The following is a 66994-nucleotide window of genomic DNA, read 5'->3' as shown; positions in this document are numbered from 1 at the left end:
TATTTATGACAACTAGCTTCTTGCATTGAATAATTATAATGGCATTTTAATTAATTCCTGCTCTCGTGCTTAAATTGGTAGTAGCTAGCTATATATATTTCATATAGTGGAATGATAAGTACGTAGTACTGTTTGGATTCAACTATATATCTCGTGAAGTAATTAAGCTACGTACACTACAGAATTACTTCCGGACTCCAAATACTACTAGTTAGGAGATGCCTTTTTCCCCCAGATTACAATGATCATCAGAGTTATTAACATGATGAGTTCGATCGCTCGATGAAATTATAGAGTGTAGCGGACGATTAGTGATTATTTTGGAGAAATTAAATTCGTTGCTGCGGCCTTGCTGATATAATAGAATCGAAATGGCACCTAGCTCATGCGCTAAGTAAAAGAATAGAAGAAGCATCTGGAATATAATATACTCGGCTAAATAAAAAAATTAAAGGTAATGAAACCAAGCTTAGGTATGATATTTTAAACTACATCAACATGAAGTCACTTTCTTAAATCTATGGCAGTCTATATATTTATCTATTTTTCATTTCTTATATATATACTGAAACATCTACCTAGCTTTAGAGCACCCCAATACAACTAGCAATACTCATATTGGCACTGGATATAGGAGGAGTGATTCGATCTTAGCTTTCATCTCTTTTCCCACATGGGTGTATCCATCTCCGTCCTTGTATATGACATCTATTGCCCGTGAAAGGTTGAGAACACGCATAAGGACAGCCATCGGTACAGCAGTAGGCCTCAAACAATCCTCATTGATATCCTTCCATGCATCAGAAACTTGCCTGCTGAGTTCATCATATGCCACTTCTTCTGAGACACCATACTTCTTCATATAGCATTCAACGGCCGAGGCAGCATGCCCTCTCTCTTGTTCAAACTGCAAACATAGTTTTTTCCATATATATTAAAAAGATTTGGTATGATAATAAGAGATCACATAGAAATCAAACACCTAATAACATCCATTTACTTTAAAACATGGAGAATTTTGATCATTTCACAGTTTGATCGTTATCGGAGCAATTGTTGGTCACATATATATACCTTATGCGACTTGATGTCATCCGAGAGCCTACCAATTACTGACGAAGCTGTAATAATTTTGGGGTCGCTAAAGGCCCACACAAGGGTCTCCTCGGTAATAGCTATCTCACCCATGCCAAGAAGTGACATGACCGTGAGCATGGGATAGCCAGAGGTTACCAGTGCGACTCGCATATATTCCTCCAGCGTTGGGATGTGCTTTGCATGAAAAGATTTGGCTTCATCGAAATATGCCCGGACCAGAATTTTCATCTGAGATATCACAAAGGATAACATTAAACACGATGCATGGCATTAAGTAGGAGGCATAAATGTATAACAATTGAGTTATTAATGCTTGTATCTTACGGCTTCTTTTGCATGAGAAACAAGGTATGATCTTCCTTGTTTTGCCAGCTCCTGCTCAATTTCTTCGAAAACGTCCAAGAGTGCCTTGTAACATATTTGCATGTATTTTGGTAACGTATTCATGCTCCTAACATTCCACCTAATAATTCCAGTACCAATTGATCAAGTAATTATTAGACTCATGATATCATACACCAAAATCTTAAAAATAAAAAATCACTCGATATCACTACTTTCAAACCTTTCAATTGCTTCCGTAAAGATCTCGATCTCTTCGAGTGTGCCATATACATCATAGATATCATCTATGATGGATGTCAGAGCAATAACTTTGGTTAGTATTTTTCTTGCAAGCGAGTACTGGGGCTCGTAATAGACTGCCACAATCCAAAAGAAGCACTCAACAACCCTGTCTCTTGCAAAAGGTAGTTTCGTTGCAAAGTCTAAATCTTTCCACCACCTACAGATTAATTAAATTAATATATTGACATTGATCAGTGCCATGCACCTCGAAAAATGAGTTGACATATATAGTGCTATGAATGTCTTGCATGGAAATACCTGGCTATATGACGAAGTTCCTGCTCGTGCAATGACTGAACAAGATTGAAATCTAATATCGAAAGCTTTAGAAAAGCTTTGTTATGGGAAGCGTCGTCTTGGTAGAGCGAAATGAAACCCCTGGACTCTAGCCTTGGAATGCCCTTGTGCAGGGATTGCTTTAGTGCATGAGTTACCTGTGCTGCTAAAGGATTGCTCAAATTGGATTTCGCGGACTCAAGTTGAGTGGTGGTGAAACTAAGAGCCTCATCAAGGATCTCTTCTCCATGCACCCGAAGATGTGTGGCTTCGTAGAAGGCTAGCAAGCCTGGAATGTTGGCGATCAAGCTTGCCTTGAATTGACCGTTTTCATCTTTGAACTTGTTAAACACATCTGCTTAAATGAAAATTTATGAGACAGAATATATATATTCCATACGTACACTTAAGAAACTCAAAATAATGAAGCGGCCTTCACAAAATATGTACTAAAGCTCACAAACTTATGTACATACATATATATATATACACTTTACATAATATAATATAATATATATAATTTACGCTAAAATGTGTTTTAATTGTAATCTGATATATGTATATATATATAGCAAGGCACGTTAATTTGTAGTTTTATTTATTGAGATGTTTTATAAACCAAAGATTTCTCTTTAAAACGAAAAATATAATTACCACATGAAACACGAAATCCCTGTTGACGTAGTAGTCGAAAATGAAGGGAAACATTGTAAAGATCGTTGTCATCACTAGCACCCGAAGAGGCATAAATACGTTCTAGTGCTTCTCCGATGTCCCTTTCAAAGTGGTACGCCACCCCTAAGCGCTGAAGTACATCAATGATGTTCAGCTGCTTGGAAGGTTGATCTGCTGAGGCTAACAACTCCCTTCTCACCTCTTCTATCAATTCTTCGACTTCGCGTACTTTAGAAGCATGGGTAACCTGCACCAACAAATTGGGATACTTTGAAAAAATCAGAATATTATTCATGCGCTGTACGTTGGTAACTCCAAACAAATTCATTAACATCATTCAGTTTATACAAGAATGATATATATATATATATATATATGTACCTGCAGGTCTTCGGGAATGTTATTGATGAAACGGTCACCCCAAATGCTTGGTTCAAAATTTGCAGTCCGGCGAATGGCATCTGATTCTGCATTTTGTGAGAGAGCAACCGAGGATGGGACAGACATTTTTTTCTGCGATTTAAGACAACTCAAAGCTGCTTTGATTAATAGTGATTGCAAGCTGCTGGGAAGAGTTCTCTTGCAGAAAGCTTTATATAGGGGCATTAGCAAGGATTATGAGGAGAATGAGAAGGGTTGGTTTTGAGTCGTAAGCAGATTTGACCCGAAAGCTGTACGTGGGCCAGGGATGGATTACATGTACCCAGTTTGATTCAATATTCTATTTCAAACAACAGGAAAAATGTAATATCTCACGTGCATGTTGAACGATCCGTGACTCTCGTGTATGTTTTTTTTTTCTTTTTGTAGGCGATCTCTCTTGTATGTTAATTAATAAAGAGAAATGATATTACAGTTTTGAAATATACAATTCTGGTATATTTTCTTTAAAAAATGAATAAATTTAGTATTTATATAAAAAAATTATTTTTTAATAGTAATTCCTATTTTTTTTTCGTAAAAAGTATGCAGGACTATACATTACAGGATTGTATATTATATTACCGATTAATTTCCGTACTGTAACCAAATTATAAGATGCTAATCAAATATAATTTTGATCCTAATTTGAATATCGACTAGTCTTCAGTTTATTTATTCAAACTGACAAATTAGCAATTCTTTATATAAATATCTACGGCCAGTTGCTAATTGCATCCGCCAAAAGGCCGGCTAGAGCTATTGCCTATTAATGCTAAATCAAATTTTCTGTACTTAAAACTTATCACATTTATAGTCACATATATATATATATATATATATATATATATCCTGTTCAGCTTCAATGGGCCGGTACTAATAATTCTCACCCTGGTCTTCCTAGATAACTAGGGGCCGGGTCTGGAAAATGGTGATTATCAACAAGTGCCTAGTCATGGTCGTAGTCATCCTGATCAATACACTATTGATGAGCTAGCTTTGAATCTAAAATACCTTTTTGAAAATGTTAGATCCACCGTTTCCCCCCACCTCTGTTTTGCTTCCCGCTTTACGTGGCATGCTTTCTTTTATTTCTTTTCATTTTTGCTTTCTTTTAATTTTTCTTCTAGTCTTCCCTATTTCATTTTGTCTTCTCCATACTAGCCAATCATCCCTCTCTTTCTCTCGTGATCACCTCCCTTAACATGTATTATGCTACTGTTCTCTAACTATTTCCCTCACTATTATTTTGTAATTTATTTTTTACTTTTCTTCATTCTCTTTCAGATCTCATCAGATACTATCATCCAATTAATACTCTAATTACTTTCTATCCATCTTTTTTTGTTTTCATTTCAACTGTACATGGTCTTTAGGACATAAATGCATGCCTCTTTAATGGATTTTCTTTCAATTTCTTAATGGATCTGCATTTTTGCTACAGACCCTATTTTTCTCTTTTGATTTCCTAATTCTAAATGGTATACATGCTTTAGTTTTGATAATTACTGGATGTGTATTTTGGAAAAGAAAACATTTTCTAGACATAAATTTCATGTGTTCTGCTTCTGGGCTATCTTACTCTGTTTCAACGACATATGAATGATTTCATGCTATCCTTTGATTGATATGCAATGGGACTATGTACTTTTGTCTTTTTACTTTATTTATTTATTTATTTTTATCTCATGTTCCTTTCTTGAGGTCATATATCCATTGATGACAAAATGGGTTGGAGGGAGAAGACGAAATGGGAAGGGAAAAAAAATCGGAAAGCAAAACTAAAGAAAAAAAAGTTGCAGAGAGACAAAATAAAATGAGGATTCGGAAAGACGAAATGGAATGGGGAAGACAACTTGGGAAGAAAAAAAAAAGAAAGCAAAAATGAAGGAAAGAAAAAATTCAAAGACATGAAATGGAATGGAGATTCTGGAAGACGGTACAGGAAGAAAAAAAAAAGAAGCAAAAATGAAAAGATAACAAAAATAGCAAGACACGTCAAGCGGAAAGTAAAATCTGTAAAAGAGAATGGTGAGTGTAGCATCGTCCATATCTTTTATATACAGATATAATATTATTTTTAAAATACTATTTATAATTTTTATTGAATCCTAGAGGCGCGATGTTGGCATTGGATCGAACACGCATTCTATTACCATCCGAGACGATTCCAACACTAGGCCGGCCCATAGTCTGATCCTGATCAAGGTCCAAGGAAATCGTTTGACTGTTTTTTATTTTATTTAGGAATTTGATCTATGCGGCCAATAAGTCATTAACGTAGCTTGCTATGATCTCACGATGGATCGATCATCAATATACATAAATATTTATATATCGTAGTAACTTCTGCACGTAGGTGTGTGATAAGTATTGGCTATTTATGTTTACCATTTTCCCATTCCAAACATATCAAATGCACGTCATGCTTTTCTACGTACATGTCAAAACATGTGCGATTGACGGGAAAATCTAGAAAGTAGCTCAGAGTGGAGGAAATTCCGTATGCAGGAGGCTCGGGTAGTGGAAAGGTTAGACTTTTAAGTTTGATGACGTGATATCCCAATGACGTACAGAAAGTAATTGGAGTCAATATTTTTTTAATGGTCAAAGAAGTACTGATCAAGAATATTGTTTTTTTTTGTTTTTAATAAAATCAAGAATATTGTTAGTGCAGGGGGAAGTGATCGGTCCAAAGAAGAGATCAGCATCCGTGGGGTATTTTTTACTTGGTATTCGATCGGTATCGACGACTGTGTCGACTCATAGGACTTTTAAGTTGTACTACAACATTCATATAATTCTACATGTCGATACTTTTTCTGCTAAGATCAAAGTTCAAAAAAATTACCCAAAATTAAACTATCTGTTCTCAAAGCATCAATTTGATTCAAAGGTGGCCGGCAAAATATTTATTCAAACCGCTTGCGTATAATTATCAGTAAAAAATTTATGATGGCTTTACTGTTTATATAATAATTATAGGCAATCGAGAGAGAGAGAGTTCCATTTTTCCCCAAATAGGCTGTGGGGCACAATTGACAAATCGAGCCCAAATGAGATCTTTAATCAAACTAGTTAAAGAGTATTAGTATTGGATTAGTTATTTTATTCTTTAAATTTTAAAGAATATGTAATTTTTTTACTTTTAACTAATCATTCAAAACTTAAAGTTTACATTGGATTGACTATCATACTCTCTATAATAATAAAATATTATTATTTATATTTTTTATAATTAATTTTTATTTTATAATTAATTATATTTTCATAACCTCCTATAATCTCCAATAATTATATTCATTTTCATTTTCACAATCCAATAAACAAAATTTCATCACACGATATCAATATTATCAGAGCATTTCCCATGTGGTTTCTTTCTAGTTGACAACATGGACAGGTGTTGCTGCCATTTTGGTTGAGACACCAACAATGTTCCATGTTGTATGTGGCATTCTCAGTCTTTCTGTACATGATTTTAACTCTTTCAATCTAAATATGTGAATGTAACAAGAATGTGAGAATAGAATTTTAGCAAGAAAATTTAAAATGAAATTTAGTTAGAAACTCATACCTTATCTTGCTCTGTCGCACCACTTGGATGCAAAGATTCTATTTAAGCCATAGCAGCACAAAATTTATTTGTGCATTTTTGAATCACCGACCATCGATTGGTCAATGACCCCCCAAAACGATTTGCCATGCTAGTATTTTTATGCTCATTGTAATAATTGCTAATTCTCTTCCACATTTGATAATATTTTTGATCCGTCCCCCGTATAGCATCCATGCTAATATTGAGCCAAGCCGACACGAGGAGATTGTCCTCCTGTACGGTGAAAGACACACCTCGTTGTGTTTTCTTATTAGGTGACATTTTTTCACATTCCAATAGTGTTGCTTGGAGTCCAACATTATCATGGCTACTAGTCATTACGGTTGTGGATCTCCCTTGTTCACCACTTTGCAATAGAGTGGTAAAGAAATGATCTTCATCAAATGTGGTGTCCATCCTTGATTCAAGTATAATTATAAAAAATCAGGACTAGACTCATAAACACTGCTACTGAACAGCAACCACAATCTCAAATATTCACACATAATCTCATGCATGCAAGTCTAATCAAACCTTTGCTTAAAGACAATACTTGATTTAAAAAAGACAGGTATATTAAACATTACAAGCAGGGCTAACATTTACAAACAAGAAATACGTTCGAATGAGCTGACCAACTATTCACCACTATTTACAAAAAATACTTGTTTTATATATTGAATGGTATATATGCTTATATAAATGGGAAGAACATATAAATATGTCAAATGTAAGAAAAGGAGAAGCCTAATAAAATATAGTTGCAACTGTTGAAACAAGTGTAATGGGTTTGAAAAAGATAAGGCTTTTTGGTCAATTTGGTGGGTGTGTAAGAGTATATTTTTGCAGACGGGGGGAGCATGAGATTTCATAGAAGAGTTTTAAAATCTTAAATAGTTTAATTGGGGAAAACTCTGACCTCCTTTTGTTGCTCATGGTATTACATGCGCACTGTAAAGTTTCAATAAAACTGCAGTGAGAAAGAAAGCATCCTTTTAACAGAACCACTTTCTTCCTAAAAAGGAATTCCTAGCTTAATCATAGTTTTAATCATAGCCTTTACTGCTTCACTTTTTGCTACAGTACTGTTTACTCGATGAAGATGTGCATGGTGCCAATCTCTTCCTAATACCTCATCATGGTGTCTTGAACTCACTTTTAGTTCATATATATATATAGACTGTATATACAGAGAGGTGGGATGAGTCTAAATCTTATAATTAAACAATATATTACCTAAAAAGGTACAAAAAATAATGAATATAGGCTTTGTGCCCAAAAAGTTACCATTAATAGGGGAGTGTGCTTGTCTGTTTCATTTGTATGCTTCAAAGTGGGGCAGTAGATACATGTCAGATCTTTTTTAAATAAAGGGCTTATCTGGTTAGAGAAATTTGAATTATATGCCATTTAATGTTCCAATATGTTATATTAGCCTAAAGGATTTCCCATATATCAACTTGAAGGATTTCCAATATGTTCCAATATGTTATATCTGAAATGACATGACTTGTACCTAAAGGATTTCCCATATATTTTGTTTTCATTTTTTTTTAGATTGAAGCTTTTTAAAGGTCATTTCATGCACTTCAACTATACTTGACTTTCCCTTTTCAATAGAGCAAATCCATTACCGATGCCATTTAGCTTTCCCTATATGGGTTGAGATTAAGCTCCTCAAAAAGAATTTTGATTAGATGACTGCATCCAATGGGCAGATTTCATTTTCCCTCTTTTTTGGGTCTTTTTTCCTCCTCTTCCCTTTCTATTTGTAACTCTATATTGTAGCTATTTGGTAATATTTTTTGGTGCTTACTTTTGAGCATCCCTCTGTTTCAATCCCACTTTCTTGGTCTCTATATTGCATCTTCCCAATTAGTTTTGATTTTGTTCATCTTCTTAGATTTTCATAGTTTTAGTGCTACACAAACACAATCATAGCAGAGAGAGAGAGACTTATTTCCCTAAGAAAGGGCCAGCAAATGATCCGACAATACATGGTGGAGAGAAGGGAAATTCTGGATGGAATGCCTGTGTATTTCAGCATCTAATTTTTTTTCCTTGCTTCTTTTAACACACTCCTCACATTTTGGTATCCTATTCTTTACAAACATGAAGACAAGCGAGATCTTAGAAAGTACCCGAGACCATAATTACAAACATGTTTCAAACTACCCGAGACCATGTTTCAAACTTTAGGGGAATTCAAGAAGCTCAGCCCACTCAATCGACAGTTCAGGGAACTCAAACAACATCGACAAAATCAAACCCAAACATCGACAAAATCAAACCCAAACAATAAAATCAAAAGTAGAATCAAGGCTAGGGTTTCGAATCAAACCCAAACAATAAAAATCAAGAGTGAAATTTCAGCTAGGGTTTCGAATCTTACCATGTGCTTGTCGTGTTGGAGAAAAGCTGTTGCTGTGCCGTGCTGGGGAGTGTCGTCGCGGGAGAGAACGGTTTCGGGAGAAGAGAAATGGGGAAGAGGAGAAATGGGGAAGAAGAGAAACAGGGAAGAAGAGAAAAAAAAATGAGAAGAAGAGAAAGAAAGAAGAGATGCGGGAGAGGAAAGAAGAGAAGAAGAGAAAAAAAAAATAGATGAAAAGGACAAAGGAAGAGGCGAGAGAGAAGTAAAGAAGAAAAGAACGAAGAAAAGAAGAAGAAACGTGGGAGAGGAAGAGGGAAGAAAAAAGAGAAAGAAGACACGGGAGAGAGAGCCAATATTAATAAACAATGTATTTGCAGGTGAAAATAGTGCTTTTCATATTTGAAGAAAAAGATGAATTTACTGTAGTTGATATTTAGGATGAAAAGTGTTTGGCTAATTTAATGTGGGTCAACTATTGATAAAGTTATTTAAATTTAGAGATGAAATGTTATTTGAAGAAGCTAATGTGGATGCTCTAAGAATGTCATGATCAAATGATCCCAACATGAGTATTGCTCCGATAAAGATCAAAATACGTACGACATGATCAAAATACTCCATATTTTAAACTAAATGGATGCATGCATGCTATTTGGATCTCTTATATATTATCATACCAAATTTACTATATATATTTAAAAAAACTCATTACAAGAAATTAGGTCTTTTCCAACTCTCAAAATCGTTACAAATACCCCTAGCAATCGCTGCATTTGAGCATTTTTGACGATTTTTAATTCGTTACATCTTCGACAAAATTAAAGTGTCTTTTTTGATCAATTTTAGCAGTAGGAAAAAATCGTCGCAAAAAGTTACTATTTTCGGCGATTTTTGTTCGTCGCAAATGTTAAAAAAATCGACAAAAATGACATTTCCATTTACCATTAAAATCGCTAAGAAAAGTCAATTGCAGCGATATAGTTCATTGCAAAATGTTCAAAAAATGCCGCAAATAACTCAATATTTTTTCTAGCGATTTTGAATTATCGTCGCTATTAGTATTTCCAGCGGGCAATTTTCGCCGCAAAAAGCTTTTTTAGCGATATTAAATTGCCGCAAATATGTTTCTGCGAAGAGCCGGAAAAGATATTTCAAAAAATTAAAAAAAAAAAATTGCACCCTCTTAGCTTTAAGAACTTGCTCCCTTTGGTAGGTTCTATTCCTAATCCTGTGCACATCATTTATTGTATTAAAAAAACTGAAAATATATCTATAAGTCATGATTTTGATTGTACAAAACAACAAAACATGATTTTGAATATTGCAATTGCACACAAAACAAGTAAAAGTAAAATTAATTTGATTAGGTTCACAAAAAGATAGCTTTAATCAATGAAAATATGGACTAGTAAGCACTAATAACTAAAAGGAAAATTAATTTCATGGCATGCATTTTCAACTGAAATTGAACTTTGACATATGTGCTTCCAGTCAGTTTGAGAAGAAGGGGTTTTATAGTCATGGGGCTTAGGGTGCACACACTGCGTATTCACTTGAATTTGTGTTAAGAAAAAATAATTATGACAAATGCAGAGGGTGGATCATTTTTTAATTTATGAGAAAATGAATTTTATAAAATATTTTATCGTATAACTTATCACTTATGACCTTGGATTCTTAGATAATGCTGTCATAATAAAAATTACATGTAGAACATATTGAAAATGAAGAAGTTACGAGAAGTAATAGATATAAGATCCAAAAAAATCACAAGCTGTGTTCATGCAAGATAATGATTCAAGTTCTCAACCACCAAAATAAAGCAAATCCCACCCCTATACATATTAATCAAGTGCAATAAATTGCATGACAAAACCATCATTGGAAAACGGCACTAGCAACTAGGGAATCAAAATTAAGAAGTATAAATATCTATTGAGAAGGCCAAGGAATAACAAAACAATCATGATTAATGTGCAAATCTGCACAATCAATTTGAATAGCAACTAGAATACTACATAGCTACAAAATATTCGGCAGGCCACGGGCCAACAACTTGTTTACTTTTTAGTTGACTGAAGTTCAGAATAATCCAGGAGTGCACTTCATCCTACTGTTAGTAGAATAATCTGGTATACTTTTTTAACATGACAACAACCAACTACTCCATGGACATCAATACGAATGTATGAATGAATGTATGTTCTTCCCAACTCACCCAAAAAGGTCATTATGATCCAAAGAGTCTCACAATCTGAAAATCGAATAAAAGGTCACAATTTATCAAATGAGTCTCACAATCTCACAACCCAGAAAACAAAGATTAGAAAAAAAAAGAAGTAATAGCAGCAACAAATCCACTTGTGATTATCAGCTTACAATTTTTGTATTCACACTTCAATAATGAGAGATAAATTGAAGTGATTATATAATTGCAATAACATTAGCTTGTATAAAATCTTTGTATTCACACTTCAACGTACAATCCTAGTAAGTGCAGAGGCAGAGCCATTTTATTCCTAATTTTGAGCATGAAACTTTATGAAGCTGTATGGCTTCTAACCAAAAGAGGCAGAGAGAAGGTCAAAGCTTTATGCTTTGAGATTCACAGCCCTTACACTAGGCTGGTCAAATGCTTTGGAATGCTTCATATACAAAATCATGGATATCATGGATGAATAGAGAAAAATATTGTCCAACGCAATATATAAAGACAGAAAATTAATAAATAGTTAGTTTCAATTTCTTGAATATCATGGATATCAACAAGATAACCATTAAAACGTGATAGGACTACATATGCAATACTTACGACAATGCTAACTTACATAAACATTATACATAATCTGCCAAAAAAAACCAATTATTCAACTATGATATATTAAATAATTACTCACTCAACTATGATACATTAAAGGAAGTTTAATCTCCAACAAAATGCAATAAAAAATAACATTTTAACTGCTATCTATTGGCCGAGGTGACCAACTTATGTTGAACCAATCCAAACCGTGAAGATCTTCGTAACAATTAGTTGATAACCGATATATAATCTCCTGATCAGCAGGAATGTGGTATAGGTAAAACTTTTCAAATCCAAAATTACACGGAATGGAAAGTACTTCTCTGCACACCCATTAATGACGTATAGCCCAAATTCAAAGGTCGCAGCTTATATATTGAATCTAATTTAATATACAGTTTAGCCAACCAAAAAAAGAAATAGTACGTACTATTCTCCAGACACTGCCTTAATTTATAACACAAATGACAAATATTAATTAAAAAAACTGACAAATATAAATGATATATGCAGTTAATCTAGTATTTGTAAGTACGTGAAAAAATTAAATTTTTAATAGTAAATCTCGTTCGTATTTAAAAGAAGTATGCCAGCACTACAAGAATATCGGCACCCCAATACAAATATATAGCAATACTCATATTGGCACTGGATATAGGAGTCATTCGATCTTAGCTTTCATCTCTTTTCCCACATGGGTGTATCCATCTCCGTCCTTGTATATGACATCTATTGCTCGTGAAAGGTTGAGAACACCCATAAGGATAGCCATCGGTACAGCAGTAGGCCTCAAACAATCCTCATTGATATCCTTCCATGCATCAGAAACTTGCCTGCTGAGTTCATCATATGCCACTTCTTCTGAGACACCATACTTCTTCATATAGCATTCAACGGCCGAGGAAGCATGCCCTCTCTCTTGTTCAAACTGCAAACATTGTTTTTTCCACACATATTAAAAAGATTTGGTATGATAATAAGAGATCACATAGAAATCAAACACCTAATAACATCCATTTACTGTAAAACATGGAGAATTTTGATCATTTCACAGTTTGATCGTTATCGGAGCAATTATTGGTCACATACCTTATGCGACTTGATGTCATCCGAGAGCCTACCAATTACTGACGAAGCTGTAATAATTTTGGGGCCGCTAAAGGCCCACACAAGGGTCTCCTCGGTAATAGCTATCTCACCCATGCCAAGAAATGACATCACCGTGAGCATGGGATAGCCAGAGGTTACCAGTGCGACTCGCATATATTCCTCCAGCGTTGGGATGTGCTTTGCATGAAAAGATTTGGCTTCATCGAAATATGCCCGGACCAGAATTTTCATCTGAGATATCTCAAAGGATTTCACATAACATTAAACACGATGCATGGCATTAAGTAGGAGGCATAAATGTATAATAATTGAGTTAATGCTTGTATCTTACGGCTTCTTTTGCATGAGAAACAAGCTGGTATGATCTTCCTTGTTTTGCCAGCTCCTGCTCAATTTCTTCGAAAATAACGTCCAAGAGTGCCTTGTAACATATTTGCATGTATTTTGGTAACGTATTCATGCTCCTAACATTCCACCTAATAATTCCAGTACCAATTGATCAAGTAATTATTAGACTCATGATATCATACACCAAAATCTTAAAAATAAAAAACCACTCGATATCACTACTTTCAAACCTTTCAATTGCTTCCGTAAAGATCTCGATCTCTTCGAGTGTGCCATATACATCATAGATATATATCATCTATGATGGATGTCAGAGCAATAACTTTGGTTAGTATTCTTCTAGCAAGCGAGTACTGGGTATTGGAATTATCTCACGTAGCCTCTCAAGTTCCCTCTCATGTTCCCTCTGACAAGTTGGTTACGGGAGAACCACCACCAAGTTGATGGAATCTATTTCTGTTATTCATTCTTTATTTTATTACTTTATTTTCTCTGTATATATATATATATATATATACACACACATAACAGTACATTATATAGTATGATGCATTCTACGGAAAAGGTTTTACGTTGGTTTTGAGCCTCCACAAACAACTCTCTCTGTTTTCTCTGCTTTATTCTTCTTCCGCACCATTTCCGTTATGGTATCATGAGCCAATCCCCTCCAAGTTCTCCATCACACTTCTCTCAGAGCTCTTCATCTCAGTCCCTTCCAAGTTCTCCAACTCATTCCGCTATGTCCACCTCTGATATTCCCAAACCTGAGGACAATCCTCATCACCCAGCTAGTCCGTACTTTATTCAGCCCGGCGAAAATGCCTCCTCTTCATTGGTTCCTGAGTTACTCAATATTGAAAATTACATTATCTGGGCTCGCTCCATGCGTAGAGCTCTAAACATAAAAAATAAGGTTGGATTTCTCGAGGGTAAGATTTCCAAACCCTTGGATTCCGACCCTTTGTATCTCCCATGGGAACGCTGCAATGATATCATTGCATGGCTCCAAAACTCTGTTGGCTTAGACCTTCGATCTACAATTGCCCATGTCGAGACAACAATCGACGTATGGAATGACCTCCGTGAACGCTTCTCTATACAAAATGCTCATCGGATTTTCCAGCTCACGAAGGCCATCTCCTCCTTACTTCAAAATGCTGATTCTGTGAGTATTTACTACAATAAACTTAAAGGTTATTGGGATGAGCTTGATGTCTACGAACCAATGCCTCTTCGCACCTGTGGATCTGTTAAAATTCTCATGGACTATCATCATCGTCACAAGGTCATGCAATTCTTAGTAGGACTGTAGGATTCTTATGATGCCATTCGTGCTCAAATTCTTCTTTCCGATCACCTTCCATCTTTAAACTGAGTTTTCTCTCTTGTTCAACAAGAAGAAAGACGTCGACAACTTCACTATGTACCAACATCAGCTGCTATGGTCACACGAGGACCCGATCCAAGGCCTTTATCATCCTCACGCAAGGATCATTTATATTGTTCTCATTGCAACATCACTGGACATTCTCTTGAGCGATGCTTCAAGGCTAACCCGAACCTTCCAACCTGCTCTCATTGTCGGATCCCAGGCCATACCAAGGATAAATGTTATCGGTTGAATGGTTATCCTCCAGGACATAAAAATGGACTCAAATCCAAATCTGTTGCTAACATTGTTTCTCTTGAGCAGGACCAAACCCACAATGGCTCACCTATTACTCAAGAGCAGTACAGTAAGCTTCTGGCCTTACTCCAACCAGCTTCGACCACCAATAACATGACTGTAGCAGTAAACCAAGTTCAAGTTGTCCATTCCAATTCTCCTACAATGTTCGGTAAAAGTCTCTACCTCTCAACACACAAAACCACAAACACTTCATCTGCACAATGGATTCTCGACATCGGGGCCACAGACCATATGGTTTATAGCCCCAAATTCTTTACACACAATATCACTCGTGTTAATCACTCAGTCAAGCTTCCCAATGGATCAACCACAATCTCCACTCATCTCGGTGATATACAATTTTCTTCTCAACTAATTTTCAAAAATGTGTTGTGTGTTCCAACTTTTTCCTTTAACCTTGTTTCTGCTAAATCCTTAGCTACAAATTCCAATTGTTGCTTACTTTTCTTCCCCAATTCATGTTACATACAGGATCTCTCAACTTCGATGACGATTGGGACGGGTGAGGTGCGCGATGGCCTATATCACTTGCAACCCGAACCACCTTCTCCTACTGCTCTTTCCATTTCTTTTCCTATTTTATTTCATCCCAATATGGTCAATACTGCTGTTATCACAAAACATGATGAATTTACTTTGTGACATTTTCGGCTTGGACACAGCTCCATGACACAACAAGTTATGAATGATATTGGTAAATATAGTGTTCAACTTTCTACTAAAGCTATTCCATGCCTTATATGTCCACTTGCCAAACAACATAGATTACCCTTTCCACAATCAGAACAAATAGTTCTCAATCCTTTTGATCTTATATCTGTCGACATAAGGGGCCCTAACTCTATACAAGCCTACGACGGCTCTAAGTATTTTTTAACCATTATGGATCAATTCACTCGATGTACTTGGCTTTATCTTTTGAAATCCAAATCCGAAGCACGCTCATGCCTTCAAAACTTTTGTTCTCTTATTGACAATCAGTTTGTCATCAAAATTAAAATTATTCGGAGTGATAATGGCCTCGAGTTCTCCATGCCAGATTTTTATCAATCAAGAGGCATAATTCATCAGCTTACATGTGTAGCCACGCCTCAACAAAATGCTTTAGTTGAAAGAAAACACCAACACATTTTAAATGTCGCAAGAGCTCTAAAATTTCAGTCCAGTCTTCCTACAAAGTATTGGAATGATTTTCTCTTAACAGCAACTTACTTGATTAATCGAACACCCACTTCCATTCTCAACTACAAATCACCTTTTGAAATTTTATACAACAAAAAACCCTCCTATTTTCACCTACGTGTTTTCGGATCTCTATGTTTTGCTTCAACCCTATCCCATACTCAATCTAAATTTGATCCTCGTGCTCGCAGATGTTTGTTTTTGGGCTACCCTCATGGTATAAAAGGGTACAAACTCCTTGATTTGAACACACCTCAAACCTTCATTTCTCGCGATGTTAATTTTCATGAAGATATTTTTCCCTTCAAAACCAACCAATACATCCTACACAACCTGTTTTTATCGACACCCAACAACTTCCAACCATCATTGAACCATTTTTTTCAAACTACCCCACCCAACCCGTTACTACAAATACCCAGCCTAATCCTCAAATTTCCCCCCTTAATTTAGAACCAATTTATCCAGACACCCAGCCCACCCCCACTCATACATTAGATTCTTCTCCTTCAATGTCTCCCACAGTTGCAGAGCCATCCAAACATGTCCCACGTTGCTCCACCCGAACAAGAAATGCCCCAGCTTACCTTCAAGATTTTGATTGCTCTCATATCGCTGCATCCACTTTGACTCAGTCATCATCTCAGTTGGAAGGCCTCTCCTCATGACACTCACATGTTTGTTTTCCTATTTCTAATTTTCTCTCTTATGACTTACTTTCCCCACAATTCAAAGTCTTCACTGCCTTTATTTCATCCCAAACCGAACCAACTTTTTATACCCAAGCCATCAAAGATCCTGTTTGGTGCGAGGTTATGAAGCAAGAACTTACTGCCCTTGAGCTCAATGAGACATGGTCCATTGTGGAATTACCTTATGCAGAGAAGACCATCGACTGTAAGTGGGTATACAAATACAAGTTTCAGGCAGATGGAACAATTGAAATTGCCAAAGCTCGATTGGTCGCGGAGGGCTTCACACAGCGTGAGGGCATCGACTTTCATGATACATTTTCACCCGTAGCAAAGCTTGTCTCAATTCGGTGCCTTCTTGCAATAGCAGCCATCAAAGGATGGGCACTTTAACAACTTGATGTCAACAACGCTTTTCTATACGGTGACCTCGACGAAGAAATCTACATGCGACCCCCACCTGGTCATCCTGCATCTCTGGTTGAATTTGGCTTTGTACAATCTAAGGCTAATTACAACTTATTTACAAAGAAGACATCTACTTCATTTACGACATTATTGGTCTACGTTGATGACATTGTTTTATTAAGCTCAGATGCTTCATCAAATGCTATTGTGAAACAATTTCTGGAGTCAAAATTCAGAATCAAAGACCTTGGGAGTCTTAAATACTTCCTTGGGATGGAAGTTGGGCGTTCGAAGAAAGGAATTCAGCTGTGTCAGCGCAAATACGCGCTTGATATACTGGCAGAAACAAGCATGCTGGCCTCTAGATCGTCTTTGTAGCCTATGGAACCGAATCTCAAACTCAGAAGAGATGAGGGAGAAGTGTTCAATGATCCCACATTATATCGTAAGCTTGTCGGCAAGCTTTTATATCTCACAAATACAAGACCAGACCTCGGCCATAGCATGCACGTGTTGAGTCAGTTCATGGAGATACCAAGAATTCCCCATTATAATGCAGTCCTCAAGGTGCTGCGATACGTGAAAGGGACACCAGGTTAGGGACTATTTTTCCCTACTAACTCACAGTTGAACCTCACGGCTTATTTAGACGCAAGTTGGGCGGATTGTCCAGACACAAGGAGATCAACTACAGGTTTCTGTGTCTTCCTAGGAAATTCACTAGTGTCATGGAAATCAAAGAAAAAGACTACCATCTCCAGATCGTCTGCAGAATCCGAGTATAGGTCAATGGCATCTGTGGTGTGCGAATTAACTTGGTTACGTTATCTTCTTGCTGATTTGCATGTTAATATTTTTGGACCCGCCACATTATATTGTGACAATTTGGCAGCCATTCACATAGCTAAAAATCCTATTTTTCATGAACGAATGAAGCATATCGAACTAGATTGCCATCTAGTCCGAGACAAAGTGACTGAGGGGCAAGTTCAGACAGCGCATGTGCCTTCACATCTTCAAGTTGCAGATTTACTGACTAAGTCCTTGCAATCTCCTGCGTTCACTCAACTTTTATCCAAGATGGGAGTAATCAATGTTTACTCTCCATCTTGCGGGGGGATATTGGAATTATCTCATGCAGCCTCTCAAGTTCCCTCTCAAGTTACCTCTCAAGTTTCCTCTCATGTTCCCTCTAACAAGTTGGTTATGGGAGAACCACCACCAAGTTGATGGAATCTACTTCTGTTATTCATTCTTTATTTTATTACTTCATTTTCTCTGTATATATACATAACAGTACATTGTATAGTATGATGCATTCTACGGAAAAGGTTTTACGTTGGTTTTGAGCCTCCACAAACAACTATCTCTGTTTTCTCTGCTTTATTCTTCTTCCGCACCATTTCCATTACTAGGGCTCATAATAGATTGCCATAATCCAAAAGAAGCACTCAACAGCCCTGTCTCTAGCAAAAGGGAGTTTCGTTGCAAGGTCTAAATCTTTCCAACACCTACAGATTAGTTAAATTAATATATTGACATTGATCCGTGCCATGCACCTCGAAAAATGAGTTGACATATATATATATATATATATATATATATAGTGCTATGAATGTCATGCATGGAAATACCTGGTGATATGACGAAGTTCTTGCTTGTGCAATGACTGCACAAGATTGAAATCTAATATTGAAAGCTTTAGAAAAGCTTTGTTATGGGAAGCGTCGTCTTGGTAGAGCGAAATGAAACCCCTGGACTCTAGCCTTGGAATGACCTTGTGCAGGGATTGCTTTAGTGCATGAGTTACCTGTGCTGCTAAAGTATTGCTCAAATTGGAATTCGAGGACTCAAGTTGAGTGGTGGTGAAACTAAGAGCCTCATCAAGGATCTCTTCTCCATGCACCCTAAGATGTGTGGCTTCATAAAATTAGGCTAGCAAGCTTGGAATGTCGGCGCTCAAGCTTGCCTTGAATTGAGCCTTTTCATCTTTGAACTTGTTAAACACATCTGCTTAAATGAAAATTTATGAGACAGAATATATATATATATATATATATATTCCATACGTACACTTAAGAAACCCAAAATAATGAAGCGGCCTAGCTAGCTAGCTTCACAAAATATGTACTAAGGCTCACAAACTTATGTACATATCTCCTTTAACTTAAAAGTGGCTATAAACTACGTAAACAGTAATGAACAGTGCACAGTGTTACAGTAATAAACATTAATGAATAGTACGAACAGTATGAAACATGCTACAGGAATCAATAGTGCCGAACAGTGTTACAGTATGTGCTACAGTGTTGAACAGCGTTCATGAACAGTAATAAACAGTCCTAAACAGTAAAATAAATGATAGAGTTTTGTTAAATATTTTAAGGTAATGCTACATACAGTCGTGGAATGCGCAAACGCCGTGCAGTCGCTTTGAAAAAAAGTGGGGTCTACTATTAAAAAATTAATTTATTTTAATGTGGGTCCCATATTTATTCACTTTTTTCAAAGCGACTGCACGGCGCTTGCATACTCACGACTGCAAGTAATATTTCTCATTTAAGAGAATAAAATCATATAAATAGTTAGAGTTTTTAATATAACTTAAATCTCATAATATTCTTAATTAACTAAAATTATTTAGATAAAATGATTTTTTACCATTATAATATTTTTGGAGTTTCAAAAATAGAAAAAACTTACTTTAATGATGAAAAAATGTGAGAGCAATATAGAAATAAAAGATTATGTATTTTTTGAGTTCTCCTTGGGTCATTGAGTATTGTGGTTGAATTCTACACAATTCATATATTTTGCTAAGAAAACTATTGTTAAAATATCCAAAATCTTTTAATTTTCATATTACTCATATTACTGTAACGTTTTGTTATCATTATAATGCTTGTTAAAATTTATTTTCCTGCTCATGTGCATTAAATTATTAACTAATTAATTTTCTTTAAAAAACCATATTATTTTTATACATCATATTGTTTTTTTGGACACATTATTTTGAATTAAATAAATGGGCAAACGTGCTTTGCACGTTATATAACCGCTAGTATATATATACTTACTTTATATGATATATACTTTACCTTATATAATATAATATATACTTTACACTAAAATGTGTTTTGTAATCTGATGTGTATTATATATATATATATATATATATATAGCAAGTCACTTTAATTTGTAGTTTTATTTTTTGAGATTTTTTATAAACCAAAGATTTCTCTTTGAAACAAAAAATATAATTACCACATGAAACACGAAATCCTTGTTGACGTAGTAGTCGAAAATGAAGGGAAACATTGTCAAGATCATTGTCATCACTAGCACCCGAAGAAGCATAAATACGTTCTAGTGCTTCTCCGATGTCCCTTTTGAAGTGGTACACCACCCCTAAGCGCTGGAGTACATCAATGATGTTCAGCTGTGTTAGAGTTGCCACAACAAGCCACCTCAGCTGCCATCACAGCAAGCCACCTTAGTCATACTCCATCTCAACAAAGATGCTTTTGGAATGAAATGTGTTGTAATTTCTATTTTACACAGATTGTACAAAATTAGTTAGGATTTCTTATTCTTTTATTCCTTTACACTTACTATAAATAGGTAGTACAATACATTGTAAAGAGGTAATGGAATAGTGCAAGCAATGCACCATCTTGCAACAAACTTATTCTCTGCATTTCATTACCCTGCTTTTGCACAAATAACTAAAGTTACCAAAACCAACATGGTATCAAGAGCCATATGAAATCACGTCGCCTTCTCCATTTTTTTTACTTCCTTTCTCTGTGTTTCAATGACTTCTGAAAAAACCACCAAAATCAACTGCAATCCAAAAGATCATTCTAGTCCTTATTTTCTTAACCACAACGATGGTCCAACAACACTACTCACTAATCATCCCCTTACTACTGAAAAGTACCACTCCTAGGCATGCACTGTGCGTCGTTCACTCAGAATCAAGAAGAAACTAGGGTTCATTGATGGACCTTTCTTCTTGGAGCATGATTGGGAAGGGTGAGGTTGTCAATGGTCTTTACCATCTTCAATTGACAGGAGTGCCTCGCATAGCCTTATCCTCCATCCTATCCACTTTACCTTTCAAGTATCAACCTGTTTATGCTGCTGTTACCTCTCATCAACATATTCACAGTTTATGGCATTGTAGATTGGGTCACTTGTCTGATTCACGTCTATCTTTATTACATAAAGATTTACATATTTTCCCTTCTATGAATTCAATTGTTCCATGCTCTACATTTCATTTATCAAAACATCACAGATTACCTTTTTCTTTAAGCAACAATCGTACCTCAAAGCCATTTGATCTCATCCTTTGTGACATTTGGGGACCTTGTTCCCAAATGGCATATGATGGCTCAAAATATTTTTTAACAATCATTGATGACTTTACTAGATCCACTTGGGTCTATTTAATGACAAACAAATCCCAAACTCGACCTTTACTTCAATCTTTTTGTTCGTTAATTGAAACACGATTCCAAACAAAACTTAAAGTCCTTCAATCTGATAATGGAAATGAATTCTCAATGACTGATTTTTTCATGCAAAAAGGAATTGTTCCCCAAAAAACTTGTGTCGAAAGCCCCCAACAAAATGAGGTTGTAGAACGAAAGCATCAACACATTGAATGTTGCTCGTGCCTTGAAATTCCAATTTGGTGTTCCTTTATCTTTTTGGAATGATTGCATTTTAACCGCTACATATCTCATTAATAGAACACCATCCCCCAATTTACAAAACAATAGCCCATACCAATTGCTTTTTAAAACCAAACCAACCTATCAACACTTGAGAACTTTCGGTTGTCTTTGCTATGCATCCACTCTAAAACACAATAGACATAAATTTGACTCTAGAGCAAGAAAATGCATAATGCTTGGATATCCATTCGGCATCAATGGGTACAAATTATTTGATTTACTCAATCAATCCATTTTTTACTCTAGAGATGTCAGTTTTTATGAACACATATTTCCTTATAAAGCTACCTCTCCCACTCCACAATCCCTTCCCACATCTCAGTTTCTACCTCCCAATACTGATACCACCACCCATTTTCCACACTTACATTTTGACATCCCTTTAGCATATTCACCATCACAGCTTTTCGACCCTACATCAGAATCCATTTCAGCTCAACTGCCATCACATATGAATACACTGAACCAACTCCACCTCACTATCATCACATATTGATCCTTCAGCAGAGATCCACACCAAGCCCTCTCCCTTTCCTCTCATATTCCCAAGAACAAATTTAACAAATCCCCCATTAATCATTCTGACCTCATTGACAAAAATACATCACCTTCTTCTTCTAACCTACCCCAAACCAATATCCCTTCCCGCAAATCCAAAAGACAGAAAAAATCACATGCTTACCTTCAGGACTACTCCTGTCAACAAGTCATTACACCCACTACTTCCCTTTCAAGCTTAAGGACCAAAGGTAATTCACTTACAACTCCTTTATATCCATTACATTCTGTCCTGTCTCATGCTAAATTTTTTGGTAAACATGCTGCTTTTTCCATTTCTATACTTCATCACAATGAACCTTCTGCTTATGCACAAGTTGCGAAAAGCTTAGACTGGCATATTGCAATGGATAATGAGATTGCTGCCTTAGAATTGAACAAAACTTGGGATGTTATTGATCTACCTATTGGAAAAAGGACTATTGGTTCAAAATGGGTTTACAAAATTAAATACAATTCGGAAGGTAAGATTGAAAGGGCCCGCTTAGTTGCCAAGGGTTACACCCAAGAGGAGGGTCTCGATTACCATGAAACTTTTTCACCCGTAGCAAAACTTGTTACAATAAAAACCTTACTTGCCGTGGCTGCCATCAAAGGTTGGAAACTCCATCAATTCGATGCTCATAACGCATTTTTACATAGAGAATTGGAGGAAGAAGTCTACATGAAAATACCACCTGGATATTCAGTTTAAGGAAAGAATAAGGTTTGCAAATTAAACAAGAGCTTGTATAGACTCAAACAAGTCTCTTGGCAATGGTATGCAAAATTTTCTTCCTCTTTGTTACAATTTGGATTTTACTCAATCAAGAGCTGATTACAGTCTATTTATTAAAAGAAGTGGTTCATCTTTTCTAGCCCTACTTGTGCATGTTGACGATATTGTTGTAGCCTCAATGGTCCTCATGGTATTTCAGCTCTCAAGGCTTTTTTAGAGTCAAAATTCAAAATAAAAGATCTTGGTATACTTAAATACTTTCTCGGTTTGGAGGTGGCTCGCAACTCAACTGGAATCCAATTATGCCAAAGGAAGTATTGGCTAGACATACTTGCTGATGCTGGTTTAACAGCTTGCAAACCTAGCTCAATTTCCATGGACCCGAAACTCAAACTCACCAAGGATGAAGGTAGACCCATCAGAATTTAGAAGGCTCATTGGGAGACTCCTCTACTTAACAATCACACGACCTGATCTCACTTTTTTTGTTAACTTACTCAGTTAATATATAAGTGCTCCTCGGATTCCACATCTTCAAGCATCTTACAAGGTGCTGCACTATGTCAAAAAAATCTCCTGGACAAGGCTTGTTATTTCCTGCTTCATCTTCTTGTCAATTAATCTCTTATTGTGATTCTGATTGGGCATCATGCCCAGATACAAGAAGATCCACCACTGGCTACTGTGTGTTCCTTGGGCAGTCACTTATTTCGTAGAAGTGCAAGAAGCAGACCACCATTTCTCGTAGTTCAGCTAAGGCAGAGTGCCGTTCTATGGCTGCTACTTCTTGTGAGCTTGTTTGGTTAAAGTACTTACTTGCTGACCTTATGGTTTCACATCCTCAACCGGTCGTGCTTCACTGTGACAGCAAGTCAGCTCTTCACATTGCCTCCAACCTAGTTTTCCACGAAAGGACCAAACATATCGAATTAGACTGTCATCTAATTCGGGATAAAATTCAAGAGGGCATCATCTTAACTGCATACACACCCTATTCTTGCCAGTTAGCCGATATCCTCACAAAAGTTCTCTATTCTCCGATGTTCTCTTCATTATTGAGCTAGATGGGAGTTATTGACATACACTCTCCATCTTGTGGGGGGCTGTTAGAGTTGCCACAGCAAGCCACCTCAACTATCATCACAGCAAGCCACCTTAGTCATGCTCCAACTCAACAAAGATGCTTCATGGAACAAAATGTACTGTAATTCTGTTTTACACAGACTGTACAAAATTAGTTAGGATTTCTTATTCTTTTATTCCTTTATACTTACTATAAATAGGTAGTACAGTACACTGTAAAGAGGTAATGGAATAGTGCAAGCAACGCACCATCTTGCAACAAACTTATTGATCTCTGCATTTCATTACCCTACTTCTGTAACTAAAGTTACCAAAACCAACAAGCTGCTTGGAAGGTTGATCTGCAGAGGCTAACAACTCCCTTCTCACCTCTTCTATCAATTCTTCGACTTCGCGTACTTTAGAACATGGGTAACCTGCACCAACAAATTGGGATACTTTGCAAAAATCAGAATATTATTCACGCGCTGTACGTTGGTAACTCCAAACAAATTCATTAACATCATTCAGTTTATACAAGAATGATATATATATATATATATATATATATATATTTGTACCCGGTCTTCGGGAATGTTATTGATGAAAAGGTCACCCCAAATGCTTGGTTCAAAATTTGCAGTCCGGCGAATGGCATCTGATTCTGCATTTTGTGAGAGAGCAACCGAGGATGGGACAGACATATTTTGCTGCGATTTAAGACAACTCAAAGCTGCTTTGATTAATAGTGATTGCAAGCTGCTGGGAAGAGTTCTCTTGCAGAAAGCTTTATATAGGGGCATTAGCAAGGATTATGAGGAGAATGAGAAGGGTTGGTTTAAGAGTCGTAAGCAGATTTGACCCGAAAGCTGTACGTGCTTCAGGGATGGAATACATGTATCCAGTTTGATCCAATATTCTAAGGAAAAATGTAATATCTCAAGTGCATGTTGAACGATCCGTGACTCTCGTGTATGTTAATTAATAAAGAGAAATGATATTACAGTTTTGAAATATACAATTCTGGTATATTTTTTTCTAAAAAATGGGTAAATTTAGTATTTATATAAAAAAATTTATTTTTTAATAGTAATCCCTATTTTTTTCATAAAAAGTATGCAGGAGTATACATTACAGGATTGTATATTGCATTACCGATTAATTACGATACTGTAACCAAATTATAAGATGCTAATCAAATATCATTTTGATCCTAATTTGAATATCGACTAGTCTTCAGTTTATTTATTCAAGCTGACAAATTAGCAATTCTATATATAAATATCTACGGCCAGTTGCTAATTGCATCCTCCAAAAGGGCGGCTAGAGCTATTGCCTATTAATGCTAAATCAAATTTTCTGTACTTAAAATGAATCACATGTATAGTCACATGTATATCCTGTCCATGGGTGCAGGAGGCCTTCTCCGAGATGATAAAGGTGATCATTTAGTTTTTGCTTTTTCCGTAGACTTGGGTGCTGGCAGCAATAACGCCGCAGAGTTAAGGGCCATACTCTATGGTCTAAAGTTTTTGTCTAGAACAGAGGATTAAAGTGGATTTGTGGGGCTAAATGTGGATTATGGTATCTTGAAGAATATTGGGAGGAAGTTTTGAAAATATTTAGAGAAGGAGACCACTCAATTCAACATGTCTTCCCAGAAGGAAACGCCCCCAGCCGATTGTTTGGCAAAACTTGACACGCAGGGGCAAGATCAAGTATTACATAATATATTACAAGTGCCTAGGAAACTTCGAGGTCCCATCTGAATGGACAAGCTCAACCCCGCCTATTTACGCACTCGGTAGTTTTTTGTCGTATCCCTTGTTGTCCTTTTCTCTTCGATTGCCTTTTATATATCTACTAGTAAAGGGCAAACACGTGCATTGCACGTGTGCCCAATTGTGAAAATATAAAAAATATTTTTGAAAATAACATTTATGAAATCTAATATGTAATAATAAAAAATAGGTTAATATGTATATATAAAATATAATAATTTTGTTTATATAATTTTCTCATTGATCATAAAAATAATCACATACAAATACGTAATAAACTAATAATAAATCAATAACAATCTGTCAAACACGTAAACATACAAAGCATATAACATGCTTAATATTAAAACCAAATTATTTAATATAATATTGAACTATCTACAATTAAAAATCTTAATACAGATACAACAAATATTGAGTAATTTTAATTAATAATCTCAACTCCATATATTTGCAAGATGCCTTATAGAAATAAATGCATTAAACATTAGAAGAATATAAATAACAATATTTATTTGCATGAACAATAATAAAACATACCTGGAGATAGGGACAAATAAAAGATTAGTGGAGATAGAGCCAAATAACGAACAGGAAGACACAAAGTGATAAAACCAAAATGCCTGTTGTAAAAAAATATATTATATAAGATAACATAATCATTTTAATAATACATTGTTGTTTGTTAAACAAAGCTACACTAACACATTAGAATATAATCTGTTAATATTTTTTTTATTCGAATTCAATTATAATAAGCGACTATCTAAATGTCACAAACAAAAATAACTATATAATAGAAAAAACATTTGTGAGATTGCAAATAAAAGTTGCATACTTTTTTTTATTTATCCAAAAAAATTTATGTAAAATTTACAGCACTATTTAGATTTAAAAAATGACAACACAAATAAAAGTTGCTAACAAAAATAAGATCTAACGTTCAAAATTTTTTTTATTTTTAAACTACTTTTTTTTTTCTTATATCTTTCAACCTAGTCCGTGCTCATATGTGTAAAAAAACCCTCAGACCTAACATTATTTCTTTGTCAGATGTGGAAATTCTAAGTTGAATCCAATCAATAAAACATGATTAATATTAAAACTAAAATAATTAATATAATATCAAACTATTTACAATTAAAAATTTTAATACAAGTGCAACAAATATTGAGAAATTCTAATTAATAATCACAATTCCATATATTTGCAACATGCATTGTAGAAATAAATGCATTAAATATTATAAAATATAAACAACACCATCTATTTGTATGAATAATAATAAAACAAACCTAGAGATAGAGGCAAATAAAATAGCAGTGGAAATAGAGCCAAACAACATACAGAAAGAAAAACACAGAATGAAAAAACTAAAATGCATGTTGTAAAGAAATATATTACACAAGATCACGTAATCATTTCAATAATATATTGTTGTTTGTTAAATAAAGCTACACTAAAATATTAAAATATAATCTGCTAATATATTTTTATTCAAATTCTATTATTTATAATAAGTGGTTATTTAATTGTTATAAACAAAAATAATTATATAATAGGAATAAAATCTGTGAGACTGTAAATAAAAGTTGTATAATATCCAATTTTTTTTTTCTTTATATATTTTTTCTCTATACTTTTCAACCTGGCCCCTATTTATACGAGAGAAAAATATTGGGAGTAAAAATGGTGCCGTTTTAAGGGAAAGGAAACCCTAAATTCAGTGGGCACTATAAATAAGGCTCTATAATCGGAGCGCCTCATTTCTCTTGCTTCTAGAGTTTTCTTTTCTCTGTTTCCGTCTCTCTCTCGGTTTGTCTCTTCCATTCCTCTCATTTCTTCCTTCACGTCTGCACCGCCTCTCTTCTTCCACTTTGTTCTCAACAATGAAGCACAAATCTCTCCGTGTATTCTATTTCTCCGCACTACACTTTCAAAGCTCGCGAATCTGACATTTTTCAGATATGGAGAAAAAATTCCTTCTTGTGTCTGATATGTAATGCTTTGGGATTTCTTGTTTCATTAATATGTTTCTGTCAACGTTTATTTACATTTTTACCATCTTCAGTTGGCGGAGCAGTTCTCCTTCTTCATTTTCTCTCTTCTAGAGCAGGTAAGAGATCTTTGCAAATTACATATTTGTGATTGTAATTTTTTTTATATGTAATTATTAGGCACAAAAATGTGGTCATGTAAAATATCTAACATATCTGTGTAGGTAGCAATCTTATTTTACAGCTTTTAACGATGTGCATATATGGTTTTATTCTTTGAGTTTATAGTCTGTAGTTTTTTAACTTGCATATGTAGCAACCATGTGATAAGTAGTTTGTAGTTTGGATTTTACCATATCTGTTTATATGAGAATTTTATTTTACTGCTTTTAGGGATGACCATATGTAGTTTTGTTGTTCTAGTTTTTAGTCTGTAATTTTTTAACTTGCATGTGTAGCAACTATCTCATAAACACTTTGCGGTTTGCATTTTAGCATGTGTTTAGATGAGAATTTTATTTTACAACTTTTAGGGATGACCATATGAACTTTTATTCTTTTACTTCGTAGTCTGTAGTTTTTAACGTGCATGTATAGGAACTATCTGATAAACATTAACATAAATGTTTAGAAAAGAAGCTTATTTTACAGTTTTTAAGGATTGATCATATGTAGTTTATTTTACAGCTTTTACACGGTTTAGCTAGTTTGTAGTTTGTAATTTTTTAATTTGGATGTGTAAGAACCACATGATAAAAATAGATAGAATATATGATGTAATTGAAAACAAAATGAAAAGAGATGTATCAGTTTCAATATAATTTAAAGCCAATGAAAAATTAACTGACAAGAAAAACCAAAGAATTACATGTGCTGTTAATTTTCGTAACTAAAAAAACATCCATCATTCAAATGTTAATTTTGTTCTTTCAGTTTAGTCTAGTTTTTGAACATTCATGTCTACCAACCATGTGATAAATCATGGTCTGCCGTTTGCAATTTTTTCTAATTTACGTATATAAACATGCCATAAGAGCAGAAATGGTATATGACATAATTGAAAGCAAAAATATACAGACCACATCAGTTTCATTATACATAAAAATAAAGGGAAAATTAACTGAAGAGAGGAAAGAGAACTACATACCTAGTTATTTTTGAAATTTCAATCCCAGGAAAAAATCCAACAACCCTGAGCCACTGAATGTTTGTGCGATGTGAATGAGAGGATCTTGATTTTAAACGTGAGAGAATTAGTAGGAAGATGAACGTAAGAGCAAATGGAAGTAAAGATGAAAGAGAATTGCTTTTGTAGGAAATGGGAAGCGGTGCAAGTGATAGAAGAGAAAAGAAAAAATTAAAATTATCCGATTTTTACAAATCTGATAATACCAAACTTTTTTACAAATTTGATAATACCAAACTGCAATCGCTCCAAGCGGTGGTAGACCAGAGTAAAAAAAAATAATTTATCCAATGTCTACAAATCCGAGAATGATAAATGCCAAACATTCCAAGAGGCTACTGTCGGCGAGGATGAGAAATTTTTTTATCTAATTCCTGCTAAACTGAAAAAAACAAAAAGTAAACGGGGGAAGTGGTGCGAGACGGTGCGAGAACATAACTTATTCGGTTAAAATATATTCTAGAACCTTGCAAAGTGGTGCGAGACTGTGCGAGAACATAACTTATTCGGTTAAAATATATTTTAGAATCTCGCAGGTGTATTTTCATAAAAATAAAAAAGTGGTTTTACAAAAAAAAAAAAAAACTATTCGGTGCAAACTGTTCGGCAAGCGAAGCCGAAGTAAATGGTAATTTAATAAAAATAGGGAAAAATAACCTAACACAGAATGTTAAACATAGGGAAATTGAATTGAAAAGCAGGGGTAAAATTGATAAAAATAATGCACGAAGGCAGCAAGCTAAGTATATGAAAGAAAAATAAATAAATAAGTACGGGCAAAAATGAAAAATATGGGTAGACGATTTCAGAAGCTAATGATATAAGAGGAAAACAAATAGAAATGGAAGGATAAAAATGGGAAAAAAAAACCGAACTGAGGACGTCATGGCAAAATGAACTGAAAAAAGTGATTTTACACAAAATCCATTAAACACACACATGACAGTAGACATCAGTAAAATGAATTGAAATATAGGGGTAAATTCGGAAGAAATATTAGACAACACCTACCTGTTTCTTGGCGTTTATTATATATAAGATATATCTTGTCCAGCTTCAATGAGCCGGTACTAATAATTCTCACCCTGGTCTTCCTAGATAACTATTTATATATTGTAGTAACTTCTGCATGTAGGTGTGATAAGTATTGGCTATTTATGTTTACCATTTTCCCGTTCAAAACATATCAAACGCACGTCATGCTTTTCTACGTACGTGTCAAAACATGTGCGATTGACGGGAAAATCTAGAAAGTAGCTAAGAGTGGAGGAAATTAGGGGCGGTTTGAATTATGGTTCGTAAATAATAAAATAAAAATTAAATTATATATTATATTTTATGTAAAAATTTTAAAAAATTATAATAATGAGAAGAGATGAGATGAATTGACATAGATTTTGAATATAAACAAAGTTTGATCACTTGAAATCACAACGACGTCCAGAAAGTTGGAGTCAATATTTTTTTACGGATCAAAGAAGTACTGATCAAGAATATTGTTTTTTTTTTTTTAATAATAAAATCAAGAATATTGTTAGTGCAGGGGGGAAGTGCTCGGTCCAAAGAAGAGATCAGCATCCGTGGGATATTTTTTACTTGGTATTCGATCGGTATCGACGACTGAGTCGACTCATAGGTCTTTTAAGTTGTAGTACTATATTCATATAATTCTACGTGTCGAGACTTTTTCTAATAAGATCAAAGTTAAAAAAAATTACTCAAAATTAAACAATCTGTTCTCAAAGCATCAATTTGATTCCCAGAAATTCAAAGGTGGCCGGCGAAACATTTATTCAAACTGTTTGCGTATAATTATCAACATAAATTTTATGATGGCTTTACTATTTATATAATAATTAGAGAAATGATACTTGCAATCGTGAGTGTACAAGTGTCGTATAGTCATTTTGAAAAAAATAAATAAATATGCGATTTACATGAAAAAAAAATTAATTTTTTAATAATAGACTTTACTCTTTTCTAAAATAACCGTACGGTATTTACACATTCTATGATTATATACAGAATTAATCTAATAATTATAGGCAGTCGAGAGAGAGAGAGAGAGAGAGAGAGAGAGAGAGAGAGAGAGAGAGAGAGAGTTCCATTTTTCTCCGAATAGGCGCTGTGTGGTACAAATGACAAATCGAGCCCAAATGAGATCTCTAAACAAACTAGCTAGGAATGTCATGATCAAATGATCCCAACATGTCCTTGGTTTTAATCGGTAGAAATGATTGAGGATTGAAGCCTCCTCATTTCTACCAAAATCTGGAAAGTACGTAGCTAGACTGGAGGAAAGTTCGCATTCAAGTGGCTGTTTATGTATACCATTTTTCCATTCAAAACATAATTACGATTTACGAACACACATGCTAGTTTTCTCCGTCCTGAATCATGTACTCATGTCAAAATATGTTTGATTGACTCCAAATATTGATCCTTGTTAGATTTTTCCAAACACCGTATCTATGAATATTATACGTTATCTGCAGGCATGCAGCCATGCATGCAGGACAGGGTAGTAAATCAACAGTTTGAGCATGATTTTTACAAACTAATGCGCATTTGTAAAGTCGGCATGCAGGAGGCATGAGTAGTGGAAAGGTTAAGTTTGATGATGCACTGCAGGAAAAAGGGGTATTTCATTTTTTTTGGGATGAAAATGACTATTTGAGACAAAAATACTCATTTTAGTTAGAAATAATCACTTCACTGAAAATAACTGATCGTAAATAAACAGTTTTCTTATAATGACGTGAAATTAATCACAAAGAAAGAGAGTTAATTGGAGTCAAGATTTTAATTTTACCTGTCACGCTAGAAGTGATCAAGATTGTTAGTGCAGCAAGGGGGAAGTACTGCTCGTTCACTAAAGAAAAAAGACTTTTCCCAACGCCATTTCATACCTATATATCCTGGAAAATAGCCGTGGGGTATTTTTTTTACTTGGAGTAGTCCGTATTCGATTCGTATCCACGAAAAAACTACCAAAAAGTATCTGTTCTCGTACGCAGCATCAATTTGATTCCCGGCCCAGAAATTCAAATGTGGCTGCTGGCGAGATATTTTCAAACCGCGCGTTTGCGTATAATTAGCAACATAAATTTTTAGTAAAACGTGCGATACAGGTTAAAGCCATTCCATTCGTCGTTTAGTACAGCACTAATCTTTGATCTATAAATACCTGAACCCGCAATCAGTTTATCTCATACTGGAACAGAAAGCACAAGAGTTAAGTGCATTTAGCAACCCCATCTCCAATACTACGTACGGTGCCAATTAACTTCTAAAATGTCTCTTCAAGTCTCAGAAGTTGCTGCTCCAACAGCTCAGAATCATGTTATGCCAGAAGTTAACCGTCGCTCAGCAAATTTTATACCCAGCATTTGGGGTGACCATTTCCTCTCATATGCTTCTGAATTCCTGGTAATTAAAGATTGATATGTATCGTATTTACATTACGACATCATCATGTGTTTTAACTCTCGTTAATCAAACACTACTCTTGCATTTCTCAGTGTAACTAACGCTAGCTTATAAGCCCTTACTTTTCAAGGGATAATATTTTAATCTTGAAAGTATGATATTATTCCATGGACGAGTCACAGTGCATATATACTTTTTGCTCGTACAGGAAACTGATGTGAAAATGAGTCAACAAATTGAGGAATTGAAGGAAAATGTGAGGACGATGCTTACGGCTACGGTTGAGAAGCCTTCAAAAAAACTGAACTTGGTTGATGCTATTCAGCGCTTAGGCGTGTCATACCATTTCGATAATGAGATTCAAGCAATTCTGCAACAACTGCAGAAGACTCGTGAAAGTGATGACCCTGAATATCATGATGACCTCTACACTGTTGCCCTGCTGTTTCGACTTCTCAGACAAAATGGCTATTACGTTCCGTGCGGTAAAAAATGCTAGCTTGCTTCAATTCCTTTCTATAGGTTTGCAGAATACTTTTTCAAGGGAAAAATAATCAACTAATTAAAGGTTTTAAAAGTAAAAGACAGAACCCGTTTCACGGTTATGGGATTAAAAAGTGCCTAACAGTACTATTCTATATTAATCTCCTTCCATGAGCTGACTCATTTGATGTCTCATTGGAATATTGTGAGGCAGATATGTTCAACAAGTTCAAGGACAGCAAAGGGAATTTTATGGGATCGCTTTGCAATGATGTGCAAGGAATTTTAAGCTTGTATGAAGCCACACATCTCAGGGTAAAAGGTGAAGATATATTGGATGAGGCTCTTGTCTTCACTACCACACATCTTGAGTCTGTAGCATCCCAATTAAGCGGGCCTCTAGCAGCACAAGTAACCCATGCCTTTAAACAGCCTATCTGGAAAGGACTACAAAGGCTAGAGGCAAGGCATTACTTTTCTGTATACCAAGAAGACGCTTCACATGATAAAGTTCTTCTTAAGTTTGCAAAGTTGGATTTCAACCTATTGCAGAAAGTGCACCAGAAAGAACTTTCTGGCATTGCCCGGTCAGTTATTACGCTCCATCTCATAGTGCTTGCAAGTACTGTGAGTAAGCTAGCAGCTTGTGCATGATGATATGATAATTGTAGGTAATTGATAGAATGATTCTTTTAAATTATGTTTTACAGTTGGTGGAAAGACTTGGACTTTCCAAGGAAGCTACCCTTTATCAGAGACAGGGTGGTTGAGTGCTATTTTTGGATACTGGGAGTGTACTTTGAGCCCCAATATTGCTTGGCTAGGAGGATGCTAGCCAAAGTGATCTCCATGACCTCTGTTATTGATGATATCTATGATGTGTATGGTACAATTGAAGAACTTGACCTCTTTACTGAAGCAATCGAAAGGTTGAGATTAAAGACACATCCTGATCATATTTGCATTTATTCTTTATATTTTTCTGATTAATTGGAGAAACTACCGATTTTATAGGTGGGATATGAGTGCCGCAGATAAACTCCCGGAGTACATGAAAATGAGTTACCAGGCACTCTTAGACGTTTACACTGAAATGGAGCAAAACCTAGGTGAAGAAAAATCATATCGTGTCCACTATGCAATCGAAGCAGTAAGCATCATAGTTTTTATATTCAGAAAAATTAAGCAAAAAAACAAACAAACATATATATATATATATATAACAGGAAATATTATGTTTGACTATATTATATGTTTCAAAAACATTAGTATTTGTTCTGATTGTGAATTGCTTGAATCTACGTACGTACGTTGTCTCAGATGAAGAATCAAGTTAGGGCATACCACCATGAAGCCAAATGGTTCCACCAGAAATACAAACCAACTATGGACGAATATATGGTCCCTGCTCTTGTTTCCTCTGGCTACCCAATGTTAGCAATCACATCCTTAGTCGGAATGGGAGAACTTGTCACAAAGGATTCCTTCGAATGGTTGATCAGTGACCCAAAAATGGTCACAGCTTCAACAGTGGTTGCCCGACTCATGAATGACATCGTGTCACACAAGGTTTAATTATTTCTCTTCTTTTTTTTTCTTTATGATAATAATTTATAAAATCGTCCTATTAATTAATTATACTAACATATATAGACGATTCTTCAACAATAATCCTTGCAGTTTGAGCAAAAGAGAGGGCAGGTTATTTCGGCTGTTGAATGCTACATGACACAGCATGATGTTACAGAGGAAGAAGCAGTCCATGAATTGAGGAAACAAGTGACAGATGCATGGAAGGACACAAACAAAGAGTGCCTCTACCCAACCGAAGTCCCCATGCCAATTGTCATGCGAGTTCTCAACCTTACACGTGTCAGTGAAGTCGTGTACAAGGACGGAGATGGCTACACAGTTGGAATTGGGCTCAAAGATTTTGTAGCGTCTTTAATGGTGGATCCTGTGCCCTTATAAGTTGCATGGACGACCTATGCATCGGTGTCTAGCTGTCGATCACATTAAGGAATAGTTGATAGGATTACGTTTACGTCTTAATAAAGAAAAAGAAAACGGCCCTAGCTATAGAATAAATTAATAAGTGTAGCAGATTGCTCGACACATGCATGATCTAAATATATAACAAGCTCGGGGCCGGGAGACCATTGAAAATACGAAAAATTTCTTGGTCTCTTTCTTATGATATATATTCTGATGACATGACAGTTTTAGTAGCTGTTCATACTCAAGTTGAATAAAGTGATCGATTCGAGTTGCAAATATATTATTATGGCTTTACTATTATCATAACTTGCATAAAAACTGATCGTTCTGTTGAAAAATTTATGACACGGCTCGAATCGGGCTTAAGCCTGGGGCGGGGAAAGACTAATGGGCCTTCAGTCTCGTCCTCGCTATGAAAATTCTTGTATTTGGGACTGGGCCTATGAAATAGAGTAACCCCAAACTAACCTCCAGGCTTGGCTGACTAGGCTTATGGCTAGCCCAGCTTAATTACATGCAAGTGCAACCTTAAAAACTCTCCGATTCTCAACACCCAATCCCAATTACTCACGCTAGCTGCACGTGATTGAAGAAAAATTAACAGGTTTTTTTTTTGATAAAAATTAACAGTTTATAATCATGAAAAGGATGCTTGTGTAGCTAACCATGTGCTTGGCTTCAATCTTCATCTCTCTCGACCCTCACTAAGGTTGCGTTTAGATGTTTGACTGAGTTGAGTTAAATTTTTTATGAATAGTAGTGAATTGAGATAGTTGAGTGAGTTTTGTGAGGTCCACTTAAGATAAGTTTAAGTGTGTTTGGTTGTTAAGATAAGTTTAGATATATTTATGGGAAGTTATAAAATAAATGGGTCTCATCATTACTTTCTACTATTCATTTAACATATTAAAAAGTTAGACGACGTCAACTGCTCAAAAGGGCAAAAAACTTTCCAGTGGAGTCCACTTGCATCCAACCCGATGGAGTAAAGTAAGGGCAAAATGGACAAAATCTTGCTTTTTTATTGTAGCTATTACTTTGACAGTTTGGGCGGCATCTATGGCATTTGGCAGGAGCACTAAATCAATATACAGTGCAAACTGACTTAACTCAGTCTCGGATGCAGCTCAAGTTGTTGTTTGGATGGTAGAAGAAGTCTAAAAGTGAACTGCACTGAGCTTGGCTGAGTAACCAAACAGAGCCTAATAAATCTTCATTGATGTTCATTTATATTTTGTTAGCATGGTTTGAATACATTTTTGTTACGTTGTGATCCTGACATGAAACCTTAAATCCACTTTTCGTTAGCTTTTAATCTTTTAGGCTACGTTTTGATGCTAAAGTGATCTCCGATGATATGTGAATAGTAATGAAAAATTAGTGAATAGTAGTGAAAAGTAGTGAATAATTTATAAATAGTAATAAACTCTTTATGCAAAGTAGTGAAGTAATCTCAAACTACCTTCACTTAATTATCGAACACAGTCTAATTAGCATATTATTAGTGTAAGGGGATTTTCCCCCAATCTAGACCCAGCAGGCCTGTGAATGAAATCCAAGGGAATGAAGACCAAAGGCTCAGCCCAGAACAAACAAAGTCTCCAACCCGACCCATGGGTAGGGTCCTCTAGACGCACAAGAAGGTGTGTGTTGCAGGGGATGGGACTCGTCAGTCTGAAAGCCCATCGAGTAGTGTCAAGCTCTTAAGTGCTCGTCTGCATGGTAGGCATAATGGGTGGGGGGGAGCCATCAATCTTCTGATAGGAAAGATATCAACGGATCACCAAGGATACCGTCTAGGATTAGGAAATCGAAAAACCACGATGCATTAATGGCACCACTATCCGAGCTACACGCTATATTAATGACACCATCACAGAGCTGCATCACATTAAAAGACTTTGACACAATGAAAAGTACAAAGGACGAGAACTCCATGGGGCAGACACGTTCTGTCCCCCGAGGCTTATGGTATAAATAACAGGTCCCAGGTACGAGAATACTCTCTCTAACCCCTCAACTTTTTCACTTATTTACAAATTTCTAAGAATACTTACTAACTTTGGCATCAGAGACTCCACGGCCTCAAGGCTACCCTCCCCTAGTTACCTTCTCTCCTATCTTTTGCAGGCCCATTTCAGATGACCTGAGTTGTCGAAACTTGGCCCTAAGGTGTGTGAAACACGACGTTAACAATTATCTTGTTCACTTCGGCCCACTAAGGACTATTTATTGCACGTAAGCTCCAAATTTAGTATTAAGAAATTTTGCATATATAGTTTTAAATCTTAAATTTGTTGTTATCCTTTCTAGTAAGGAATGATTTGATTAATATGATTAAATTATCTATTGCATTGATAATATATTGATATTTGAATGTATTTATATCTTCATCTATCCCAAACATAGGGAACTCGAACGTTTGACTGGATGCCGAATTGAGCCATTGAGGAGGAAGATCAAAATCAAAAGAGGCCACCAGGTTAGAAAGGGCTTGACTATCAAGCCCTCGAGGTCGTCAAAACCTAGAGAAGGCGCACATGTTGGCGAACGACTAGGGGTAGAAGGTGGGGTACCCTGAGGTTGGCTAGCCAAGGGGAGGCACCAACACCTATGCCCATAGCCCCCCTCTTTGTCGAGGCATAACTACAGTACCAAGGCGAGGGCACTTCCACGAGGCCTTTGGCGTACACTCAGAGGGAGGCTTCATTGGGGGAGATGGTGCAATGGCCTTGGTTAGAAAAATGTGACCTTTGACCTTCGAATGTTCAAGCATTACCAAGAAGCGATCAATATTGGTGGGTGTCAAAAGGAACTCGGTCCAAATCTCATCCTTATGCTAAGCTGCCCTGGCGGCAACCATGTTGACGCGGGATTGCTCCCATTTAGACAAAGGGTCAAAAGTCGCCGCCAGGCCTTTCTCGTCGGGAACCTTACTCTAGGAGGCTCTAATAGGGTAGTCCCAGTGGATAGCCTCTGAATTGGAAAATTCCCAACCAACGCCAAAGACAAAGAAGAACTTCCTTGTCCATTGCTTGGTGTTTGAATGGCAACTCTAAAAACGAGCCAACCGTTGATTCTTAATCTGAAAGCTACAAATGTTGCCCAAAGAGCTCCTCAAAGAATAAAACGCCAAGAACTCTTGAGCGGTTAAATCTAGATATTCTTCCCGAGCGGGTTCCAAAACCAAATGAAACACGTGCAAGAACAAAGAAGAACCCGTCATGCGTGAGAATGAAGCTGCGCAGGGGCTAGCCGTAGAAGATCAAGAACATCGTGTACTGGGCGATAAAAAGGAAATCGCAAATCGTGGGTGAGGGTAGAGACAAGAAGAGCAACCTTTTCGGAGAACCCTTCTTAACCGACGCAACCATGATGAGGGAGTTTTAGAAGTATTGATTCTGGAATCCAGTAGGTGTTGCATAGATTTGCCAAGTCCCTGACAGTATGGTTGAAACACCTCCCAAAATCTTCATAGCATGGGACGTCTTTAGCAGAGGAAGACTCTAGGACATAAGGGGTTTGGGATGGGTTTCGTTGGGTCATGGGGATGACAAAGAAGCAGAGAGAAATGGAAAATGAGAGAGTGAAGAAGTAGAGGGAAAGGAAAAGATGAGAGAGGTCAGGGTCACAATTAAAGAAGCTGAGATAGTGGGGTCTCAAGAACGTAAAGAAGACAGGAAGAAATCGGGGAGAAGATGAAAAATGGGAAGGAGTAGAGAAATTAAGAGCAGGTGATGACTGCAGATCATCATTACCTGACTAAATGACGTGATTGAAAGAGAACGTGGCAATGGTTACTGGGTAACGTACACACATTTCTCAAGTTCGAAATTCCCGCCTCGTGGTAAGTGGAAACGATGAGCAAAGTAATAATGGGCTAACGGGGTAGTCCATAGGTCTAAAACCCCCAGAGGGGTATGTCTAGGGGTTTGAAACCCCTTGTTTGAGCGAAGCGAAATACTTATATTCAGAAAGGAAACTAACAAATCCATCATTGGGGAATTCCCTTTGCTTACACACGAGGGGAATTAGCAAGGTAACTAGAGGAGTTAATTTTGGTCTATCCCAAACTAGGGGACCAAGGTTCCATCATCCATAAAGGATAACTATTCAAATGAGTTGCATGGATCGAACGCAAGCCTTAGCTGCCTTGTTTATTAAGGCAGATAAACTCTCATGTTATTAATATGGATAACGTGATAATTAGATAATTTCGATACATCAGGGTTAAGCCTTATAATGGCTAAGCACTGTGCAAAATTGATCTATTTATGGTACTCATCCAATATTCTCCACGCCTATATATAGTGGCAACATGTAACACTCGAATCAACTGATTGAGCATTCTTGAATTATTTTCCCTCACTTATTGCTGACTTAGGTATTGGAAGTGTCCCAGACACACCGCTCACATGGCGATTTGCATGTTAACAAACAATATAAAAAACTTCCTTTTAAGATGATCAATTCCATATGCATCAAGCATGCATGGATGTATCCAGTTTCAATCTAATAAGCTTAACATAAAAAAATAATAAAGTGAGCAATACTATAGGCATAAGGAAAATAATAATTTTATAACTATTTTATAATTTTTTTTGCATCTAACTTGAGGAAGCCTTATAATATTAAAATTTATTTTTAATGAAACGACATGATCATTACTACTCTAGACATGATAGGGCAGAAAGTAGCTAGAGTGGAGGAAAGTCTGCAGGCAGGAGGCACGAGTAGTGGAAAGAATATCCATTTTTTATAATTGTGAAAGAATATTCTCAAGATATTTTTTGGTATATTCTGTGAATATTCATTTTCGATAATTGTGAAAGAATATTCTTAATATGTTATTTAGTATATTATGAGAATATACCTTTGATTTTCTCATAACTTCAACATTAAATAACACTATTTGTTCATAAAGTTTCACTGACATCTTCATTTTAATTTCTTTACACAATTCTTCTAGTTCTTCATTCTATATAGTTCTTATAGATCCCCTATTTGAGGTATTTGAGTCTTCGTCGTCTGACAATGAGTTGGAATTAAATTTAGTTATTGCTATGGAAGAAGAACGTTTGAAAGAGGCTCAATTAAAATATATGTGAAATTCTAAATTTTGACAAGTACCACTTGTTTTGATAAAAACTCGATCAAACTCAGTCATTCACTAACACACAAGGGAATGTAAACTCAACCATTCACTAACATACAAGGAAATGTAAATTATAAATTCACTTGTTTCTATTAATTGCAAGAAACACTCAAGTCAGCAGAGTCATATAATCCATGTTTCAGGAAAAACCTTGGCTTTAGTTTGGGCACTCGATGTGCTGTTTAGTTGGTATTTTTGTCCACATGATGCGAGTCTGACCTACACCATCAGCGTTCTAACTTACGTAACTGTGACATATAAGTCAAATTCCCACTAATGAAAACAAGCATGAGTAAGAAAATCTAAAGCGTGCAGATCAATAAATTTCTTAGAATGCATTTTTCAAACATATAACTCCATTAAATTCACAATACGTTTTCAGAATGGTTCATATAGCAGAATACTCTTCCCCTCCATGGTTTGTGAATCCATCCTTCAAAGCAAAAAAAGTTGAGATCATGCAACTCAATCAAACTCAATTAAAAAGTTTCTAAAAATCAAAATGATGAGTACCTCATATTTTAATAAAAACTCAACCAAAATCAGAGGCAAAAATTGATATGGGTTTCTAGCTACCTGAAAAACAGAGGAAAAAAATTAATGCCTTATCTAGCTACTGCAAAAAGAGGCAAAAATTAATATGATATCTACAATATCTATAGGTACTATAATACAAAACAGAGGAAATATGGAGTCTAAATAATCTACAAGTTGGCATACTTCATACCATCTTAGAGCTTTGCTTAAAGTTGGCATTACATTATATGCTTGGTATGATCTTCTAAGCTTGATAATGGAGCAGGTACACCTTAGAGTTGGCATTACACTATATGCTTCAAACTATATGCATCATATTTTAACCAATCTCCAAAATTTCATTTTGGCACTAAACAAAGCATTCATAAGAACTAAAGGCGGCTTGAAACCAATGAGCTATAAATATATACTTGAAAACTTATAAAGGTAGAATTAAAACTGTTAAGCTACTACATGATCAATTGAACAACTCCAGCTCATCATCATAGAGATTAGAAGATAATGCTCTATTATCAGATAATTCAAAGTCTCAACAACCTCAGTCCACATTCTTATCTTAACTGTTTGTGTATTTTAAATATTTGAATTCAAACTTGTATTTCTGATTTCTACAAATCTTCATAGATTTTAGATTGTAACTACAGCTGTGACAAGCTCTTCTATATTAATATACGTATGGACAACTCTAGAATCAAGCTACCAATTCCCACTTCTTGAATTATCTTACATGGTATCAGTTTTCTCTAGGCTAATCGCCATTTTTTGATCCTAACATGCACCTCCCTTCGCACTTTGCTACTACCAACTTCTCTGGTAATTCTTCTACCCTAAGATCCTCTACCTTTGCTGTTCCAAATTTTTCTCACTTGCTTTCAATCAAACTTGACAATACCAACTACCTTCACTGGGTATCCCAGTTTCTTCCTATCCTTAGAAGTAATGATCTTCTTGGGATAGTGGATGGGTCTGAACGTTGCCCTCCTAAATACTGCTTGGATGATCATGGTATTCCTACCACTGCTCTTAATCCAGCATACGTTCTTTGGACAAAGAAAGACCAGTATTTATTGAGCTGGTTTATCACCACTTTATCTGGTGATCTTCTTTATGCTGTTTATGACTTGGACTCTTCACGACAAGTCTAGACTTATTTATCCTCACGGTGTGCTTCTCAATCTTGATCTCGGATTGCTCATTTGAAGCGCTAGCTGCAAACACTCCAACATGGCTCTAAATCCTGCTCTGAGTATCTAAATCAGGCAAAATCTGGTCTGATCAGCTTGCTGCTGTTGGTAAATCTGTTGCTGAGGATGATTTAATATCGTCTATTACTAGTGGCTTAAATCCTAGCTTTCATCCTTTTGTCACATCTTATACTTTGGCTACTCATGCCACTCCCCTTTGCTTTGATGATTTCTAGTCAGAATTGCTTAACTATGAGGTAATGATTTCATCTGCTCATCAGATGGACTCTACAACAGGTGGCTTTGCTCTTTATACTCAGAAGAATGGTGCTAAGCCAAGGTATACTCATAACAAGAAGTCTAATACTTATTCCTCTGCTCATTCTACATCAAAGAAGTCACCAAACTCCTCCATCAAAGCTGTTCCTCGTGCACCTTGTCAAATTTGTGGCAAAAATAGACACTCAGCTCTCGATTGCTATCATAGGATGGATTTCTCTTACTAGGGTCGTCACCCTCCATCCCAACTGGCTGCTATGGCTGCTAAGTTCTCTCCTTCTGCTGAGGACAATACTTGGATTGCTGATAGTGGATATCACTAGTGATCTCAAGCAACTTCAACTCAGCTCTCCCTACCAAGGTGGAGATGAAGTAGCTGTTGGCAATGGCTCGGGTTTGCTCATTACACACACTAGCCATTCTTCTTTTTCTACACCTCACTCTAATCTTAAACTCAATAATATTTTACATTGCCCACTTGCTATCACCAATTTGTTATCCATACAAAAATTCTGCTATGATAATAACTGCAAGTTTATGCTAACTTCTGATTCTTATTTTGTTTAGTACAATCACTCGGGGCAGACTCTTTTACACGTGCCAAGTAGGGATGGGCTGTATCCTATCTAATTTCGTTCCTCCAATAATAAGGCTAAGAAGTACATAGCTTTTATTGGTGTATCTGGTAACTACTCCATCTGGCATGCACGTCTTGGCCATCCAGCACCTAGGATATTTCAACTACTCAAGTCTCAATTTCAGCTATCTGTCAAAGGAACTTTTCCTAAGTCTTTAGTGTGTGAACCTTGTCAACTTGCAAAAAGCAAGTGTCTTCCCTTTTCCAATTATGTTAGGCAGTCTACTAGTCCCTTGGAACTAGTTCATTCTGATGTATGGTGTTCACCAATTGTTTCTTTGAATGGATGTACTTATTATGTCAGCTTTATTGATGACTATTCTAGATTTTCTTAGATTTTTCCTCTTACATGCAAATCTGAAGTTTTCTCCTCCCTTGTTAAGTTTAAATGCTATGCTGAAAATCTTTTATCTACTCAAATTAAAGCACTACAAACTGATGGAGGTGGTGAATTCCTCTCTAATCAATTTAAACAGTTTCTAGCACAACATGGGATCTTTCATCGTGTGTCATGTCCTTACACCACTCAGCAAAATGGTATTGCTGAGAGGAAGCATAGACACATTGGAGAAACTGGTTGGCTCACTCTCATATGCCATTTCCTTTTTGGGTTGATGCATTTAGCACAACTATATTTCTCATCAATCGCATGCCCTCATCAGTTTTGGCATTCAAGTCACCTTATCAAGTGCAATTACAAAAGAATCCAGATTATACATTTCTGAAATCCTTTGGTTGTCCATGCTATCCATTGTTACGACCATATAACAATCACAAACTTCAGTTTAGGTCTAAACAATGTATTTTTCTTGGCTATAGTTCCAATTCTTGGGGTTGTAGATGTTATGATCCTCTCTCCAAGCTTGTATATCTTAGTCGACATGTGGTGTTTGATGAAACTTTGTTCCTTGCCAAATCCTGCACTTCATCTCTATTGAAGTCGTGTGTATTTGAGTCTACTGCCAAGGATGGTTCTTCTACAAATTCCTCATCTCAGATTCAAGTACCTATTTCTAACCCTTACATTTTGCCTGATATGCCTCAGTCTTCAATTCATATAGATAGTTCTCCTTTAGCCTCCTATGCTGATCCTCCTTTGAACAACTTTATGCCACTCCTTTGTCAACCTCTAGTTCTACTTCAGCCACTTCTCTGCAACCTACTCTAGCACCTATAAATCCTCCAACTCATCCAATGTTGACAAGAAGTAAGACTGGCCATTCAAAACCTAAAATTTATCTTGACTTTCATACTTTCTATTCTACAAAGTATCCCTTGTGTGCATTGCATTCCTCTACCATTCCAACAGAACCTTCATCTTATGCTCAAAACATCCAAGTTTGAAGAATGGAGACAAGTAATGAATGTTGAATTTCAAGCCCTCTTGGATAACAAAACTTGGGTCTTATGTCCTCAACCTACTGATAAAAATGTTTTTAAAAAATATGGGTGTTTAAGGTTAAACAAAGCGCTAATGGCACTACTGAGATGTTCAAGGCACGTCTTGTGACTAAAGGATTTCAACAACAAGAAGGTTTAGATTATGCTGAAACATTTAGTCCTGTTGTCAAAGCATCTACTGTCCGACTTATTCATGCTTTGGCTGTCCACTTTGACTGGCCATTACGACAATTGGATGTATCCAATGCCTTTTTACATGGAGACTTGGAAGAAGAGGTGTTTATGGAACAACCTACTGGTTTCAGGGATTCTTCTCACCCTCACTCAGTTTGCAAGCTTCACAAGGCACTTTATGGCCTTAAGCAGGCCCCTCGTGCTTGGTTTCATAAACTTTCTGAAGTCCTACTTAATTTTGGCTTTGTGGCTTCTCAAGTTGATCACTCACTCTTTACATTTCATTGCCATGATATTCACGTTTTCCTCTTGGTTTATGTGGATGATATTATCATCACAGGTTCCAAGCTCTCTTTTATTATGCATTTGATCAAGTCTTTATAGGGTGACTTTGCTCTAAAGGACCTAGGACCACTGCACTACTTTCTGGCCATCAAAGTGATTCATACTTCCTTCGATCTGCACTTGTCACAGTCCAAGTATATTGTGGACTTACTGCATCAAACTCGCATGCTTGGTGCTAAGCCATGTGCTACACCATTACTAACAGGTGCCAAATTATCTGAACTTGAAGGAGAGCCCTTGCAAGATGCTACAGAATACAGACAAGTGGTGGGTGCTTTGCAATACTGCACACTAACACGCCCTGACATTTCATTTCTTGTTAATCAATTATGTCAGTTTATGCACCAGCCAACTATAGCTCATTGGTCTGTTGCCAAAAGAGTATTACGCTATCTTAAAGGCTCTCTCCATCATGGTCTGGTTTATGATTGTGGTTCTCTTCAGTTAAATGCCTTTAGTGATTCAGATTGGGCTGGTAGCATTGATGATAGGCGTTCCACCACGGGTTATGCTATCTTCCTTGGACTTTGTTTGATATCATGGTCTGCCAAGAAGCAACCTGTTGTTTCTCGTTCAAGCACGGAGTCAGAATATCGATCCAAGGCCTTTGCAACAGCTGAACTGTATTGGCTTCGAATGGTACTCAATGACCTTCGTGTCTCACTATCTACTGCTCCAGTCCTATGGTATGATAATCTCAATGCAGTCTTTAGCCTCCAAACCAGTGCTCGGTTAGGGAGAAAGTTACACGGAAGGACATCTCTCTTCGACATATCTCTACTACTGCTCAATTAGCTGATTTGTTCACAAAGGCCCTAACCAGTGCTCGGTTTCACCTACTAAGAAACAAGTTAATGGTTCGTGAACTCCCAATTACCTTGAGGGGGGATGTTAAGCTACTGCAAGATCAATTGAACAACTCCAGCTCATCATCACAGAGATTAGAAGATAATGCACTGTTATTAGATAATTCAAAGTCTCAACAATCTCAGGCCACATCCTTATCTTAGTTGCTTGGGTATTTTAAATATTTGAATTCAAACTTGTATTTATGATTTCTACAAATCTTCATAGATTTTATATTGTAAATACAATTGTAACAAACTCTTCTATATTGATATACGTATGGACAGCTCCAGAATCGAGCTGCCAATTTCCATTTCTTGAATTATCTTACAAAAACTACATGCAAAAGCCCACAAAAAAATAAACAAGCAAACGAAAAGGAAATGAAAACTGAGAAAGCAAACAAAAAAGAAACCTAACAACTCGTGGATGCCCAACTTAAGAAAACATGTGATGCCATAGCCACCACGTCGTAGTCGCCTCCACTGCCCTTCACCTCTATGCCTAGCCCATGCGAGATCGGCAGCCACCTACATAGAGAACCAAAGACCCCTGTTTTTGCTTCCCGAAACAGATCACCCACCCCTTATTCTCCCCCACCGTAAGCAATGCAAACCCACCACCTAGTCAGTCACGACCCCAACCTGCTCAGCCGTTTGGTACCCCCTTAGTTTCTGCATCATTGAGTAGCAGTAGTTATTGAACAGCCCAAGCCACCAATAGCACTTCCATGTCACTCTCTCTCTTCTTAGTCTCTATCTCCCTCACGTTTTACTCGCTCACTGTGTTACTCTCTCTCTCTCTCTCTCTCTCTCTCAGTGCTCCGTCGCGATCACCACCCACCACCGCCTAGCTCTTCGTCCGTTGCAACTTTCTCTCTTTCAGTGACGGTTAATATTTGTTTTACACTATTGTGGAAAAATTCTGAAAAAAAAAACTAAGAAGTCCAGGTAAGCAGGGTTCCTGTGCTCGACTTTGCGTAAAAATAAAATGGTTTGAGGTTGATTTTTAGAAAATATGCATGTTTTGTTATGAAAAGAAATTTGAAACAACCTCAGTTATTTGTTCTGCATTACTCATGAAAATTCTATATAAGAATAAGGTTTTTTTCTGGCATGACTGGTGTAGACATGAGCTTATTTTTGGCATTCTGATATTGAACTGAGAAAAATGAGCGAATATGAAAATTTGATAAATTTTGCATGTGACGTGAAGATGTTCTGAATCTGTTTTGAAAAATGTGAAATTATCTGAATTTCAATACTCTGTTTTGATATGATATGGCATCTGAAAAACCTTTGGCATAACTTTTTGATTCTGTTCTGACTCTGATTCTAATTTTGATATGGTGATTCTGATTTTGTTCTGCTCTAATATGTGGCACTGTCACAGGATATAATAGTGACCTCTGGCCTTGTCACGGGATACAATAGTGACCTCTGGCCCTGTCACGAGATAAAATAGTGACATTTGGCCCTGTCACGGGATACAATAGTGACCTCTGGTCATAGGATATAATAGTGACATCTGACCCTACCACGAGATATAATAGTGGTCTCCGCTCTGAGTGCAATCGCTTTTATAACATGATGATTTATGTTCTGCTTGGTTTACCGCAGAATGCACAACCCTACCATGGGGGTTAAACATGACCTCTGTTCTGATATGATATGATAAGATAAAGATGTTCAGTCATGTTGTGCCAAATGAGTCTTTGAATATGAAATATTGGTTTCTGAATATGAAATGTTTGAAATATCGCTATGATTTTCTGACAATATATATTTTTTAGATTTGTATACTAAAACTGAAATGTTTTATTTCTTCATTCTGAACTCTGTGAAAATGTTCATATTTACATAATAGAATATGTTATCTGCTTACTAAGTTGTTAATAACTCACCTCTTATCTCCATAACATTTTTCAGATATTTTTATGGTTCAACTGGAGAACAAGAGTAGGAAGTATTGAAAAAGTCTGATGATCATAGATGAATGAGTGCTAAGGGTACAATTATTTTGGAGGATCATATTTAGTAGTTTTATCTCTAGCGGTTATTTTGGTACGTCAAGTTATGAATAATTTGAGTCTTTGTGGAGATGTTATTTATTTTATTGAGGTTTTTGTTTAGTATTTCTGTGCAGGGACACAGATGTTTGGATCGAACAAATAAGTTAAGTATTTTGTGGAGTTTCTATTTATTTATTATTTATTATTGGAGATGTTCTTGAGTAATAGGAACTAACTCTCCGAACCTCCGAGATGGGGCGTTAGATTTGATAGCAAAGATCATCATTGATGTTGCTTTCATGATTATAATGTTTGGTAGCAATCTTGTTAACTTCATTTTGTACTTGATTCTCAGGTGGGAAATTAGCACAATAGATCAACTTCCATGGTACATGCAAATATGTTATAGGGCACTCTTGGACATTTTCGAAGAAATTGAGCAGGAGCTGGCAAAACAAGGAAGACTATCTCTTGTAATCTATGCAAAAAATGCTGTACGTAAGACACAGGAAACTCTATTATTTTTGCTCTCCTAGAACTGGTTGCTTGCCTCGTACGCATAACATTGTATGCATGTTAATGATTCTTTTGAGGCATATCGGATAACAATATTAGTCCGGGCCTACTTCAACGAAGCCAAATCTTTCAACATGAAACAAATCCCAACAATGGCAGAGTATATGGAAGTCGCAATACCAAGTTCCGGTTACCCAATGCTCATAGCCGTCTCATTTGTTTTCATGGGTGAAATAGTTACCAAGGTGGCCTTTGAATGGATCTTCAGCAACCCAAAGGTTATAACAGCATCAGCAGTAATTGCTAGGCTCATGGATGACAGTGAGTCACATAAGGTATCAATATATATATAGCTGATCACTAAATTGAAGCTAGTTAATTTGTGAAACAAAATTGACATTATATATATATATATATATAGCTGACTACGTTTTTTCTACCTCTGTGGGAAACTATATATGTATATATGTAGTTTGAGCAAGAGAGAGGGCATGCTGCATCGGCAGTTGAATGCTACATGAACCAATATGGGGTTTCTGAAACACAACTGGCATCTGAAGAACTGAACAGGCAAGTTTCTAATGCATGGAAAGACATCAATGAGGAATTTACCAGGCCTAATGCTATGCCAATGCCTCTCCTTATGCGTGTTTTAAATTTTTCACGAGCAATAGATGTCATCTACAAGAACGGGGATGGATATAATATATACCCGTGTGGGGAAAGAGATGACAGATAACGTTGCAGCAGTGCTCATACATCCGGTGCCAATAATAGTATGAGTGTTGGTTTATTGGTACTTCATCGAGATCTCTAATATCATGTCAGTACTGGTACTATATAGTTTTATATAATAAGTTAGATTTAATGTATAATAAAATAGTTTTACAATTTAATGTACCAGTTCAATCCATGTTAGTTCGTAGGTTTGAATGAAAATAAATGATGTTCTCACATGAGACGGTATTTATCTAGTTTGGATAGCCACTTTTTAATAAAAGGAAATAAATATTGATATACGTACCATGTACCAGATCATTAGCTGACCCTCAATGAAACCGTATCAGATTATTCCAAATAACAAAACCTCTATTTATAGTTTAAAAAATATATGGATACTCCAAATAATAGATCAATTGCGTTGAAGGTAAATCCAATTTGAAAGCTGTTTGAATGTAAATCCAGTTTGAATAAATTCTTTAACGTAAATCTAGTTTCATCAACAAATTCACAAAGATTTTGATTTACAAAGTCGAAACATTTGAGATCTAAAGGAGTATAAACATGTATAGATCTAAATCTTAATTCTCACCCTCTTCCAAATTAAACCTAGATAAGTACTAGGGGGGCTGGAAAAAGGAGATTATCAACCAACACCTCATGATCGTGGTCTGATCAATACACTTATGATCATGAGCTTTGAATCTAAAATATAACCCCATAAAATATATCTTTTATCTACACATGATATAATATTTGCTATTTATTTATTATTAATTCAATCCTGGAGGCTCGATTTCTGCATTGCAAACAGTACCTATTTTTACATCAGAGACAATTCCAACAGGCCCCATAGTCTGATCCTTAAGGACACAAGAAATCGTTTGAATGTTTCTTTATTGTATTTTGGAATTTGAATATTTTTCCGGCCAATATTAAGTCATTAATGTAGCTAGCTATATATCTCATCGATCATCAGTGTGCAAAGTCAATATTGTAGCTAGCTCATCATAAATAATATTTATTGTTTAATTAGTAACATGTACGTATAATATATACAAGTGTGTGATAAGTATTCGCTGTTTATGTATATCTACCATTTTTCCATTCAAAACATATCAAACGCACATGCTTAATTTTCTATGTACTGACATAAAGTATTAGGTACTGATCATGTCAAAACAAGTGCGATTGACGTCCGTTCGAGTCTTTCCGACCACCACATCTATACATGCGCCCCACCAGCATGACGCCCAGTCGCCGATCTTCAAGACCTCCAAATCTGGCGTCCATCGGAGTGGCTCGTAGCCCGCACGCGCGGGATGAAATTTCAGACAGCGATGGCGCGTGGCCCCCACGCGCCAACGAGGAGCCCTCTCCCGACACCACGCTCGGTTGCTGTGGAACCTCTGACTCTGGGTCTTCCAAGTCTGACCGTCGGCTTTTCTCCTAACGTGAACAGTTTCTGCACAAAACAATGTCGACCATTGTATACTGTTCATTTGTTATGTATTTTTGGTACTGTTTTTTTGGTTCGTTTCTTTGTTGTTGTCCATTTTAGTGTTTTTTTAGTTGTCTTGTTTCTGATATTGGTGTTGCTTTTGTTGGCCCGAGTGAGGTTTGGGCCTTTAGATCGGACGTAATCCGGAGTAAGGCTTTCGAGAGTGTTGGACGATCGATGCTACGGCTGGTGGTTATATGGTCGAGCTGTTGTGGTCCGTATATACGCTGGGTGCTCGTTCAACCAGAACTCGAGATGACGATGTTTGCGGTGGGCGTGACGTCTAGGGTCTCACCAAAGCTTGTGGTCTTGTAGTTGTTAATGTGGTTATATGTAGTTGTTTGTTAGTTTAGTTTTAATAAAATAGGAATAGGCTATAGGATTTGATGTCCATAGCAGTGTCCTGTACTCTTCTTCCCTGGGAGGATAGAGGAGACCATTAAGCTCTGTTTTTTCAGAGCGCTTTCTCTGTTACGAGAAAGTTTGATTAGAAGTTAAGACAATGTCCACCGCAAATGTATTTGTGTGTGGGGAAGCTTCAGATCTGTTGCGTTAGTTGGCTTATAGACTAGATTTCTTATGTATTGGAACTTCTGGTATTGATAAGTCACATTTGTAACTTCGGTTTATTAATGAAATGAGTATGTTTTTCCAACGCCGTACCGTCTATCATGAATATTAAACATGATCTGCAGATAGGCATGAAGGGCAGCTAGGGTCGTAAATCAACAGTTTGAGTAGGGCTGAGCAAAAATTCGACAATTCGACTCCGCTCTAGCTCCGCTCTGACTCCAACGGAGTTGGAGTTTTTTCCCTATTGGAAATCAAAGTCGAAGTCGGAGTCGGAGTCATTGAAGAGCTTACTCCGACTCCGCTCCGATCCGCCTTCGCCTCTGCCTCTGACTCCAACTTGGCCCTCCAACTCCGCCTCCGATTTTATATATATTTTATAAAAATATGTATTTTTCTATATATTAATCATTTAAATTTTATACAACTATATCTTATATAGTTAGTTAAACTCAATAATATACTAGTTAGATAATATATTTATACTATAATATATAGACTAAATTGACTAATAAATAATAATAGTTTAGTATATGACCATATGTAAATATCATACTATTACAAATTTACAATATTACTACCATGTTACATGTACGTTGTAACACTAAATTACTATTGTATAAATATAATAACATGTAATACTAATGTATATATAATATACTATAAACACTAAGATGCATAATAACATCAACATGTAATACTAATGGATAAACACTAATCTATAAATTTAGAATAACATATAATACTAATGTATAATAACTAAAGTATTATTCATATAAATTTTATATAACAATATCTTGTATTAATTATATTTTTTGACTTAATAAATTCTCAACATATTCCTTTTAATAAATATATTAGTAATACTAATATACATTAGTATATTAATTAGATTTATGGTCTAATACTAATACTATTAGTAATCCACTTTAAGTCTATATATAAATTACTATATAAATCACTATAGTATTAATTATTAATACTATATTGCTATATGATACTATTAACTATAGTGATATAGTTAGTATAGTGATTTATACTAATAGTATTATTTAGTTATACTAAATTAAAATCACTATAGCTAATACTAATACTAATACTAATATAATTATAACTTATAGTATTATACCTATACTAAATCACTATAACTAATACTAATATTTATACTAATACTATTATAGACTAAAGTTATACTAATATAGTTATGCTAAATCACTATAACTAATACTAATGTAGTTATACTAATCATTATAAATATATATACTATTAATATCACTATTAGTATAATATATAGTATTAATAATAACTAATACTAATATAACAATTAGTATAACTAATATCACTACTAGTATAACTAATACTAATATACTAATACTATTTTTCAATATTCATATATAATAATATATATATATCATATATTTTTTATGAATCTTCATATATATAATATAATTAAAAATAGATTCATAGTAATTATAATAGTACTATACTATAGTAACTATACGGTGCCTTTGTTTATTGTAGTGATGAGTTGGATGTGAATATGAAATCATGGATGATGGGAGTACATGTAAAAATAGGACTTTCTTTTTATTTTTAATTTTTGAATGTATGTTAGTATGTTACTTGTTTTATTTAGTTGTATTTTTTATTATAATCAAAAGTTTAATAAGTTTGGATTGTAATTTTGAGAAATTTGAAATTTGAAAGCCCACAATTTTTTTTTTCAAAAAAAGTGGGTTAAATATGAAGTTAAAAAAAATAAAAAATAAAAAGTCTAAAAATCCGACTCCACTCTGACGCAATAAATTATCTTTTCAGTAAGGCAAATTAAAGAAAATACTACGTTTCTTCCATGAGTATTCCTTAACAGTAATGGACCCCACAACTCTATTTCTTTTACGATTTGTTATAGCATTACATCTTTCATCATCTAATTGCTCCAAAATTTCATCAGGTGTTGGCATAGTAGGTGGAGGATCAATTTCTCGTGTACCATCAAATGTTCTTGCCATCATTCTCCACCTATGATTTCTTAGCAAGAATCTTCTATGCCCCATGTAGGAAAATTGTTTTCCATGTTTCAGCCATCTAGATCGTGTGTTACCCATATAACAAGGACATGCTAAACGACCTTTCGTACTCCATCCAGACAAATCACCATATGCAAGAAAATAATTTATCATCCACATTAAGGATGTGTTTGGAACATAAACTATTCTCAACTCATCTCAACTCATCATTACAACTTTTTCAAATTCCAACACAAAATATAATAAACAATTCAACTTTTTCAAATTTTAAAATAATAATAATATTAAAAAATAATATTCTAACAATATTTTATCATCTCAACTCAACTCAATTAAACTCACTTCAACATCCAAACACATCTTAAAGCTACGTGCATTGTAAACATCTCTCTAGAGCAAACATCATAGGTTGGTGCTCCAACCTCTCATAATTCCTTTAATTCTGATATTAGAGGCTCTAAATATACATCTATATTCATTGAAGGTGATGATGGTCCCGGTATAATCAACAATAGCATGAAAGTTGATCGTTTCATGCACATCCAAGGAGGTAAATTGTAAGGTACCAACATAACCGGCTTGGTACTATAGGAAATACTCATGTTACCAAAAGGATTAAAGTCATCTGCAGATAAACCAAGCCTAACATTGCGGGGGTCAGAGGCAAACTCATCATGTTGTGAGTCAAACGTCTTCCAAGCCAAACCATCTGCTGGATGCCTTAGTACCCCATCATTTGTGCGGCCTATAACATGCCATTTCATTTGTGAAGAAGTCTTCGATGACATAAAAAGCCTTTGCAACCTTGGTTTTAACGGAAACTACCGGAATATTTTTGCTGGACTTCTTTTACCTTTTTTAGACATTTCATCCATAGACTCTTTTTGCTTCCACTTTGACGCTCCACATATCACGTATGTTTCCAGATTCTCATTGTCCTTCCAAAATAACATACAACCATTGGGACATACTAAGATCTTCTCGTATCCAAGCCCTAACTCATTCATGTACTTCTTCGCCTCGTTTGTATTTTTAGGCAATGATGCTCCTAGTGGGAGCAACTCATTCACAAATTCAAGCAATTCTGTAAATATGCTATTACTCAATCCACTCAAACACTTCATACTCCAAAGACGTACGATAGCACTAAACTTAGTATGTTTTGTACACCTTTCATATAATGGCTCATCAGCATCTTTCAACATATTGTAAAATTTATTAACTCTCCCATTTGAATCTTTTCGATTTTCATATTGCACTCCAACTTCTCCAGCTTCCACACATATTTCAGGCCCAATACCTTCGACTATTTCAAGTTCAAACATTGGAAAAACGTCATGTAACATGGTTTTCATCCCACTGGAGCCTTCATTTATTTGCTCATAATTGTTTTGGGCACCAATAGCATGGTAAGATGCCTCCCCTTTTCTCTCCCCATGAGCATGCCAAATGGTGTAACCTTGAGAAATTTCATAGCTAATCAAATGATCAAATACCATGTTGGGCATGAACATCATACGCAATCCACATTTTCTACATGGGCAACAAATCGACGAATCTGTAGGATAATTCTCACATGCAAACTTCAAAAACTCATTGACACCATCGACATACTCTTTTGTATGTCGAGGTTTTTCCATCCAACTTTTGTCCGTAGTTTAACTATATTAATTGAAATATGAAAATAGAACTGAATGAGAATGCAAGATCATCAATAACTTAAAACATAGTATGGAAAATAATATTGAACTTCAAAAAGTAAAGCAAAATAAAGCATAAATATAAGTATTAACGACGACTATGTCGCGACCCATGAAGGTTTCAATAGCATAAATATAGGCATAAATATAAAACCCCAAACTTATTCAGTGGACCCATGCTTATTATAACCTCAAGCTTAATGTGATATGTGAAACACAGTTAGTCTAATAGCAATCTTATAAAGTTTCCCCTTCAAATGACCACCTATATAGTTTTTTCTTTTTTTGATTTAAATCTATTAATTTGTCCTTATCACCTTAATACGTTTTAAAAATATAATAATAAAAGTAGTCTTGTCACATTAATTTGGTGCTTTCTTTGGCTGCAAAGAACATATATATTTTAACTCTCATTTTGATAACAAAAGCTTTCAATTAATCCCATTTGATTCATAATATTTCCTCACGTACACTTCCAATGCATACCAGAAAATTAAATTATAATATATAGACTTTTTTTACGGCAAGTGTTTGTAAAAAGTACACTTTACAAAATTAAATTACACAAAGCATACCAGAAAATTAAATTACAAAATATCTATTGATTGCAGGGATAATTGGATCTTCTGAAATAATGTTCCCCATATATTTATATGAGGTTTGATGTCTGAGTGGTTACATGTCATCTGTTTTTTTTTTTTTTTTTTAATGCAGTTGTTGGTGATTAGAATATATGATGTGTTGTCTTGTTTTCCATGTTATGATTGATTTAAGGAATTATTGAGATCAGTTTACAAGGATATACCTTACCTTACCATACCAAACACAGCTTAGCATATTGTTAGCTTGTTCACTTCGGCCAACTAAGGACTTTTTATTGCCCATAAACTCCAAATTTAGTAGTAAGAAATTTCGCATATATAGTTTAATCTTAAATATGTTATTATCCCTTAGTTAGGTCTGATTTGATTAATATGATTAAATTATCTATTGCATTGATAATATATTGATATTTGAATGTATTTATATCTTCTTCTACCCCAATTCTCCCGCGCGAGTTGTCTTGCCTAGTGGTGGACGCAGACATTGTAACACCGAACTACCATAAAATTCTGTCTTATTTTCTCTCAACCATTTCTTTCTCTTTCAATTATCTCTGGATCATCAACTCACGAACTAAAATCATAATTCCTACAATCCATTTTCTCAAATAAAGGACTCCTAAATATTGTATATATGTAAGTGGTGCAAGCTTGTCAACATTAATCCTCTCAAAGTCTCCTACTTCTCACTAGTCAATCCAATCATAACCCAGAACTGTAAGTCATCGTATACGTACACAAGTGGTTCCATAACCAAATGGCGTGCATGGAATATTTAATTATTGGATATTCTTGTTGCCAATTAAGAGTATAAGGGTTATGTTTGGAGAGGAGTTACGGTATTGCAGATTTAGTAGGTGTCTTTAACGTAGGCATATAACGTTTTATCTTCCCAGTGTTTTCAAAACTCCAATGATTTATATAATAATTTATATAAATGATTTATATATAGACTTAAAGTATATTACTAATAGTAATAGAGTGTACGTTAGTATAAGACCATAAAGTATAAATTGAAATTAATATATATTATATACTAATGTATATTAGTATTATTAATTTACTAATATAATATTACTATATATAGTTAATAGTATCATAAGTGATGTAGTATTAGTATAACTAAGATCTAGTGGTCAAGTTCTATATATTTGCTGTCGAAGATCTTAAGCAATTTCTTGGTCATTCAATCTACACGCGTTAGCCTTATATTTTGGTTAGGCAGCCACAATTTGATTGGCAATATAAAATGGTGTTGAAAAGTTTGTGTTGATAGTATATATGTTTATATTATTAATATATAGAATTAATATTACTATATCACTATATATAGTTAATAGTATCATAAGTGATGTAGTATTAGTTAATGATTTATATAATAATTTATATATAGACTTAAAGTATATTACTAATAGTAATAGAGTGTACGTTAGTATAAGACCATAAAGTATAAATTGAAATTAATATACATTATATACTAATGTATATTAGTATTACTAATTTACTAATATAATATTACTATATATAGTTAATAGTATCATAAATGATGCAATATTAGTATAACTAAGGTCTAGTGGTCAAGTTCTATATATTTGCTGTCGAAGATCTTAAGCAATTTCTTGGTCATTCAATCTACACGCATTAGCCTTGTATTTTGGTTAGGCGGCTACAATTTGATTGGCAATATAAAATGGTGTTGAAGAGTTTGTGTTGATAGTTTATATGTTTATATCATTAATAGAATTAATATTATTATATCACTATATATAGTTAATAGAATCATAAGTGATGTAGTATTAGTTAATGATTTATATAATAATTTATATATAGACTTAAAGTATATTACTAATAGTAATAGAGTGTACGTTAGTATAGGACCATAAAGTATGAATTGAAATTAATATACATTATTTTCTTATTAATTTTAATTTAATCTTGATGGAATCACATCTTTGAAAATAGATATTATATAGAAATTAGACAAAATTTAAGAACTATAAGAAAAAAAAATTAGAGAGAAACATTTCTAAATATATTGAATTTTACATAAATTTTTTTGGGTCCCTAAACGTGGTTCCGCACTTTCCAAGTTGGTGCGCATTCAATTTTTCATGAAATTTAAATTTTCCTCTGCTGCAGTGTTGCAAATTATAGTATATGAATTATAGTGCCTTTATTCCCTCAATTCCAAAGTTTCAGATCATGAGTACATATCAACCAACGAGATTCAGCCCTGCCCACACCGTTAAGCAACGAGATGCCAGCCCCGCCCACGCACACTTCATCCTTCATCGGAGGAGAACCGGACAAGACAAGCCATTGCGCGCCACAGCTTCTCCACGCTACTTCCATCCTGAACCAAAAAACCACCAAGCAACGCCTAGATCAGCCTCCGCTTCACGCCGTTAATACTCCATGTGCCGCGGCATCACGAGAAGATCAGCCATGCATGACAGATTACGAGCTGTGTATGACCACCACCCAATGCTGCCTAGTCCTCTCATGCACAATGGAAGTCCCTCCAACCAACGGCGCTGACACCCTCCGCTCTTGGAAATCTACATCGGAAGCCACATGAGAGAGTACGCCAAGAACCAGTGCAACCACATGAGAGATATCTATAAGTACCGATCGATCTTGCAGCAGCCTCTGTTTTAAGCAAGAAGAACAGAGCATCATCTCCAAACCGAGGGTCATGCGTACTCCTGCTGCAGTTGGGCCACGTCGACGCCAGTACCGCAAGCAGCAACAGAACACTCCGTGCATGAGGCGGAAAACAAGCCTCCACCGCCCAGTACACTGCCTTTTAATCTCTACATTCATGCTTTTTCTCTAAGCCGTGAGGCCATGTCATGCTTTTTCTCTACATTCTCTTTCTCTCTTTCTCATCACAATATTTCTCTCTGCTTCCACAATATAGTACTGCCACCTCCCAGCCAGCTTGCCGCCGCTTCGTAGCTGCTCTCATGGAGAGTCTCCGTCGCATAGCCCTTGCTGTTTGGTTCTGCTCTCATGACTTTGCAAAAATTCATGTTACGAAGCTCACACGGTAACTCCTCTCATTTTTCATCTGCCCACGCTCTTCATCAAGCTTTTTCATGTTTATGCTTTTTTGTTGATGTAGCTTGTTGAAGTAGGTTTCTGTGGGACTGTAGCTTGTTGAACTAGGTTTTTTAAATATTTTATATAACTTGCCAATACCCCTAATTATTTTTTTTTGTGTTCTGAGCGTATGTCATACATTATTTTTGACAAAAACAACTGGGTTAGTTGGATCTAATTTTGGAAAAGGGAAATAAAAAGATTCGATCATTGCTTCTTATTTTGTTTAACTTTTTTCCACTTTCCATCTATTATAATTTGCCAATTTTTGATGTCTCTCGTTCATGCATAGGGATGTTATGGTACTAGAAGCATTTCTCTGCATTGTTTGTGAAAGGATGAGATGAAGTAGACTTTTACGAGAGGTAGCTGAGAAATAAACTGTAGAAAGCTGTACAAATTCTATTTGACTAATCTATCTGTAATAGAGTTTTAAACTGTTTTGTGAGTTGAAATATTCAAGAATTTTTCACATGTAATGAGTTTATATATAGTAATTATTAAATCACTTTGATGTGATTTGATTTGTAATTTTTTTAATTATATGAATAATGATACATTATATCATATTTATTATAATTTATATATTATATTTTTTCATTGTGATATATCATATTATTGGTGCATCTTAAATTATGTTAATTGGAGGCGTTTACATTACACTATTAATTTATGGATTGCGGTGGCAACGTACTATTAGTGGCATTTAAATAAATGTTCTTAATTTATAAGATGCGTCAGTAACGTAATAGTAGCGGCGTTTATGACAACGCTGCTATTTTAATTAGTGGAGGTGTTTATATTAATGTCGTTAATTTAATAAATGTCTCACAATGTACTATTAGTGGCATTTAAATAAATGCCGTCAATTTATATGATACGCTGACAACGTACTAGCAGCGACGTTTATGGTAACGCCGTTATTGGAATTAGTGCCGCCGTTTAACTAAATGCTGTTAATTTATTCAATGTGTCGCCAACGTGCTATTAGTGGTGTTTATATAAATGCTACCAATTTATATGATGCGTCGGCATTATACTAGCCGCGGCGTTTATTGTAATGCAGCTATTTGTATTCATAGCGGCGTTTATTTAAATGCCGTTAATTTTTTCAATGTGTCGCTAATGTATTATTGGTGAGGTTTAAATAAATGCCGCCAATTTATATGATGTGCTGGCAACTTACTAGCAGCGGCGTTTATTGTAATGCCGCTATTTGTATTCATAGCAACATTTATCTAAACGCCGTTAATTTTTTCAATATGTCGCCAACGTACTATTGGTGATATTTAAATAGATGCTGCCAATTTATATGATGTGCCTGCAACTTATTAGCAGCGACGTTTATTGTAATGCCGCTATTTTATGCAATGGGATGGCAACGAACTAATGGCGGCGTATTGATAAACGCCGTTAATTTAGAAAAGTTGGCGGCGTTTAAATAAATGCTGCTAAACTGTATACAAACGCCGTTACTGTAATGTTCAATTATCGACATTTGAACAAATGCCGGAATGGACAAATACCGACGACCCACTACCGACGGTTAATTACGCTGCAAAAAACCGCCGCTAAGAAAATAAAATTAACTTTATATAGAAATGGGGTAGATGAAAAAAAAGAAGAAGAAAGAAAGAAAGAGAAGGTAGGAGAAGGAGAAAGTAGGTTTGGAGACTTTTTGAAGAGAGAGAGAGTAATCTACTTGATCACGAAATTTCTGGCTGGTCAGCCTGGTCTAGCACAATTTGTTTATTTCACGCACCTCATAGTCCGTACTATTTCGGTTCCTCCGACTTGGTTGAGTTATGGAAGGAGGCAAAAAATATAGAAAAATGCTGGTAATTTTGCTGGTAGCTTTCGTTGGATTTTTTTATTTTTTTACTTAATGAATAAATAAGTATTTTTAATAATATTGTGACTTTTTTAAAACAAATATTTAAATATATTAAATATATATATTAAAAAAAACCAAAATAATAAAATAATAAAAAATCAGTCCCAACGGGATTCCAGCGGGAGTAGAGCCACCCAAAAATATACCCCTTAAGGACACGGCATCTGATCTCAGATGATTAAATGAGAAGTAATTAATTAAGAGATGACTGGTAGTCTGGGACTTCCATTCAGCCACATATATTAACAGTACAATACATCATCGTCATCGAGATTACTCTCTGGTACTAATGTATATATATTATGTTCAGTTCTCCTATTTGGAAGATCCAAGTTGGTCGGTAAAAGTATATCTTTTATTTTATTAAAACATGGCAATATTTAATTTATAAGAAATTTTAATTTTAAATTTTTTTAATAAATCAATTCTAACCAAGTCAATGAAAAATTTTCACGGGTAAACTAAGATTTCTAAATATAATTTTTTGCCAATGGATGGTGTAAAAAAATTATGGCTTGAGCTATGCTAACTGTGTATAGGGGTGTAAATTTAAACCGGAAAACCGGAAAACCGGTCCGGACCGGACCGAACCGGACCGGTTGGTCCGGTTTTGAACCGGTCCGGTCCGGAACCGGTTCCTATTTTATGAAAACCGGCCGGTTCCGGTCCGGTTCCGGTTCCATAGTTTTTGGGACCGGACCGGACCGAACCGGACCGGTTGGAAAAAAAAAATATAAAAATTAATTTATATATTATACAAAATATTTATATATATAATATATAATTATATGTTAAATTTTTATATATAATATATATAATTATATATCATATATGAAAAAATTTTATATTATAATTTATAAATAATAACATAAAATGTTAATCTTAAATATGAACATTTGTAATTTATTTGATCATATGTTATTAATATAATTATATATAAGATAATGTTGTTATAATTTATAAAATAAAAGTTTAATCTTAAAGATAAAAATTTAATTGATCATATGCTTTAAGCATAATATATATATTAAATTTTTAATAACATTTTATAATAAGAATTAACACTTTATTATATGTTTTTTACATTTAAAAAAAACCGGAAAATCGGACCGGACCGGACCGGAAACCGGTAAAACCGGAAGTACCGGTTTAGGAGGGTAATCGGGGCGTAATCGGTTTTGAAAAATACAAAACCGGTACATACCGGTTCGGTCCTAGATTTTGTCCAAAACCGGACCGGACCGGACCGGTTACACCCCTAGCTGTGTGCATGTCTACATCATAACATGATCCAAGAAGGCATCTCGAGAGCAGACGACAGAAGTATTACGACATTACAATTGCCAACAAATCAGTCTCTTTTTATAAAAAATTAAAAATTAAAAGAAAAAATGATGGAGAGGCCGAATTTTAATGATTTATACATAATATTTTTTGCAATATATTTTACAATAACGTGTTAAATGATAGGTAATTATATATTATTTTATAAAAATAGTTTCATCTTATAATATTATTGTGAAATATGTTATAAAATTAAGTTGTGTGTATCTTAAAATCCCATGCCAGTTCCACTTCCACCGAACACAGACGGAGGAAACTTTCCCAGACACCCTAATGGCTAATAATATTAGCCAGCGGCCGGTCGGGCACACCTATCCAGATGTAACATCAATGGCCCAACAATTTTTATTTTTTTTCTCTTTCGAACTAATAATGCCTATATAATCTCCTACCCAATCTACAAAGCTTTCACCAACAGCCAGCTTTTCGGGTGCTTTGCATAGCCTGATCCAGAGCCTCAAGCTTTGATCTTTCATTGTAGTGGGGGAAAACATGTCCATCCCAGTCTCAGGAGCTGGTCTTTCCCAAAACAGCAAACCCAATGTTGTGCGGAGGACTGCAAATTTTCCCCCCAGCGTTTGGGGTGACCGTTTCATCAACTACACCTCCGATGACGAGGTACGTACATATGAGTCGAAATTAAACAATTTCACTATCTCTAATTTTAACTATAAAATTTGAATTTGTTTACATTGATTGAGTATTGCTAATTAATCAATTAATTATTAGTTTATTTGGACGTTATAACTAGCTTAATTCCATGATTATCACCTCATACAGTTTTGCTAGCTGGTGCAGAAAACCCAAGCTCGTAGAGTACGTGAAGTTGAAGAAATGATCAAAGAAGTGAGAAGGGAACTGTTAGCCTCCGCGTGTCAGCCTTCGCAACAGCTGAACCTAATTGATGCGCTTCAGCGCCTTGGCGTGGCGTATCACTTAGATAGAGAGATACAATTAGAAGCGCTAGAACATATGCATGCTGGCTATCATGACAATAAGGCTGATAGTAGTGGAGATGAAGACCACGATCTGTATAATGTTGCCCTTCGCTTTCGACTACTACGTCAACAAGGACTTCGTGTTTCATGTGGTATGCCTTCGATTTGGCATGCATGCAGTCACGCCCCATATATATTTCTTTGGATTACGTATTTAGTTTATTCTCTATAAGTGATGAGCTAGGCGCGCGCGCGGCCTCCTTTATTTGAGGTTTTTTGAAGTGCATGTATTGCATTAAGTTATATACTCTTATAATAGCCTTATTTAAACTTGATTATATATATATATATATATATATATATATATATATATATTTGTTTCGCGTCTTGGTGTTGAAGCAGATGTGTTTAACAAGTTTAAAGATGAAAAGGATAACTTCAAGGAAAGTTTGAGCACCAACATTCCGGGCATCCTAGCCTTGTATGAAGCTACGCATCTTAGGGTGCACGGAGAAGACATCCTTGATGAGGCCCTTGCTTTCACCACCGCTCAACTCAAGTCCGCTGCATCCCATTTAAGCAATCCAATAGCAGCAAAAGTTAATCATGCCCTAAAGCAACCCCTGCACAAGGGCATACCAAGGCTTGAGGCAAGACACTTCATTTCTATCTACCAAGATGACACTTCACATAAAAAAGCTTTCCTGAAGCTTGCAATACTAGATTTCAATTTGGTGCAGTCGTTGCACAAACAGGAACTTACTGAAATCACCAGGTAATTAATACTTAAAGTCAACTAACATTATTAATATTACGTCAAATATGCACTGCTAATACGATTTGGTTAACTTGTAGGTGGTGGAAAGATTTAGACTTTGCAACGAAACTACCTTTTGCAAGAGACAGGGTTGTGGAGTGTTTTTTATGGATTGTGGCAGTCTATTTTGAGCCTCGGCACTCGCCTGAAAGAAAAATGCTAACGAAAATTATTGCCATGGCATCCACCATAGATGATATTTATGACGCATATGGCACTCTTGAAGAACTCGAGATCTTTACAGAAACGATTGAGAGGTTTGATAGCAAAGATCATCATTGATGTTGCTTTCATGATTATTATTAGCACAATACCCTCTGATTTCCCTAGCTCACAGAATATTCTAGAATAGGATTTACTTTCTGTTATTTTGATTCTCTTGTAACTGATTTGATTCCTTTGTGAAGTGTATAAATATACACTGTCACTACCTAGTAATATAAGATGGATATTCAGGAAAGATGTGCCTCTAAAAATTATAATGTATGGTAGCAATCTTGTTAACTTCAATTTGTACTTGATTCTCAGGTGGGAAATTGGCACAATAGATCAACTTCCACAGTACATGCAAATATGTTATAGGGCACTTTTGGACATTTTCAAAGAAATTGAGCAGGAGCTGGCAAAACAAGGAAGACCACATCTTGTAATCTATGCAAAAAAAGCTGTACGTAAGACACAGGAAACTCTATTATTTTTGCTCTCCTAGAACTGGTTGCTTGCCTCGTACGCATAACATTGTATGCATGTTAATGATCCTTTTGAGGCATATCAGATGAAAATATTAGTCCGGGCCTACTTCAACGAAGCCAAATCTTTCAACATGAAAAAAATCCCAACGATGGAAGAGTATATGGAAATCGCAATACCAAGCTCCGGTTACCCAATGCTCATAGCCGTCTCATTTGTTTTCATGGGTGAAATAGTTACAAAGGAGGCCTTTGAATGGATCTTCAGCAACCCAAAGGTTATAACAGCATCAGCAGTAATTGCTAGGCTCATGGATGACAGTGGGTCACATAAGGTATCAATATATATATAGCTGACTACGTTTTTTCTACCTCTATGGGAAACTATATATGTATATATGTAGTTTGAGCAAGAGAGAGGGCATGCTGCCTCGGCAGTTGAATGCTACATGAACCAATATGGGATCTCTGAAACACAACTGGCATATAAAGAACTGAACAGGCAAGTTTCTAATGCATGGAAAGACATCAATGAGGAATTTACCAGGCCTAATGCTATGCCAATGCCTCTCCTTATGTGTGTTTTAAATTTTTCACGAGCAATAGATGTCATCTACAAGAACGGGGATGGATATACCCGTGTGGGGAAAGAGATGTCAGATAACGTTGCAGCAGTGCTCATACATCCGGTGCCAATAATAGTATGAGTGTTGGTTTATTGGTACTTCATCGAGATCTATAATAACATGTCAGTACTGGTACTATATAATTTTAAATAATAAATTAGATTTAATGTATAATAAAATTGTTTTACAATTTAATCTACCTGTTCAATCCATATTAGTTTGTAGGTTTGAATGAAAATAAATGATGTTCTCACATGAGACCGCGGTATGTATCTTGGATAGCCACTTTTTAATAAAAGGAAATAAATATTGATATACGTACCACGTACCAGATCATTAGCTGACCCTCGATGAAACCATATCAGATTATTCCAAATAACAAAACCTCTATTTATAGTTTAAAAAATATATGGATACTCCAAATAATCGATCATCAATGTGCAAAGTCAATATTGTAGCTAGTTGATCATCATAAATATTACTGTTTAATTATTGTTTAATTACTAACGAAAATTATTGCCATGGCATCCACCAAAGTCTATACCTTTTCATTGACTAAATCCCTTAACAACAAATCTAGCTTTGTATCGTGGTCGAGAATTGTGTTCATCTTGCTTCAATCTATAAACTCAGTACTTGTTCTTCAAAGTTCTTTGTACGTTTAATATATAAGTGTGTGAATTATGATAAGTATTGGCTGTTTATGTATATATACCATTTTTCCATTCAAAACATATCGAACGTACATGCTTAATTTTAGACGTACTTACATAAAGTATTACGTACGTACTGATCATGTCAAAACATGTGCGATTGACGTAAATGATCCTTGTTAGATTTTTCCAACACCGTACTGTCTATCATGAATATATATTAAACATGATCTGCAGACCGCGGGCAAGCAGGGCAGCTAGGGTCGTAAATCAACAGTTTGAGCCTGAGCTTTGCCAACTTAATGCGCGTTTGGTTCATTCATTAAACAATATATAATTGTTAGCTCTTAAAAACTTGGCACTCGATCCGTTTATTTTATGTTTTTTTTATTTGCTGATCAATGCCATGCACTACGTACGTTTATTCGAGCTTGGAATCTAATTAATCCTTTACATCAATATTAGATGAAAATTAGTTAAAATTTATCACATCAATTAATGATAAAACAATGAATGAATAAAGCTTATGGAGAAGTTTATATTGGTCTAGCCCAAACTAGAGACCCAAGGCCCATCATCCATAAATGATAACTATTCAAGTGAGTTGCGTGGCTCAAACGTAGGCCCTAGCCACCCTGTTTATTAGGATGGATAAACCTTCATGTTATGGATATGGATAACATGGTGATTAAATAATTTTGATACATTACGGATAAATCTTATAATAACTAAGCATTGTGCAAAGTTGATCAATTTATAGTACTTATCCAATATTTCTTCACGCCTATATATAGGAGCAACAAGTAACCTTCGAATCATATGATTGAGCATTCTTGAGTTATTATCAATCACTTATTGCTGACTTAGGTATCAGAGGCGTCACAAGCACATCGTGCCACCAGTGTAACGATTTGCAGGTTAACGCTCATGATTGGTGGTAGGACACATCCTTTATAATGGCGCCGTTTGTGGAATTTTGTAATCTGTGATTTCAATTTTTTATTGGACTTAAACATGGTTCCCTCATGCTGACCGTGACACGTTCTCAAGCAACTCTTAAACCAGAAGCAATGCCTGCAAACACGGAAACACGGTTAGCAGTGACAGAAGAAAAGCTAAAGGTGGCTTTAAAATCCATGGAAAACCTTAGGAAAGAGAACGAGGAACTAAAGCGCCTCAATATTGAGCTTAGTGATGCTAACATGTCCAGCCATAGCGGACATGGAGAATGAGAAGCACATAGCAACGGAGGAGTGAATGCGGAGGCTGTGGAAAAGAAGAAGTTGCATGACAAGCTATGTAGCCTCGCCGACAAGTATGAGGAGATGGTGAAAAAGATGTTAGGATCTTCCTTGGTGGAACAACTCATGTTAAGTTGCATGGATTTGCCTTATAGTGCGAAAGTAATGGTCGGGCCACTCCTGCCGAAGTTTAAAGTTATGCCACAAATAGAGATATATGACAGGACTAA

At 35.5% G+C, this 66994-nt stretch overlaps 3 protein-coding genes and 1 pseudogene across 4 annotated transcripts; 2 read left to right on the top strand and 2 right to left on the bottom strand.

Annotated features, from left to right (window-relative positions):
* Positions 1 to 416: 416 nt before the first annotated feature.
* Positions 417 to 3234, bottom strand: LOC109014299 ((-)-germacrene D synthase-like). The gene is made up of 7 exons (XM_018996717.2): positions 3058 to 3234; positions 2656 to 2923; positions 1984 to 2356; positions 1664 to 1882; positions 1423 to 1561; positions 1075 to 1326; positions 417 to 907 (listed from the first exon to the last, which is right to left on the bottom strand). The coding sequence occupies exons 1-7, from the start codon at positions 3181 to 3183 to the stop codon at positions 614 to 616; spliced, it is 1671 nt and encodes a 556-aa protein (XP_018852262.1). The 5' UTR covers positions 3184 to 3234; the 3' UTR covers positions 417 to 613.
* Positions 3235 to 12529: 9295 nt separating this feature from the next.
* LOC109013575 lies at positions 12530 to 28224 on the bottom strand (annotated as a pseudogene).
* Positions 28225 to 32570: 4346 nt separating this feature from the next.
* Positions 32571 to 35455, top strand: LOC109013675 ((-)-germacrene D synthase-like). Its single transcript, XM_018995838.2, has 7 exons — positions 32571 to 32771; positions 32980 to 33256; positions 33469 to 33841; positions 33965 to 34183; positions 34269 to 34404; positions 34575 to 34823; positions 34935 to 35455. Exons 1-7 carry the CDS (start codon positions 32637 to 32639, stop codon positions 35223 to 35225), a joined length of 1680 nt encoding a protein of 559 aa, XP_018851383.2. The 5' UTR covers positions 32571 to 32636; the 3' UTR covers positions 35226 to 35455.
* Positions 35456 to 62228: 26773 nt separating this feature from the next.
* Positions 62229 to 65030, top strand: LOC109013659 ((-)-germacrene D synthase-like). Of its 2 annotated transcripts, none has more exons than XM_018995820.2 (7): positions 62229 to 62418; positions 62599 to 62890; positions 63141 to 63513; positions 63594 to 63812; positions 64084 to 64222; positions 64331 to 64579; positions 64649 to 65030. In XM_018995820.2, the coding sequence occupies exons 1-7, from the start codon at positions 62293 to 62295 to the stop codon at positions 64949 to 64951; spliced, it is 1701 nt and encodes a 566-aa protein (XP_018851365.1). In that variant the 5' UTR covers positions 62229 to 62292; the 3' UTR covers positions 64952 to 65030. The 2 variants fall into 2 exon arrangements, with proteins under 2 accessions (XP_018851365.1, XP_018851374.1); XM_018995829.2 differs by having other exon boundaries at positions 62327 to 62418; positions 62581 to 62890.
* The last annotated feature ends 1964 nt before the right edge of the window (positions 65031 to 66994 follow it).

Source organism: Juglans regia, chromosome 2, assembly GCF_001411555.2.
Source record: "Juglans regia cultivar Chandler chromosome 2, Walnut 2.0, whole genome shotgun sequence".
Lineage (NCBI taxonomy): Eukaryota > Viridiplantae > Streptophyta > Magnoliopsida > Fagales > Juglandaceae > Juglans > Juglans regia.
The sequence above is the reverse complement of the archived record's forward strand: the minus strand, read 5'-3'. Positions and strand labels throughout refer to the sequence as shown.

What these genes read in the sequence shown, in the direction of transcription:
- LOC109013675 (XM_018995838.2), top strand. Translation starts at nt 32,637, where the DNA reads ATGTCTCTTCAAGTCTCAGAAGTTGCTGCTCCAACAGCTCAGAATCAT. An exon ending in TGGCTATTACGTTCCGTGCG is followed by an intron (nt 33,257 to 33,468) that starts GTAAAAAATGCT and finishes ATTGTGAGGCAG; the next exon opens with ATATGTTCAACAAGTTCAAG. An exon ending in TTTACTGAAGCAATCGAAAG is followed by an intron (nt 34,184 to 34,268) that starts GTTGAGATTAAA and finishes CCGATTTTATAG; the next exon opens with GTGGGATATGAGTGCCGCAG.
- LOC109013659 (XM_018995820.2), top strand. Translation starts at nt 62,293, where the DNA reads ATGTCCATCCCAGTCTCAGGAGCTGGTCTTTCCCAAAACAGCAAACCC. An exon ending in TAATCTATGCAAAAAAAGCT is followed by an intron (nt 64,223 to 64,330) that starts GTACGTAAGACA and finishes GAGGCATATCAG; the next exon opens with ATGAAAATATTAGTCCGGGC. An exon ending in ATGACAGTGGGTCACATAAG is followed by an intron (nt 64,580 to 64,648) that starts GTATCAATATAT and finishes GTATATATGTAG; the next exon opens with TTTGAGCAAGAGAGAGGGCA.
- LOC109014299 (XM_018996717.2), bottom strand. Translation starts at nt 3,183, where the DNA reads ATGTCTGTCCCATCCTCGGTTGCTCTCTCACAAAATGCAGAATCAGAT. An exon ending in GAACTTCGTCATATAGCCAG is followed by an intron (nt 1,883 to 1,983) that starts GTATTTCCATGC and finishes ATTAATCTGTAG; the next exon opens with GTGGTGGAAAGATTTAGACT. An exon ending in TTTCTCATGCAAAAGAAGCC is followed by an intron (nt 1,327 to 1,422) that starts GTAAGATACAAG and finishes GTGATATCTCAG; the next exon opens with ATGAAAATTCTGGTCCGGGC.